We start from the raw sequence: 72,089 nt of genomic DNA, 5'->3' as shown, positions 1-72,089 counted from the left end.
AATGCAGTTCATTGGAGGTTAGTGTTACATGACAGATGTCAGACACATATCATGGAAAGAGGAGTGCCACAAGATAAGCATGGGAAAGTCAAGAAATGGAAGGTGTACACTGTTGCTTTCACCAAAGTTTCTTGCTGGGCGTGCATGCGCACATGTGCGCGCCATGAGGCGCGAGTAGGGCAGTGTGTGCAGGTGTAAGGCAGACTGAGCATGTGGGAGCCTGTTGGCAGACTTGTAAGACTGTTTGCGCTGGTGTGCGTGCATTTTAACCCGAATAAGATGATTCTAAACCATGTAAGCATGTGTGCATGTGTGTAAGCCACTGTGAGCGTGTTTCTGCTGGTATGCCCATTGCTCCCCCCTGAGGAAACAGAGAGGAAAAAGGAAGCAACAGAATTAGTAGGAAGCTAGCAGGGAATACTGCTGGAGCTAGCAGGTGAAAACAATTAGAAGCAGGCAATTACACAGGCAGAATAGTAGCCCAGCCAAGCATTTAAAACTCTGCAAACAGCAGTGCAGGATGTTTCTCTCAAGAGACACTGCAAGACAGGAGTAAGCTATTAGAAGTGAAAACTGAAAAAGCTGAACTCAGAGCAGAAATGCTAGGGGCTGCCATAGTTGTCATAAGGAGACATAGGCTACTTGCTGAGAGTGGTGACAATGCAAATGGTGCCAGACAACCCACAGTGAGGAGACGGAGAAGAGTGTACAGGCCCAGGGTCACCTACCATGGGTTACATGAGCTGGAGATAGTGGAGCACTATAGAGTGGACAGAGACCTCCTGCAGCAAATCGTTGAGCTGTGCAGGCCATGCCTCACACACAGAACCAACAGAGGGGAACCCATCCCAGTGGAAACCAAGGTATGTGTTGGCCTAAGAATACTAGCAACAGGTACTTTCCAGAGACCAACTGGTGATATGATGGGGATATCACAGGCATCAGCCTCCAGGGTACTGCACCAGTTCCTGGATGCCATGTCAGCACATGTCGGTGATCATGTATATTTCCCCAATGCCCGTGAGATATTGGCCAGCAATATGCATCTCTTCCAGCAAATAGCGGAATACCCCTAGGTAGTGGGTGCAATAGACTGCACGCACATACGCATCAAAGCACCAGCCGGTGAGCGGGGTAGGGCCTACATTAACCACAAGGGCTTCCCCTCCATCAACTGCCAGGTCGTGTGTGATGCCCAGGGCATAATAATGAATGTGTGTGCTGGCTGCCCTGGGAGCTACCATGATTCCCATATCTGGCATTTGACGCAGCTGTACCAGACATTTGCCAATGGGGACATCCCACAAGGACACCTAGTGGGGGATGCAGGTTATGCACTGGAGCCATGGCTGATGACTCCCATCAGAAATGCACACACACCTGAACAGGAACGCCATAATGAGGCACACACACAAACACGTAATGTAATAGAGCGTGTGTTTGGGCTGCTCAAGTCACGGTTCCGGTGTCTGGACACATTTGGTGGAGCCTTGCAGTACTCACCAACTACATGTACCCAAATTGTCATGGTATGTGCTATGCTACATAATATGATCTTGCAAAAACAGCTGCAGCAGGACCAGCATAGGGCCGGGCCAAACAGCCCCCCACCATTGCCAAGGCCATCACAGGCAGAGCATGACTCGGAGGAGGAACAACCTGAGCCTACCCCAGTAGGCAGAAGGAGGCGTGCCCAGTATGCCCTGGCCTTGGCAAAGAGGCAATGCATAGCACATACACTGGCTCAGTAGGAACCCTGGGAATGATACCCCTCTCTGACTCACTCATATAATAACATGGATGCCTAAAATGACATAACCTGCTCTCAAACATGTACAGGGAGTGTAGTATGTGCATCCGACAGAGGCAGCCCTGCAGCACCACCTGAGGCATGGATGTCATGTGTTAAGCAATGTATCACCATGTAGTATATGCACACTTGATGACCCTGACTAACATCCTACCCTCACCAAGCATGATGCCACAATATGACGATGAGATGATCAATTGCAATAACTGGCTGAAGTATTGCAGTTAGTCAAAGGGGACCCAATGTGTGCCAGCCTGGGATGACATGCTGAGCATGACATGATGCTCCACCTGCTAGGGGTGGTGTGCACCTATCAGTCCAGGCCTTATGGATACTGGCAAAAGCTGTTGTTACCCACAGCGTGCCCTGAATAGGTAAGGCTCAAAACACAAACCCACCTCCATAGGTATCACAAGGGATAAGAACCTAGATGTAATGCTACCCAATGCCAGAAGTCTAAACAGCAAGATGCATGCAGTCTAAACTCCCCCAGTATGGAGAATGTTGATATCTGACCTGTAACAGAAAACTGGGTCAAGGCTCACAACAGCACCCTAACACTACCAGGTTACACCTCATACTGTGCTGTACAGCCTCAAAACATGGAACAAGCTACAAAAGGAGGGTGACTAGCTATAATTGTCAAGGATAACCACACCCCCATGTTGGTACCACAACAAGAAGCAGCATGGACTAGCCATGGTCAAGTAACAGTGGCTAAAACTGCCTCCCAGTTTATAGCCTGCTACAGACTACCATGCTAACACCAGGAACTGCACTTGGCCTATGTTGGAATACATAAATATATCAAGCCCTCCAAACCACATTATATTGGGTGACTGAAAATACCCAGACATAGACTGGGAGCATTATACTAGCTCCAACACTGTAGGACAAAAGTTCCTAGAATCCATAAACCAAAATGCCCAGGAACAACATACCACTCCCACAAGAGGGGTAAGCATACTGGATGTGATAATCAGCAACATGGGTACTGGATGGCAAGATGAGAAGTGTATCCCTCACTGGTAAGACCAGACCATACAGTAATCACACCGGATATACACATCCTGACCACAGTCCCTGGCCAGAAAACCACAGTGAAAAACATGTGTAAAGCAAAAGTTGCACTCCTCCAAACTGATGTGGAATACATTAAAGGCCCTGTGCAGGTGAAAAATATGGGCCACACCTCAGAACCTGTTATACAGGCTTTCCATGAACACTGCCAGGAATGCTTGGATTATGCAATCCCAAATAAAACCAAGTCACAATGCCATACACGCAGGCATCTTGCATGGAGGACTCCAGCCATTACCAAACCATGCAAGAGAATGAGGAAGCTACTACATGATAGAGCAAACATAAAAAGGGAAGTAATCACTGATCAGTAGTATGGCAATAAAATATGTCAACACATACAATCCACTAAGGCCAGCTACAACAAGTTGAATCTGTGAATCTTGAGGCAATGTTACACCTGCCCCAAGTACACAGACAACCCTCAACTCCCCCCAAGAAATACAAATATATGTGAGAGATGCAACCATTTATCCAAACCGGAGGCTGAGCTCCCTCAACTCAGTACTGTCAAAACTAGTCAGGAGGAGAAGGTAACCAGACACACGACAAACCCAGTCCCACATAGACCTATCACAACTGCAAACCAAAGACATAAACACAGAAAAACATTCCCTAATTACAAATACACCACATCAACAGAGGCCTCCAAAGCAGACACCCAAGCAGCCACTACCTCCAAACATAGCACATGCAACACATAGTACACAAAGCTGGTGTGCCAAACAGTCACAGGCCAGAAGGAGAAACAACATGCCTAATACAGTTGTAATAGGTGACTCCATAGTCAGACACACTGCTGTCCCACTCACCAGACTGAACAGTAAGCTGCCTGTAGGCTGCTACAATACGCCACATAACAGAAGTACGCAGGTCACCCCAAAGCAAGTAGAAATATGATGCAGTCATTGTCCATGCTGGCGTGAATGACCTGAGATGTACCTCCCCAGAGTACGTGAAAAGAGACATAGATGAGCTCTCCGATTATGTAGTCCAGGCTGGTATGACATGACCATTTGCAGCATCCTACCCTCACCAAGAATGATGCCACAGTACAAACACAGAATGATCAGCTTTAACAAGTGGCATAATTACTGGTGTCATTCCAAGGGGATCCAATGTCTGTCTGCTTGGGTGTCATGCTTGACAAGCCACGCTGCTGTTCCAGGGATGGCTTGCACCTGTTACCCCTGGGTGTCTGAATATTGGATAAGGCTTTTGCCACCTCCATAGAGCCTTTCGTAGGCAAGGTTGAAAAGACTAACCCACCACCCTAGAAAACATAAGTGGAAAGAAACATAAGGGTAATGCTGACCAATGCCAGATGTGTAAACCTCAATATGCATGTTCCCGAGGCCATCCCCAGTATGGAGAACATTGATGCCCGTGCAGTGACAGAAACCTTCAGCAAGGCTCCTGACAGCACACCAGCACTACCAGGTTATACCTCATATCATGCGTTATGGCCCCAAAACCTGGACCAAAACATAACAGGAGGGGGAGTATCCATATTCAGCACAGACAACCACATGTCCAGGTAACTGACAATGCACGAAGCATCGGAGACCACCCATGTGCAACTAACCATAGGCAAAACTGCTGTACAGTCTGTAGCATGCTACAGACCACACTCTCACACACAGGAACCCCACCCAGCCATCCTGAAGACACTGGACAGTATGAATGTCTCACCAAATACCAAACAAGGTACTCACAAATTACCACATAAGTGGTAATCCATTATGTATGGAAGGAGTAATCAGGGACCTAGGGACACAAGTGGACAGTAACCTGTTATGTGACACTCACATTGCCAATGTGGCTAGGAAGACTGTCTATACTGGACACTGTATCATGAAAGGATTCACATCTACGTCAACAGAGGTCATTGTGCCCCTATACTGTTCTCTTATCAGACCCATAATCTAGTACAATGCCTCATTTGGGATGTACCTTACCCGACACCTACAGCAGTTAGAAAGACCTCAAAGGTACCTCACCAAGAGGATAAAGGGTCTCAAATATATGTCATATGCTGCCTGGCTGTAGACACCCCAGCTGAATGCAGTCACATACTGCCTACACAGAGGCGTTGTATGCCTGTTGTACAAGGCCATGTCCAACACAGGAGTAATGGACATGCTCCACCCCAGAAAACCCAAATCCATCAGAGCTGTGAGAGTGAGAGATGTCAACCTCAACACATAATGAAATAGGATGTGGTGGAGGGACAGATACATAACCCAGAGGCTCTCTACACCCTGGAAGAGAATCCCACTCCATGTTAGGCAGAGCCCCTTACTGACACTCTTCAACAGGAATCTTGCCAAGTGGATGGATGATCGTAGATGTACACTGGGGGTCTTCACTGTGTCACGTCCAGACAGAGGCACAGTAAAGTAAATCATAAATGGCCATAATATTCACATAGCAAGGGGTGGCAAAAGCCATACACACTCTGGCTAGGCTTATAATTGCCCTAGGGTGGATAGCCTAGTATGAACCTATGAACCTATGAAGATACAAATTGTACAGGACAATAAGGATAATCACAAGGCTTTCTTAACTGATGGTAGGAACCTTGTTGGGAATTCACAGATATGCTCTGAATCACTCAAATATTACAAACAACATACCAAACACACACACATATTGCCAACATCCAACCTGACAGTTGCAGTGCAACCCCCCCCCCCAAATGCAAAATATCTATCCCAGCAGAGTGCTGACCCCCTGACATTGCAGATACTGAGGTAACAGCCAGCATCTACAAAGCAAAACACACAGCATCAATGGTATGAGATGGTGTCCTGGGCTGAGTCCAACATGGACTCCAAGAAGAATGGAATGCCAAATAACACTACTGCTCAATGTCAGCCTTACCACAGGATATGTACCCAAAGAGCAGTGTACAACAACAGTGGTCCTTCTCAACAAAGGTGTTGCCTGAATGGATACTGCAAACTACCACCCCAGAATCCTGACAAGCTTGGTCTGTAAAGCTATGGAAAGGATCAGCATGTACCACAGACATAAAGATATTGGGGACCTACTGACACCGGACCCTACCCAGTGTGGCTTTCTTAAGTGCAGATCCTGCCCCTTAAACATGTTTGACTCATTTGAAACAGTCATTAAGGTCATTGCTGATGGGAATGTGGTCCACACAGCGTAGCTGGACCTTGCAAAGGCTTCCATACACTACCCCACGTGTTCATTATAGATAAGCTCACCAGCTTAAATATAAACCCCTATTTCAGTAGAGGGGTTGCAAACCAGACCAAGGACAGAACTGACATGGTCAGACATGCTGCAGCCATGTCAGACTACAAACCAGATATAACTGGCATCCCACAAGGCTTGGTCCTGGGACCTCCCTCGTTTGGTATATATGTCCCATAGGTACAGGCCAACATGGAAGGACTGTGTCTGAACAAGTTTGCAGAGGACTACAAACTGGCCACCATATCTGACCCTCCAGCTGACACAAGCATCCCACAAAAGAGCCACATAGAAACAGACAACTGGTGCCATAGCCATGTTAGCAAGCTAATTTCAGAAAAGTGTATAGTCAACCCCTGTGGATATACAGTAAGTGCCCACCAATTACCACATAGGTGTTAACCCATTAAGTACTTAACATGTAATGAGAGACCTGGGGACACAAGTTGATAGATATCCTGCATTGGACAAGCATGTGGCTGTAGTGGTTACAGAAACATACCATATACCCACCTAATCATGAAGGTTGTCAGATCTAGATAAGGGGAGGTCATTGTGGCTCTGCAGGCATCCTTCATCAGTGTTACAATTGACTACAATAGCCCCTGTGGGATGTACCTCAGCAGACACCTCCATCAACTGTAAAGTCCCCAAAGTACCTCACCAGGAGTATCAAAGAGCTTGAACAGATGCCATGTGTTGCCTGATTAAACAAACTGCAGCTCCACACACTGCCATACTGCCCACCCAGAGGCAAGCTGTACCTGATGTACAAAGCCATGTCCAAGCTGGAATCAATGAACATGCTGCACCTTGTACAATCTGAATGGCAGTGAGCTATGCACATGAGAGACCTGAACCCCAGCACTGACATACATAGGACAAGCTGTACTGAATGATCCATAACACAGAAGCCACCTCCACTCTTGAGTAAACTCCCAGTACAGGTTAGCCAGAGAGTCACTCATCGACTCTCCTCAAGAGGAATCTTGATGAGTGGATGGGAGATGGTAGGTTTACCCTGGGTATCACTGTTATGTCACGGGTAGACGGAGGCACAGTATACTAACCATGACATATGTCATGGCAAACTCCACTTACAATGTGTGTCAAGGACAAACACACTCTCCGACTAGCATTAGAAATGGCCTAGGGCACATCGCTAGTGTTTGCCAATGTACACCTATGTTGTGGAATACACTACCAATGTTGGACAAGCCTGGTTTAAGTAGTTCATATCTGAACATAATGCAACATGGTCAGATGTGCACAACTGGCCTCTAACCAGTCTGTTGTGCTCACTATGAAAATGTAAAGCAGTGATAGGACTAAAGCCCAGGATACTGTCCACCACAGTGAAAGTACTGAACCAGTACACTATATGGTACTACAGTGTTAGGTCAGTATGAAAGGATGTTGACAACTGTATGCAAAGTATCCCATGCAAACCCTGCAGGCACAGTATAATCCCTGTTGTGTTCAGACACAAAGCAATTGGACAGTAAGTACACAACATGACACACAACACACAACCATAAACGTGAGATATTGTTGAAGTTCACACTCATCCACAAATGTGGTGGGCTGCAGAGTTCAACATATGGAAAGCTCACACTGGGCATGCTCGCACACTTTGATAAATGAGACATATGTCAGACAACATGCCATGGAAAGCCTGAACTGGGCATGCTCACACACTTAGGCCAAATCTCAGTTTAGCAGTTGGCCACACATATCTGGTATTTGTACGTGTTATTCCAGGAACCAACCACATTACAGCAATCTGCCCAGTGCACACAGTTAAATGACTACAGAGACATAAGTGATATAGTGGATCCCTCTCATATTCAAACATCTTCCACAGATACACTGTATGCAAAGTATCCCATGCAAACCCTGCAGGCACAGTATAATCCCTGTTGTGTTCAGACACAAAGCAATTGGACAGTAAGTACACAACATGACACACAACACATGGTGGTTGGTTCCTGGAATAACACGTACAAATACCAAATATGTGTGGCCAACTGCTAAAGTGAGATTTGGCCTAAGTGTGTGAGCATGCCCAGTTCAGGCTTACCCTGCTAAACTTTATTGTTTGCCCCAGCTTGCCTGCCAGCAGCAGCTCTCCCCTTCCACTCCTTATTACCTTTCTCCCTCTCCCTTTACACTGCTACCTAGCCTGCACTCTCTCAGCCATTGTTCTGGTTCTACCTTGAAAGCCCCTGTGTATGCTCACTGCACTTTTGACTCCTACCCACTATACTCATTTTACCTGGATTCCTTTCTAACTACTTCCCCTATCGCACCTTACTTATTTCTATCCCTGTCCTCCTTTTGAGGTACTCTCCTATCCCCTCCTCCCAGGTTACCTTCTCTTACCCTGACTTACCTAGCTTTCTCTGATACTTTTTCCTTCTTCCTTGGACTACTCTGTGTATCCCGCTCCGCTCCCCCCTACCCCCAATTCCCACCCACCCCCAGGGGTCCTAACCTTATACTTCTCTAGTCCCTCCCCTAGACCTACCATCCAATCTTTTGTCTTTACCACCACACTAATCTCCTCCCCTCCACACTCTCCATATCCTCCTCCCTCATTTCTCTTTTACATACTAGCCCTCCTTACACTACTCACACCTACTCTCTTCTACCGCTATTACCTCTCTTTCTATATCTCCCCATTCATTTCACCCCCTCTCTCTACCTCACATTTCATACCACTGCCATACCTCCTGTTACACTTGTATATATTCCTTCTTTGCATCATACACCCACACTTCCTCTAGACTACCCCTAATCTGTGACTTTTTCCCTACAACCTCCTCTAACTTACTTGCTCTCTAACATGAGTCTCAATCTATCCACACTGTTTTTACTCTTGATTCTACTCTTAACTACTCTTTACTCAACCTACCTCCTTACCTTTTTCGAGTATCCACTTCTCCTTCAGCCAACAAACTCACAGACACATACATCTTCCTTCTACACTTCTCTCAATTCTTTCTCCAATACCAATACCACCCCAAGCTACCTCCTAACCAAATACCATAGGTACTCCCATCTCTCCTACACCCTACACTCAAACAAAAAAATAAGACCTCTAACCCTTCTTAGTATCAAAATCACATCTAAACCTATCAATCCTACCTTACAAGACGGTGACATTCATCCCAACCCTGGCCCCATGCATCCTTCTACACAAGCACCCAAACATGGCACCAATAATACACTCCTCATAGGACACCTTAACATACGAAGTGTAAACAACAAAGTACCCTACCTTCACACCCTCCTAGATATACACTGCTTTGACATTCTCTGTCTCTCTGAAACCTGGCTAAAGCCAGCCACTAAGGATACTGAGATTATACCACAAGGCTATAATATACTCAGGCTTGACCGTAACAAACGAAAGGGTGGTGGTGTAGCAATACTGTTTAAGAACCATCTTAATATCTCTACCCTACCAGCCTGTCCAACCCAAGATAGTAAGGTGGAAGCCATCATCTCGAAACTTCAACTTAATGCTAAAAAAGCCCTTTACATCATCTGCATATACATACCTCCAGGAAACAATATACCAATTGTAGAAGACTTTCTCAATTGGGTTTCCAACTACTACCCCCAAGAAACTATCATTCTTGGTGACTTAAATATTGACTGGAATGCTATTAATACCGATAATCCCACCTCTCACATTAACCTAAATGGTTTCACCCAAGCCATTACATCTACAACAAGAGTTAATAAGTTAAACAGGAAACAGACTATATTAGACTGGATTCTTATAAACAAAATTAATATCACTTATAATGTTGGGACCCTGCCTGATGACCTCAGTGATCACTGTTTAACTTACATTGCAAGAGAGAAGACTGATTATCTTCACCCCCTTAATATAAGAAAAATACATTCTACTAAACACTTTAAAACTGACCTATTTCAGAACGAACTCAGAACTTGCAACTGGAACCCATTAAAGACTCTTCCACTTAATGAAGCAGTATTATTCTTTAATTCTACTTTCCTTTCTATTCTAGACAAACATGCTCCCGAGCACACTATTAGAATGAAATCTAATACAGCCCCTTGGCTCTCAAATGAAACTAAAAAACTAATTCTCTCCAAAAATAAGATCTGGAACAAATGGAGGTCCCATAGAATCAGCTCTGATTTTCATCACTTTCGCCAACTTAGAAATCTTACCAAAAAAGCCATCCTCACTGATAAAAGAAAGTTCTACTGCAACCTACAAGAAACTAACCTAAATAAACCCAAACAATTTTGGTCTTCTATCAATAGACTCCTTTCTCCAGGTACTGCTAAAACTCCCTCCCCACTAAATGCCAACCCTGACACCCCTCTTCAAACTGCAAATACTTTTAACTCATTCTTCTCTGATACTATTCAATCTCTCGCTAGACAATTAAATACTAATAACTTTTATCCTCCTAACAATCACTTAAACTCTACCTGTAGCTTCTCTTTACAACCCATCTCTACCTCTTCAATCTTCAAACTACTTCTCAAGCTCAAACCTTGTACTCCCTCTGCTGACAAGCTCCCTTCCCTATTTTTACAAAAAGCAGCCAAAGAAATTGCTTACCCAATTACTTTACTCATAAATAGAACCATCCAAGAAGGAACCATCTCTCATATCTGGAAAATCTCTCATATTATCCCACTACATAAAGGCGGTAACTCTCTTGACTATTCCAACTTCAGACCTATTTTTCTTCTCTCTCCATTAGCAAAAATTATGGAAAAATGTATACATCAGCAACTGGTACAGTACCTATCTCTTCACAATATTTTAGCTAACTGTCAGCATGGCTTTAGACCTCACCATAGTACCACCACTGCCCTCCTTTCCTTTGCAGATACCATTAACAGCAATCGCAACAAGAACCTACTCTCTTCTGCCCTATTCATTGACCTCTCTAAAGCTTTTGACATGGTCAACCACTCTTCTCTAATTAGCATTCTCAAATCCATCTCATTTGATAGCCATGCCATCAAATGGTTTACATCATACCTCAGTAACAGACAACAAGCCGTTCTTTGGGAAAACCATATCTCCTCCTTACTACCCATTGCAATTGGTGTCCCTCAGGGCTCTATCCTTGGTCCTCTCCTCTTCTCCCTCTATATTAATGATCTCCACTCTGTAATTCCTCAAGCTACCTGCATTCAATATGCAGACGACTCTACTATCATTTGTTCAGCATCCACCTCTTCTGATCTAACCACTCTAACTCAAACTACATTCAACACTGTAGAAACATGGTTTACTAGATGGTATCTACTTCTCAATGCCAAAAAAAACAAACTTCTCCTCTTCACCCCCACCACTCGTGCCTCTCCACTTAACTTCTCTATCTACTCAAACAACAACACTATCATCTCTCCTGACTCCACAACAAAACTACTAGGAATTACCATTGATAACAATCTCTCTTTTGACCAACACATCAACAACACCATCAAAACTGTTAACAGAAAAATTGGATCATTATACCGTATAAAACCATTTCTTACCCCATCTACTAGAGCTACTATTGCTCACTCCCATCTTATATCTACTCTCTTCTATGCCTCTCCTATCTTCACCAACCTTAAAAAAACTAACCTAAACAAACTAGCAACTTGCTATAATAACATTGCCCACTTCGCCACTGGTAACCCTTTTAGAATACATCACTGCCTCAATTTGAAACAGTTAGGCTGGCTGGAACTACAAAACTATCTTAATATTTCACAACTTACGATTGCCCACAAATTACTGTACCAACCTAGTAACACCCCTATACTTTCACAACTTCTACTCCATTATAACAATCTCACCTCTCTTCGTTCCTCCTGCAAACTTATGACCAAACCCATAAAGGCCCACAACTTAGCTGGTGACTCTCTTTTCATCAATACTGTAGGCAGAGTATGGAATTTGCTGCCTAAAGAGTTAACACTAATCTCATCCCTACCTCTCTTCAAACAAAAAATCAAACTACATTTCCAAAACCACTGGCTCTGTTCTTGTAGTACTCCAGGCTAACTTCCCTCTCCCTACTCTCTCCTTACCTTTAACCCTTCATTTTGCCTGAAAACTAACTTCTACCCTGCTTCTTTTCCCTGCTGTCCTTTTATGCTCTGACCTACTTCTACTATCTCTCCCACCTCGTCTTGACTGTCTTTTTTCTTCTCCTCTCTTACTTACTGACTCTTGCCTTGTGCCATCATTTTCTTTCCTTCATACTCCTTCTACTTCTCTTCCCTTCCGAGCTTTAACTGTTATCTACATGGCTGATACCTTACTGCATAACCGTATGTATTAGGTAAACTTGCTTTGAAATCGACAGAACATTGTGTATGAGTTTAAACTTTTGAGTTCCTTTAATGTATGCTGATTTTATTAACAAGTTGATTTAAATTTCTATTTTTATGTGTAAGTCTTTATTAACAATTTGTCTATCTGTCTTGATTATGTTATGTGTGGAGCTTTTCTCCCCGGGCCTCTACTGAAAATGGACATATATCCAGCTAGACTAGCCCGGTCAACAAATGTAAAATAAAATAAAATAAAAATACACAAGTTGTTCATAGAAACAGGGAATGCTATGGCAATAAAGACCTGCAAACAGTCTATCAGCAACAAATATTGTGCATCTGACAATTAAACATATGGGTGTAGAGGTCAACACTAGGCTGTTTGCCCTAGGGAATGACAGCTTAGCCAGAGTGTACTTGGCATCTGCCTCCCCAGTACAGTAGGCTACTGTGCCACTGTAAAGTAGGTCACATAAGACACCATGTGAGGCTAGTGTGCTGTGCCACCGTCAAGCAGGGACACAGTGGAGATCCCAGGGGTTGAATTTGCTAAGCCACATCCATGTTGTTGGTGTGTGCTGGAAGAGGGTTGGTGAGGACCTCTAACAGTAAGTGGGCGTCAATAACAGACTGAGGGGAGCCTTATCTGCATTGTCTGGACAATTTCACTGTCAACACTTTGTTGTGATGATTATGAGGGATTGAAGTGTCATGCCAGTACTGTTCAGAGATGTCCTCCCTCTGTGTGCTACTGCTCTGCAATGTATTAGCTCACTCTGTCTGTTGGACAGCTCATATATGGCTGGTGTACACCTGATAGGTGTCCTGTTGTGGAGGAGTCATGGGTATATTTGGGATAGCATGATCAATGCAAACCTTCCACATGCTCATAGAATGCAATTGTCAAGGATTATGCAGAGTGGCCTGTATACTCCCCCAGCATGGGTCCTTTGAAGTCCTCCACCCCAGTCTTTACAAGTGTAAAGTCTGCTTTTGATAAATACACTTTGTTTGCAGTGACAGCCTTGCCTGGGGGTGGGGATGGGATATGGATGTCCAGGGAAAGGTGGGTATGGTCAGATATCAACAATGGTGGTCTACCTCTGGTGTGGAACAGTGAGTACCCATGTTGCAGATGGTCAGGTGCAATATGTATTCCCCCTTGTGGCTGTGGTGAGTGGTTCTGCCATAGCACATGGACTCACAAATTGTAGTGGCTGTAGGGTAATGTTGTAGAGGCCTGAGTAGTTCCCACACACAATATACCTGTACCTGACATTAACAACTGGAATGGTGTATGTGAACTCCTGCATATCTTGGCACTGTTCCCAGGGAAGCAAAGTGTGTGTCCTGGATGTGGGAGGGGTGGTCCGAACTGGTTGTGTTGTGTGTTACAGGTCCTGTGGTCACGAAGCATGGTATAGAACATAACCTGCCAGTGCTGATGTGCATATCTGACCCTGAAGTAGGTGGCTGCAAATGCATATATATGCTATCCCCCACATGACAGGTAGTACTAGATGTACATACCTCTGTAGAAATAATGATGTCAGCACCCTATAAATACTGCAGGTGCAGAACAGATGCCCAGTAATTCGGATAGTGCGCTCTGCTAATGTGTCTCCCTCAAGTGTCATAATATAGTTAGGTAGGGGTTTGAATCCTGCAAATGCTCAGTGTGTGTGTGTGTGTGTGTGTGTGTGTGTGTGTGTGTGTGTGTGTGTGTGTGGGTGAGTGGGGTTGGTGTGTGTGCAATTCTGTGTGAGAGAAATGTCCCTTTTGGCAACTAGGAGAACACACTACAGGATGCACATTCCCCTTTCTAAACACTGATGATGTCAGCACCCTATAAGTACAGCAGGAGAAGGGAAACCTCCCAGTAATGTGAATAGTGCACTCTGCTAATGCGTCCGTCTTGAGTGTCATAACATAGTTAGGTAGGGGTTTGAATCCTGCAAATGGCAAGTGTGTGTGTTTGTGTGAGGGGGGTTAGTGTGTGTGCAATTCTGTGTGAGGGAAATGTCCCTTTTGGCAACTGGGAAAACACACTACAGGATGCACATTCCCCTTTCTAAACACTGATGATGTCAGCACCCTATAAGTACAGCAGGAGAAGGGAAACCTCCCAGTAATGTGAATAGCGCACTCTGCTAATGCGTCCGTCTTGAGTGTCATAACATAATTAGGTAGGGGTTTGAATCCTGCAAATGGCAAGTGTGTGTGGGGGTGGAAGTAGGGTGTGTGCAATTACATGTGTGAGAGAACTGACCCTTTTGGCAACCAGTACAACACACCAGCTGGTGCATATTCCAATCTCTACACAGAGATGATGTCAGCACCCTACAAGTACAGCAGAAGAGGGCAAATCTCCCAGTAATGCAAATAGCACGCTCTGCTACTGCGTCTCTCACTACTGTCATAGCACAGTTAGTTATGGCTTTGAATTCCACACATGCCATGTGTGTTTTTGTCACACAGAATGCCCATGTGTGTGGGTTGTTCACAATAATGCATGACATTGATTAAACCAGTAATGGCAATGGACACAGATGATGTATGTGTGTGCCAAATATACATATGTACCTGTGACCTTCAATAGTTCCCATGTCTGATGCCTGCCACATGTGAATACATGGTATTTGCACTGGATAACATTATAACTGTGGTCTTCTGTGCAGGTGCTGAATGTGGTATGTGTATATACAGTGTGAGTTGTATATGGTATCATCCTAGCAGCGAGGGATACACATCTGGTCTGGGGCATATAGTCTACATGTTGTTGATGAACAGGTGCTGCATGTTTTCACCTATTGTGGGAGTGGTAACAAGTTGTTCCATAGCAATGCAGTGACTACATGCTAGGAACCTTTCTGCTAGGGTGTTGTAGCTACAGTAATTCATCAGCATTCAGTAATATGTCAGCATTCCTGGTGAAGGTATGATGCCAACCAAGGTCAGGGTCATACCAGCCTGTGCCACATGCTCAGAGAGCCCTTCTATGTTCCCTATCATGTAGTCCAGGGAGGTACATCACAGGTCAGCCATAGTGGCATGGACAATGACTAAGTCATATGTGTCCATGCCTCTGACTGACCTGTATGCTTGTATTATGTGGTGGACCATAGTGCCCCACGGGCATATCACTGTGACCTTCACCTTGTCCAGCCTGGTGAGCGGGACCTCACTGTACCAGACAATAAAGGTACCTAACACAACTGTAGCAGGTGTGTTGTCTAGCCGTACAGGCTGTGACTGTTTGGCACACAGGATTTGTGCGCTATGTGTTGCACGTGCTGTGTTCCGGCTTAACGTATGCCTGTGTGCCAGCTGCAGAGGTGTCTGCTGCTCAGGCAGGATGCTATTCTGAGGCTCCACGAATGGTCCAGTGTGTTCACGTGTTTGGATTGCTGTCAGTGTAGGTCTACATCAGACTGGTATTGTAGTCACTGTAGTATTTCATGCCACCTGACAGGTTATGCCAGTACTGGGTTCAGAGTGCTTAGTCCCCAGTTTGGCTATGTGGTTACATCTCATACATGTGTTGTACATCCATGTGTAGGGGAGAGGGTTGACTGTGTACAGGTGGCAGCTGTGACATTGCCACATGACCCACATATTCCACAACTGTACCATAGAGGTGACTGACAAGTGACCTTTGCACATGCTACCATAGTATTGTGATTGCCATGGTGATTAACAGCACATAGGGCCAATGGGGAACAAGGTACAGAAGGTGAGTATGTGAGGGTGTAGTGCCTGTGATTAGTTAGCACTGGCATATATGACTGCTCACGTGGACAAATGCCAGGTAAGTCATATGCAATGTGTCACAGGCAACGTACATGTGAACAGGACAAACAGTGATGTTCTGTCAAGTGAGACATGGACATACATATAGTAAGCTATGCAGATGTTACTAGGAGTCCACAGAAGCTCTGTAACTCTGCATTGCAGGTGGGATCAGTGTTCCAGGGTAACTGCAAGCAAACATGCATGCAAACAAAGCTACAGTAAGCAGGGCTGCATGTAGTCCATTGTACAACAAACAAGCTGTACCACTTCCAGTAGGTAACACTGCAAATATGCAGGCACTATACATATGTACATGGAAATACACAGGTCAGATGGCTAGGGTCCAGTCTCAGCGCACACAAGTGTACAGATCATGTACCGTCAGGATGTCCAATAACTGGATGGAAACCCAGGTGCTCATACCTGCAGTAATACAAATGTCAAATAACAGACACTGAGCCTTCACTCAGTGGTTCCATACTTAGTAGGATGTATGCTACCTGTCCTGCCACCACAGTATCCCTGACATGTATGGGGACTCTCCCTCCTGTGAAAGTTAGTTTTGTGTGTTGGGGCTTTCTAGTATGGTATGAGATGTGAGCTTGCAGTGCTAGGGTGCTCCTGTGTGTCCTGTACCAGTCATGTAGTACTGCACACATATCAACATCCTCAAACATCCGCATTGCAGAGTCCAGTGTGGGCAACATGCCACTTGCGGTTTACATGTCCATCATTGCGTATCAATACATTCATTACCTTATCCCCTGTGCTACCTATGTATGTAGCCTTCTGTTGACATCCTTACCACCAGTATGCCAACATGTGCAGATGATACACTATGGTACTTACCATGGGTGTAGACAACAGTACAAGACAATCATACCCTTACTGCATCAGGCATGCTGAGATATACCCACAATTATATCAGCACACAGTACTATTAACAACATGATACTATTACTACACGTCTATGTAGTCACCCTGTGCATCAGCAACATGTTAACCTGTACCTGCACTGATGTTACAGATTGCAGGAGGTGGCACAGTTTCATCATATGCACAGGGTGTGAACTTGGTATGTCTGAGTCTGCCACTGATACCACCAATTGACATGTATGTGTATGTGTGTTGGTGAGGGAGAGCAGTACAAGGTGGGGCAATGTTGATGCAGTGTGTGCGTGTATGCAGTAGCCCTAGGTGTTGTCAATTTGCATGTGTGTATGGATGCACACAGTTCCACCTCATGGCTGCCATATACTGGTGTTTGTGGACAGCCACAGACTGTACCTCCCAGGTCATACAGATCAGTGTCTCTGGCCATGGACACGGTACCTGTGCCTTGCAGGGGTGCTATGGACCGTATCCGGTACCAATCCAGACTGGGTACTGTCATCAGAAGCAGGTGTTCATTGACTGGACACAGATCCCTGTCGGGCCTGTCAAGAGCCACGTGCACGTGGTCTCCTGGGGCGGTCTGATGACAGCACAGACCCAGCATTGCTTGGGCTGCTGCTGGCACTATGGGGGTGGCTGCGGCCCTTTTGTCATCCGTGACGACTGCCAGCTGCTGCTGTTGCTGGCATACGCCCACGTCGATGCCTCAACCATCCACCATTGCCCTGGCTCATGGACATGTAGTTGTGGAACCCATCTAATATGTCCCCACAATGTCTGTCTATGACATCGGTGAAATTATGGATGGCAGCCGCAATGTCACACATACTGTCAGTCATGGCTGTGAGACATGCTGTCAGCTCCCTCAGACCCTGTCTGGTGTACCATTCCATACGTGACTGTGCCTGCATGACAGCCTGAAACATAGCTGAGGTTGTAAGACCTCTGTGGGCACGTCTGACAGGGGCAGGACACCCATGGATGCTCCCACGAGAACCCCTGGACATCTGTCTGTGTGGTACCATCTCAGGGCCATGCCCATGGCTGCTGTGTGGGGAAGCATGTGCCACAGATACCAGATTACCCTGGTCAATGCCCACTGTATCCTGTCCATCACCTAGGGACATTGGTGACAAAGGGTGTATTGGCAGGATGACTGTGCGCATTCATGGGGTTGACAGCTGTGTACTGTCAATTGGCTGACCAATGACAGACCCTGGCATACCTTTCTGTGCCATTACACAGATGCCATCATTATCAGTGCCCGTGGCATCTGATTCAGGTTCCCTGCTGCATGACACCAGAGCAGCACCAGAACCTGTGGGAGGGAAACAGGAAATACAGTTTACAATGTCTACACAATGTTACCAGTGATGCACACATGCACACATGCACACATGCACAGGTGCACACATGCACAGGTGCACACATGTACACGTGCACACATGCACACATGCACACGTGCACACGTGCATACATGCACACGTGTACACATGCACACATGCACACAGTTGCACACAGTTGCACACTTGCACACAGTTGCACACAGTTGCACACTTGCACACAGTTTACTCAGTATGCAAGATATCAACACACAGACACACCTGCATGCATACACAGAGCACTACTAAGTGAGCCTAGTATTACTATTACTATCAAGACTATGACTATTAAAGGTATTGTTAATACACACTCACCAGCATGGATAGGCTGCATTGCTGTTACACCGGAGGGACCTGCAGAAGTGAGGAAATTAATGTCAGTGGGCACAACTGTGCCATTGTTACTGAGTATGATACAGGTCAGTAGTACAACAGTTGCCTTTCACAGGTCAGCTGCTGATATTGAGAATATCACACTTGCACATTAAATACTATGATGACAGCTACAAACCAAAGACACACCTCACACATGCATTAACTACCAGTGTACACAACAGTCAACTATACATATGGCATATTACCTGCACGCTCGTAGTCTTGCTGCTGTGTGGCTCCAGCCTCCATCATAATGCAGGTCTGCTGCTGTTGTTGTTGTTGGCGGGCTGGAGCCACAACACTTATGAGTAGTCCCTCCAGTCTGGTGAGTGGGGGATGTGTAGCCACCCCACCACCTGTGGCAACCTGTTGCCTGTGGATATCCAACGCACGCTGACGGACATTTCTGATTAAATAACTGCAGCGATGTCGTACCTGCTCATATGTCCTATTATGCGTGCCTATGTCATTTACCCGACGGACCAGGTCTTGCCACAGTGCAGCCCTCTCCTGCTGATTCTGGCTGGTACGGGAAAAGAGTATTGCATAATCCCGCACCAGGCTCTGGTGTATTTCCTCATCCTCAGCTGCAGAGTACGCTGGATTGCGCTGGTGAGCCATGGTCCTGAAAAAGGAAATAACATGATATCAGCAAAATATGTCAACAGAATTTGGCACACATATTACACATGCTACTCGACTGTTGTGATACAACATATGTCACATATATAGCATCTGTCTGTCTATTGGTGGATACACATGTAAATGGCCAGGTATCAGTGCTCAGCCAACAACTGTGCAACAGTACCTGGCACACTCCATACGACATACTACCAAACCCCAGCAGTCAGAACAGTGATTCAGGTCCAAAGCACCTCCTCACTCTGGGGGTTTGTATCAAGGTACTGTATGGGGTACATCATCAACTACTGTGTGCTGACCACAAACTAATTGCCCTGGATATACATATCCCACCTCCACCACCAGCACAAACGACTACAGTGAATAACATTTCAAATGCAAACTTTACACTTCATAACACTGACATGGTATCCTTTAAGCCCACTGGGCCAGTGGAAGACACAACCCACAATGCTGACCCCTTCACAAATGATTTCTACGGACATCTCCGAGAATGCATGGATCATGCAATCCCATATAAGACCAAGACACTCTCCACAAAGGGAAAGCATCCTGTCTGGTGGACCCCAGCCATAGACAGATTGTATAACAAAGATGGAAGCTACTGCAAGACAGAGCATAATTCCATAAAGGGAAGGCATGTCTGATCAGCACTAGTAAGGAGCTATTTTCTCTCATACAAACATCCATGGGCAACTTTGAGAGGGAAATCAACGGGGACACTATAGATAACCACAAGGCCTTCTTCAGTTATGTTAGCAACCTGGTCAGAAACCTTCCAATATGCTCATAGTTAGTACACAACAACAAATAATTCACTGAACCCACAGATATTGGCAACATTGTGGCAGACAGGTTCAGTGCAAGTTTCCCCCCTCCCTCTCCCCCAAACTAAGACATACTTATCCCAGCTGACTGTAACCTCCCTGTCATCACAGATGTCCAGGTGAGAGCCGCCCTCAGAAAAGTAGAAAACACAGCATCAATGGGACCTGATGGTATCCCCGGTTGCATGCTACATGAACTCCAAGAGGAGCTAAACACACATATAGAAGTGCTATGTAACACTAGCCTGACTACAGGATATGTACCTGTACACTGGCGTACAGCAGCAGTGGTTCCACTCCACGAAGAAGGCACCTCTACATACCAATACAATACAACACAATACAATACATTACAATACAATACAATACAATATGCTATTGCCCCGGGACTACAGCAGCATACTGTTCTGCTACCCTGACCATTGTGACACATGTGATGTGATGGTACCTGCTCCTGTCAAACAGTTACACAGGGTGACTCATATGGCATATTACCTATCTGACTAACATTCAGCAGGGGTATGTGTGACATGTACTCATGGGGAGTCTTGCTTCTTAATGCTGTGTGGTTTATTGCAGGGTATGTCTTATCTATGGGTAGGAACCTGTACCTCTGCCATGTGCTCTCTATTGCAGTGTCACGGACGACACACAGCAGTCATTTAGGTTGTGGATGGTGTGAGGTGTTACTATGGTTGTTGGACATCTGTCATGGGTGTGACTTAAGTATGTAAATCCAGGAGTGGTAACCTCTATTTGGGTAGTATGTGTGTACTCTGTGGTGTTGTCAGTCACTGTGCATTGGTAATGTGTTTGACTGCATTGTCACAGTGTTGTACATGTCACTGTGTCCTTCTCCATATCTGTAGCTGTCATGTGAGGTACATACCGTGGCAGCCATTGTGTGGTGTGGAGGGGTACACAGACCTGCATGTCCATAGCTGACATACCATGTCTGCTGACACATACCATGGGCAGGTATTCCAGGAATAGTGTGCCACTGTGACTATCATTGGGGGGACGATTGCACACATTTATGACCCTGTTCACCCCTGACACATGCAGTGGTGGGCAGCCAATCACATATCTGGTGGTTACTGGTGTAGGTGATTTGAAATGGGGTATGGTACTCCAGTTTTGACACTGGTGTTCACTCCATGCCTTTGTCACCAGGAACCTGTTGCAATACATCTGTACACATGTGCCTCACTCAGAATATATATACATCTCTCTCTCTCTCTCTCTATATATATATATATATATATATATATATATATATATATATATATATATATATATATATATATATCTATATATATATATATATATATATATATATATATATATATGTATATATATATATATATATGTATATATATATATATATATATATATATGTCTGTATACATATACACATATATATATATATATATATATATATATATTGATGTACATATATTGCTATAGATATGGAGAGGGGGTGTGTGACAGAGAGGGGGTGAGAGTGACAGAGGGGGTGGGACAGGGGGAGTGTGAGATCATCATATACAGTCATATCTGTAGATAGTCAGATCTGTCTGTCTATGTATATGTATCTACATATATCTATATCTGTATGTGTGTATTACATATAAATGTTTCTACATATTCTATCTATCTGCATCTGTCTATGTATTCCTACATCCCTCTCTATGTATGTATACATATATGCATATTATATATATATATATATATATATATATATATATATATATATATATATATATATATATATACACACATACATACATATATTGACATACATACGTATCCCTATGATAGATAGGTATATCAACATGTTTGTTTACAAAACTGTATACACACACTAACATACTGCTAAACATACATAACTGTGAAACCTACTTTGTACATTGCACTACAACCTACATTCAACCTACATTGATATGTGCACATAGATGCCCTCACATACATATGTATGTACAGCCTTCACTGATAGTTGCTGTATGTCCCCTGCCCTATGCACATCTTCATATACATATGGATACAGACCAATGACACATATGGAAGGTTCACAGTATGTAGACTTTTAAAGTATTACTTTACATCACCTGTGTTTGTCACAGCTGCTTGCGTTGCCGTTTGGTTTGGTGTCCTGCTGCTCCAGTTGTCAGTTGTCAGCTTTCGAGTGGGTTTTGATGACTGGTTTTGTTTGTGTATGTTTTTTTTTTTTTTTTTTTCTCTCTCTGTCTCTGTCTCTCCCTACCTCCACAGGGTGCAATGAAAGTATTGCATGTGTGGACTGGGAGTACAGCATGCTTTTGTAGGTATCTGCATATGTCCATGTGATGGCCTCTGCACCAATTGTTAGCCAGCATTTGCTAATTGCATGCAGCCAGTTGTGTACTGATTGCAGTTCTCACTGTGATTCCAGGACAGTGCTATAAAAAGGTATGTGAGATAGGCGTAGCCCTTTCAGAGTTTAAGGGCAGGGACCATGCTGGTATGCTGTGGACACTGTTCTGTGAGTGTAAAGGTTAGTATCTCTCTCATATTTCTGGCTGTGTTGTAGGTTAACATTTCTCCATTCATTTCTCCAGTTTCCTGTACTAAGTGTGTATGTACACTGACACCTAAGACTACTACTACTGTTAATGTGGGTGTGTGTGCTTTCTTGTGGGACATGTGGTGTAATTGGTATATAGCAGTGGCTCTTGCACTTTGTTGCTATGGCTTCAATATTTGCCCTTTACATTCGCTACTTGTATGCCTGCTAAGGGTCTTGACTGTAGTGTGTTGCTGTGGCTTTCCTAATTTCCATGTACATTCACACCTTGGAATGCTTGCTATATCTGCTAGGGTGTTACTGCATGCAGTGTGGTCTGGCCATGGTGTGGGCCTTGACATCTATTAGGGTATTTGAGTATGCTGCTGAGCAGGCCCCAGAGACTCTCAGGTGCATCTTTTATCTGCCTCATGGAATGGTACATATCAGTGGGGTACACCCATTAAATTTTCTGGTATTCTGCAGTTGTGACTGTGGGATAGCATGAGCATATGTATTACTACACTATTTCTGCAGTGCAAGTGGTGCATACTTTCAGTACTTCATAGTTACCATTGCATGTGTTGTAACACCTTTCTGCCTACTGTTTGTACATTTCACAGGGAGTCTGTGGGGCATCCCTGTAACTCAGTCACTGTTGCTATGTCTAGGCTCTTAACTATTCAAATATGGCAGTGTCAGACCTCTCAAGTGTACAGATATTTGCAGGTTGTCCACATTTTTGCCTCATATTTTGGTCAATATCTCATAAACAGCTTTTTCTGGCAAATCACTCTGGGCTCAAGTCAGACTATAGTGACAAGCATTTCAGTTTCAGACTTCATACCCTTCCAAACATCCAACAAAATGCAGAACCTGTTACTCTCTCAACTCTCTAAGTTTGTTGTATCATTATTTGGAATGTGTCCCTGTTTTTGGCCCTTTGCTCCATGTTTTTTATTACTTAGTCCGGATGTGTTCCTGTAAGAGGTTGTGGGGGTATGGGCAGTGATTATCCTGCTCTGAGTATGTGTGTGGCTTGCAAGGTGCTACAGTGACATTATTACCTACTAGCTACCAACTAGCATGGCTGTTTCTGTTCACACATTACTATTATAGAAATCCACTACATTTAACAGTAAATATACATGACATGCTTTGTATACTACACATCCTATATTCCCTTTACATTCATTCCTACTACTACATGATATATTTATTGTAGCACAATGTTCTTATATAACAGTCATGGCTTAGTGGTAAGTCATGCAGACTACTGTTTCCAAGGTCCTGGGTTCAGGACTGACAGTGGGATTTTATTTTGCTTTTGAGCAGACTACAGGCCTTGTCATTCAGAGTGACTAAGGCACTTTTAAGCAGTTATAACTGGGTTAGCGCTGGTTTGCGCGGAGCTCACGCATGCACACTGGCGTTCAGCTCCGCGCACACCTGCTTACAACTGCTTAAAAGTGCTTACTCTTGCGCACACCCACGCTATTTTCTTTGAAAGAAATGAAAATGGGGAGACAGGAAAGTGGTGAAAAAGGGGTCACAAAGAGGGTAAGACAGTAGGGAAACAAGCTCGGGTTTTGCAGGAGGGATGTAGGTAAGGCCCATAGCTGCCCATTTCTTCATCAGCAACAGCTGTGCATATGTTTGTAATTTGGTGTGACATTTAAAACCTTCCACCCCTGAGAGAGGTGTAAGGACAACAATAATACTTGTTGTACAGCCAATTGTAATTGATAGTTTCCATGTCCAGCAGACATGTGTGCGAAATGGGCAGCTATGTATGGGGCGTAATTTTTTTGTGGGTACAGAGTGCCCTTTTTTTTTTCAGGTGAGAGTGGTATGTCAGGTACGGGAAGTCGGTATAGCTGGGGAGGTAGGTTGGGTAGGTTAACAGACAAGACAAACAAGATGCATACAGGGGCGGTGTATGACACATGTGGGGGGGGGGTTACACAATTGACAGAGATGGATGTTTGCATATCTAGAGCCCATGAGCCCACAGATGGCAACAGTGGAACTGATATCCCCACCCATGGGCAGTTGCCACTGTGCCTTTACGGCCCAGGATGGGGCTGTGCTGGGGGCTGTGTAGGCCAGGCAGCAGGCATGCCCATTAGTTGTGACACCTGTGACTCAAGCTGGCGTAGGGGCCCAAGAACAGCTTTCCGGATCACCCTACGCACCACAGTTCGGACACTACGGAGGGTGAGTGGATGTTCTCCTCCGGCCACACTTGCAGAGGGGGGACGAGCCCCATCCCCTGCAGCGCTTCTACCCGCAGGTGGCACAGGGCCATCGGAGGATGGTCCGGCCTGGGCACTACTGCCAGGTGCACTCGCCAGCTGAGGAGGGAGAGGTGGGTCCGCTGGAACCCGCCTTCCCTGTCGTCCTATGTTTTGCATTATGTCATGACAGTTTGGGTTAGTAACATACAATACCATTCACAATTAGTTGTAACAGCATGCATTAGTATTCCCATTAACCAAACACCCAGATATTCAAATCATTGAACAGCAAGCATAACACATGCATATTTTGAACAGCAATACACAGTCCAACAACATGCAGGGTTGATTGATGGCAACAGGCCATCAGGTTTGGATGTATGAACAGGGCAGATGCATCAACATACATGCAAATATGTATGAACCAACAGGACAAATGTCCAGGGGTGTTAATTGTGATTGCACATACCAATTTCATGTGGAATGGATTATATGTGGTTATAGGGTAGGGTGAAGAAAATTTAATTAACAACTTCAAATACCAATACATATGCAGTACATTTCTAATAGCTGCAGATATATACACACTACAGTTCTGCCTACAGTTTCCTATGTGATAACTACTTCAAGTTGGTGATAGGAATGTTACTGCTACATCAATATACATTTTCATTTTTATTCATACACATTCATATCTGGCTCTGTTCAGCTACATCATCCTGCTACATTTGCTTTATATAGCTATAGACAACTGTGGATGTTTGGTATTTCAGACAACCATACTATCTGCATATTGCAGACTGAGAGCAACATATCCAGATTTTGGGATACACATTCCAGCTGCGGTAACATTTTCAACACATTTTACTATTTGGTTCTGCTTGTCACATTCATTTCATTCTGTACTGGCTGCAGTATACTTTATTCAGGAGTTATTACTACTTTATTGGTGGATTCATAACTCTTTCTCACACTCTCTCACTTGTTTTATTTTTACATTTCAGGATGGTACTTAATTCTAGGCTTTATTGACATGTTTTACCTGTAGTTATAACAATCCTTTCCAACAGTCTCACTTCTGTCATGTTTCTGTATTACAACAGGGATATATTTCACACATGTGTTTTACTCAGCTTCTGCATCTGTACTTTTCAGCCTGCTGCAGGTTATGTACTATTATATTACAGGTGGGACATCTTTATTTCAGACTTTATTTCAGACTTGTTTCATTTTTCTGTTTGGATTACAGACTGCATCACACTTTTGTAATCAAGCAATACTTGCAAACCCTCTTACACTGTTACTTGCACATTTTATTACTTAGTGACTACACTGCACTCTTTTGCTAACTGTCATATTTATATATTTATTTACAGTTACAGGGAGAGGATTACTGACCTGCCTGGTGGCGCAACTGTGCCAACCTATCGCCATAGGCTCTACGGTTCGCAGAACGGACACCTGCAGCTGTAATATAAATAAAGCAATATTGGAATACACATCTCCATAATATCAGCTAGGTTAATTTCTTACATAAATAATTACATGTTACTTACTCAGTAGTGGGGCGTAGGGCATTTGCCGGGCCTCCTGGATCCAACGGTTCAGTTGGTCCTGCTTCCATCTCTTCAGGTCCACATGGTGGTGACGGACCTGCTCACCAGTCCTTGGTATCCCTGTGGCACTGGTGAGATCATGAGCCAACCGGTCCCACGCCTCAGCCCTATATGCTCCCCACAGGACCTGGCCCTGCATGAGTTGGGCCTCATGATTGTGGACAAGGAGCCAAACAATATATTTGGACTCCTCAACACCCCACCTCTGTGCTCGAAAGCAACTACCCTCACCTACACCTGACATTCTGGCTGCAAGTTGGTTCTACAATCGGTTATGCTGTGTATTCCCGCCTAAGGGGCTTATATATGCCGTTTTTCCCGCACTTATCTGTGATTGGCCATTTTGGAATTGTATCAGCTTCACAAAACCTGCTTTGTCATGCTCCTCTTTCTATTCATTCCTATATATATGCTATTACTACATTTCTAAGTGCAACTGTCATGGCTTAGTGGTTCAGTACCTTGACTATGGTGCATGGTATCCTGGGTTCGAACCTGGCCACTGCTTTTTATATTTTATGACTGTCTACACAGGCTAGGAGGTGTGTCTGTGTAAAGGCAGTTTTGTTACAGCTTGCTCAACGTTGCCCATCAGTTAGCTTGTTGGCGCGGTGCGCAGCTCTGCACAAACGGGTTACGCTGGTTTATGCGTCATTTGGCTGTCAGCATGCATATTACGCTCAGCTCAGCTACGGGCACACAGTTTCAGCGTGTTAAACCACTGCTCACCTACGCGCACTAATTTTACACCTGTTAAACCACTGCTCTCCTACGGGCACTCATTTTACACCTGTTAAACCACTGCTCACCTACGGGCAGATGCACTCAACTTGTTAAACTGTAGCTCAGCTATAGGCGCATCTGACATCTTTTATTATTTTGTTATCTCACATTTCTTCAAAATATATGGCCCATTTCATTACATTTTACATAAAATATAATTTTATATGTGTACATATATGTCAGGGACTTGTTTCGTGCTTATTTCACTAAAAATAAAAATTGATGTTGGGGGGGCTCGAACCATGACTGCCTGCTCTTTAGCTGACATCTCTAATGCTACGCTATTGCTTCTTGGATTACTTTGCATATGTAGTTCTTATATGCTTTTCCACTGACTGCTAACTGTGGCTAAGCTACGGGCACGCCCGCGCAAACGAGTGCACTCACATGCAAACATCTTTACAATTTAAAAAAAAATTATAAGATGTTCATGTGTACATTTTATGTTCGTAGTCTGTGGGGGCATGTGTTGTGTTGTATTTATTCACATTTACACGGGCTCTGTCATAGGGGTTTATTTTCGGGACTTTTACTCTTCTGGGGGCGTGTCCATTTGCAGGGCTCGGCCTATGGACACGCCCCCTACTGTCTTCCACGGACCGTGTAAGCCTTAGGTGTGATTCAGCATGCCCTTATGCATATGCATGACATGCTGACATCTCACCGTTTAACTGCAGCCTCTGTGTAAGCCTTGTAACTCTTACACGGAGGCTTCGTGAATCCTGCCCTTTGTTTATAAATGAGTACTACACTAGTTTTACTTTTTTATTTGTAACACACTACGTTGAGGGTTGTTTCTTGACTTTTATCCAGCCCCATTCAACATGTTTTGCAAAGTCTCACATGGTCATATTCTCCTCTTGTATTCACCAAGCTTTTGTTTTATCCTAATTTCATATCTTAGAAGTTTCACTGACCATTCTTCTGTATTAAGAGTGTTTGTTTTAAATGGAAATACATACTTGACTAGTAAATGCAATGCCTTTCAGTTCCAGTCCTAATGATGATTTCTTTTTTTGGGCCCTAATGACCTGAAAAAGATTACAAGTTTAAGACAAAAGAATGGTCAAAACTTTCATTAATACATTTTTTTGCTGTTTTATTGAGGTGCTTTATTGTATATAATCAAGTACACCCAAAATGTCCATGCATGTCAGAATTATATTACAGAGATGACTCACAAAGATTAATTTCTGGTGATGAATAGGAGATCTGAATATAGAATGAGTCATAGTTTTAGAAAGTCAAATTAGACTTCTTCTAAAATTTAAAGAAAATGAAGACCAATAATGGATCTTCTCGGTACACACATATGATGTTTACTGGTTCATTGCATGCAGCTTTAATTAAGGGAAAGATTATTCAACATGTCAGGCCATGCTGCCATTTATACAATTATCATCAATACATTCAGTACTACTTCTGGTAATGGTGCTATATCAAGTAGACATGTTATCCCATTGCTCCAGTACCGTGTTATGAAACACAGTGCTAAAGTCTATTTTCTTAAATTGTTTTAGTTATTGGGGCTTCCAGTATGACACCTTGAGTGAAGATAACTGTCTTGGACAGTCTCACCCAGAAATAAGCTGAAGTAGAAGACCAGGCCAGAAGAAAATATTTGGAATGTTAGCAATTCATGACTCAGTTGCTTTGCTAAATGTTTTTGTGCTCTGGAGTTGTCATCAAAAATAGTTAACTAGCAATCTTGCTAAACTCTTGCATATTATAAAAATGCTCCCTTAATTTCTCTTTAGCACTCCTCTTCTTGTTCTGTGAGAGTCCCCTTATTCTGCAATACTTTGACCTTTGTCATCCTGTATTACTTCTTAACCTTATCTCTTTTCTTTTATTTCTACCCTATTTTTAAACTCCATTTTGCTTCTGTCCCACTCACTAACTATTCATTCTGAGGAGATTTCTTTCTTCCATAATAACTCAAATTTTCACTACTCATTATTTAAATTCCTCTCTTTCTAACAGCTATGTGGGACAGTGCCAGTGTCTCATTTTTATTTCATTACCCTGCAGTTTTATCTTAGTCTTTATCACTGAATGATCTGAAATAGTTATTGGATGTTTGTCAGAGCTTTCAATTAAATGCACATGTTTATGTGAAATAGAATTTCTATCCAGGCTAGCCCAGTTATTGTACTATAGTAAATAATATATAAATTCTGCCAGAGCTCCTACTACTGAATTCACATTCCAAAATAAATATTTTCATAAATTTCTTCAGGAAACTACCCTCATCTGTTACATTTTCCCCTTTATATTCTCCTGATACATCCTCAGTATTGCAAATCAAGTTCCAGTCCCAACCTGTAAGTAATATTCACTGATGGAAGCTTATTATTTCTCCCAAAATGTTCTTAAGATCCATAACAGCAGTTTTTGGTGGAATATAAATACATGCCAGCATAGTCTTCTTCCCTTACCAATAGCCCCTTACTACTACTAATCAACCAGTATTGTCTTTTTTCCTCTTCTATCACTATTGCAGCCATTCTAGTAATTAGTATTATTTCTCCTGTTTTCCTTTATCCATGATATTTTGCTGACTATCCAGCCTGAAATCATTTCTTTATCAAATTCACATGCTTATTTATTTCCAAATGTGTCTGCTGCAGCATTGCTATTTGCACTCTGCACTTCTTAATACAGTTCATTCCTTTTTCCTTTTTGTCTACACCTGTAAGGCCATTTACATTCCAACATAGTATAATGGATAGAATAGCCATTATGATAAAAAGCTATTCCTCCTACTCATTACACATGACAGTTTTTTGAATGTTAGTTCCAACTTTTGTCTTACATACACACATTAATGTTTGGCAGGTTGACCTTTTATACAATTGTTTCTTCTCATCTCCATATAAACTTATGTCACATTTCTCAATACTTTTTGCTTTAATGAAAACCCTTAAAGAAAAAAATAAAGATGTTTTTAAAACACCCCCATTCCCTATTAACTTAAAACAAAAACACAAAACTATGTTTAATAAATGAAGTATAAGCCTACAAATAGGAACAATTCCCCCAAGTCAACAGTTACACACACAAGCATATCTTAATCTAAAATTAAGGTTCACATGCTAAAGTGCACGTTACAACCTGTGTTCTCACTTACAGAGATTGCTCTCTGTTTTTTTTGTATCTCTTTTTCCCTCATGGATGTAAAAAACAGCATGCTTTCTGAAATCATTAACTTTCAGCCCTAATCAAAAGTGCATTGGCTACCTTTGAATACAACTAAATTATGCACTGCCCTATTAAATGTATTAAAATATTAAGGCTGATGGGGAAGCTACTATCTTTTATTCATGTCCCACAATTTCAAATTTTATTTTTCACTGAAGTACTTGTCATTGTACCTTTAAATTTTGTATTTCCCTCAGCAAAGAATGCTCAAAAGTCTCAAGATTAATTGCTTGCTCTTGCAGATGGGTTCCTATTACCTAATCAAATGTTTAGGTGGGAAAAACCTAAACATTGATCTGGTAATAGCAAAATAAAAAAAAATGTGAACAGCTGATTTAACGCAAGGAAAGAATTCCCTTGGCCGTTATGCGGATTTTGCCCCTTTCCCTATTGTAGAGCAATCTTGGAGTTGGTATATTTAGTTAGAGGGGGTGTGGGTGGCACAGCCCCCCACTTCATTTTGGTTTAATTTTTTTTTTTTTTTTTTGTGGCCGAGGGAATCCATTCCCTACGTTAAATCATCCATTTGCTATTACCAGGTCGACATTTAGGTATTCACTAGCCTAAACATTAGATTGGGTAATATAGATGCCTTGTAGACAGCTCAACGCTGTATAAAAGTAGTCAGCAATAAGAAAAAACACAGCTAACAACTTGCAGATGCATGAAGGGATCTTTGTAAATTACATTCAGAACAGAATGTATAGAATTCCTCCAAGCTAACTGCCTTTAGTTGCAGACGTCTTGTCTCACACTGAAAACATTTTCTAATGGAAAAAGATAGCCTAATATATTTGCAGATGGGAGAAGCTTAGTATTTTTAATAGCTTTCATCATTTTGTCTTATAATTGAAGCCTATTTGCTTGTAAAAAAAACTTGTTTACAGCTTAAGCCAAGGGCATTAATCTAGAAATCCACCCTTGTAAAAACAAGAGGAATTATCAACTTAGTTCTACAAATAATATAATAAGTACACTTTTACACTCCACCCTACACCAGTAGCCCAAAATCACAGCATTATATTAACATAAACTTCTTTCTGTTCAGCCTTTCTTTTTTTTCATTTTTTGTTATATTGTAAAATGTATTTTCATATCTTTAACACTTTCAACAGTCAATAAAAAGACACCGCTCCCCCACCACATTCAAAATAACCCTGACTGTATACTATACAAAATTGCTTTACAACATAACATGCGGTTTACATAATTAAATGTTTTATACAATTATGAATAGGGACAAAAACTGTTTTACATACAGTTACTTTTTTCCCTTTAGTGCCCTTCTAAACATTAAAGACATGTATAGCATATGCTTTACAGTACATCAAGATTAACAGAATCAACAAAAGTCCAGTCTTTTCTCAGCCACTTTTATTTGAAAAGCCATATATTGGTCTTCTTCCTGATCATTTCCATCTCCCAGCACTAGACTCTGGTTCAAGTGCAAGGTACACCTATTTCTTCTAGTCAATTCCTGTGCTTTTTCTTTCTCTTAAGCATTTTTCTTTGGAACATTGGAAAAAGTTTCACTAGCAAAGTCCCTATATGAGCTTTATTGTCAGAAGAATGAGAAGCAGATGCCTCTTCTCCTTGCTGGCTCATTTTTTGTTGCATAAACTTTTTTATTTCCTCCTTAACATGTTCTGTATCCAAATATGTCTTTGATCCTACAGGAAAATACTCTGAAGAGAGCTAGATACAGCAGCTTGAATTGCACACCTGCCTCTTGACATTTTCTGATTGCTGGCCTAAATCTGTTTCTCTTCTGCCCTGTGTACAGTGAATAATAATTTTCCACAAACACTCTGCTGTCTCCATTTTTTTTAATATTTTTCCTTTTTGGCACAGTTTTGTCAGGACCAACTCTTTCTGCTGGTAATATTGTATCTTTACTAATATAGGTCTTGGCTGCTTTCTCATGGCCAGAGTTTAAACATGCACTCTTGTTGTATTCTTTCAATAAACAAATCCTGCTATGGAACACTGGTCCAAGGGCTTATTTGTGTTTTCATAAAATAAATACAGTCTGTTCCTTCCAGTTTCTCTGGTACAGCAGAAAACATCAGGTTTTTTCTGTGTGTTCTATCTTCTAACTCTTCTGTTTATTGAAACAGCTCTTCTTGAGAAGCCTCTTACTAAGTCAGCCTTTTTTTTTCATTTCAGCCTCTGATTTTTACAATTTTGACATTTCATCTGAATAGCTAGTTAAAGCTTATTCTATTTTTCCAGCCTTTTGTTATTTCAGTTGATGTATTCCTTCAGTGTTTCATTTCTTTTAATCACCTCTGAGTACATCTTATTTATGTTTTGCTCTAAATTACAGGAAATCATCTCTTGAATCAAAGCTGAAAATTGAACTACTTTTTGCTCAGCAGCTGTAGGATCATTTCCAAACAGTAGTTTCTGTTAACCTTTAGTGATACTTTTATTTCAGGTTCTCCAAATTTTTTCTTTGCTGGCATCCAGGCAGTATATGTATGAGTCAATAACTGACTTTTACACAAATAACAGTTTCAATGGCCCTCCTTTTTCTCAGTTTCTGTTTTCATACAGGGGGAGCTGAAATTAAGTTGTTGATCAGTGTGCAACCATACTGGAAGTCCTGTAAGACAGTGAGATTTAAATGCATTATTGTATAACTGTGTTGGTGTTTAAAGGTAGCACTAAAATGTCATGGTTTAATCTCTTTGGCAGAGACTGGTGAAACTTGGGTGTGGTGCTCTTTAAGGTGGCAGGTCTTTCTGCTGATGCCAGCTGCTTGTGCAAGTGAGAGGTGGATATGTGCTGAGAACCACCCCTGCCTTCCACAAGGGAGGGATAGTTCAGCACTGATACCAATTGCACAGCCCACCCTAAGGATGGCACTGGATATGTGTAGGGGCAGCAGAAATAGAAGAAAATGCTCCACTACAGCAGTGTGAAACTGCCCCAGGGTCCTCAATATCCTTAAAACATGTATCAAGAATAGTGAGGGGGCGCTAAGCCAAGTTCAGTAGATCCAGTGGATAATGACAGGAATGGAAGCACCAAACAGTTAGCTACACAGAGCCAAAATAGTGGCAAAAATTTGTTTTATAGCTTGGTAATAGATATTGCAAACATTGCTTTATTATCACTATACTGGAATACAGTTCTTAACATTAATATATTATTCTTCCATGGTATGGCTGCACCTTTCCTTAACATCATATGAAGATTGCATTAAATAAGTATATTGATAAGACAAAATTCATTGATATATTTTTGTAATAAATGTGTTTTTTGATGAAAGACAATGTCAGTACCACTTTTCTGGCCACTGCTGAATCCTTTATATATTTATGCAAATACAATTAAGTAAGTAATGCCATGACTAAATGAAAAGCTAAAAAAAATATATTGAAATATATTCTTTTGATATACAGTTTCAAATAAATAGAAAATGTTATAGTTCATATGAAATTATCCTATCCACTGAAACTATTAATTCTAATTAAGTCATATGTAAAGATTTTAAAAAGCTTAAAACTATGTACAAAATTAAGTCTAACTTAAAACATGAAATCTATACTTCTATAATCTATAATTCATACCAAAACTAGTAATCCACAAATTAAAGTATCTCTCTAATCATTCTTTAAAAATCCTATATACTAAACTGGTTGCAGGTCAAAGCAATAAACATATGAGCGAACGCTTTTCAAACCTGTAAGTAAGAGTAAAAGCTCATATGAGCAAGCACTCTTTTCTGTGGAGTTTTTGCTGATAGCTTTTTGTATGACATCACGGTGGAGCAGAGTCATGGAATTTTCCCTTACCCCACTCTTGTGCAGTCTCAGAGTTGGTATAAATACATATATAATTAGCAAAGGTGTTTGCAAAAAAACTTACTTTTTAGTTTTTGTTGATTTTAGCCATTTTAAATTTGATCTAAAAAGATCATTCTTGCTGTGCTCGCTCTTATGAGCATTTGATGCTTGATGAGAAATTTGCCAAATTATAACTCATGGAGTATCAAAAGCTTCATAAAAGTGACAAAGCGTAGATCAAGTAATTTAAATTTTAAATTGCTAGAAAGTAAAAACCAAAAGAAAACAAAAATATGTCAGTGTTACTATTCATACTTCATGTCATAAGAAGTAAGCCTCTACCTGCAAAAGAATCAACTACACTCAGATGTACATATGGATGAATAATTTCCATTAATGTCAGTCACACCCATTCATCCTCCACCATTTCACTTCTTTTTTCTTACTTATTTAAAATTACAACTGATAAATTTCTTGTTATATGTTATAAAATATGTTCTTTCATTGCCTATCATTGGATATTTCCTTTATCACAAAACAACTAATATAAAATAGTCTTTGAAATGAAGATATTCAAGACTTTAATGTCATTATTATGATTTTGGTCACAGATAAACAGATGATGAGCAAGGGCTTTTGTACTAGATATGAATCCATTCTAAAATCCTACTGTCCAGCCTCATTCTCTCAATATCTTATGCTTTAATAGCTTTAGCAGTAGCAATTAACTTTTTCCTTTTTCTTTCATTAATATAAATGAATCTGTATTTATTATATGTTAAGAAGTATAATTGTATATTACTATACTATTCATATCACCTCTTTTATATTCACTATTAACATGCTTAACCACATATACATCCAACTTATCTATTAATTTTAGTAAAGTGATAGATACAATTATATATTGTTATATTTCTTAATGATAAGTCCATAAAAAGAAAAAGAAAAAGACCCTCTTCTGTTCCTCAATTCTTATAAAATTTAGAATGATTTCTATCAATTTAACAAGGTTTCTAAAGATTATTAATTTCCTCATTTCCATTAATATTCATATTCATACTTTCTGTATAATAATAGGCAAGCTAGCTTTTCGGAGTGTGAGCCTTTTAATAGTGAAATAAGACAATATAATCACATTTAATTAACTACTAATATTTCAATTTTAAAGTAGTTATTGATATTATCTTAACTGGACTATATTTCTAAAACATATAATACTTAAAAAAATTCAGAACACAATATTTTTGCAATCTTCATATTTGTACTTTTATTTTGTACTTACCTCTTCATTTTTTGTTTCTATTTTCCTTTACTATTTTCCTTCTACTGTTAATTTATTCTAGTTTTCCTCTCTTACCTCCTTTCTTTTGCTATTTTCTCTTTTATTCCACCTGTACGTGACAACATATTCTAGGTTTGAGTATTTCATTTATGTTACTAGTAACAAAAGTATGGTAATTATACACTACAACAAAGAAAATCATATGTCCAGTTATCGAGAATGCCAATAATAGCAAACTATATGCCAGACGTAATCACAAATAAGAATAACATTGAAAATATAATCAGTTTTAACACTATTTAGTATACACAACTGTACATACATAATTAACAGAGTTCAGGGGTATCTGGGTAATATTCAAGGGTAACATCCACATTCAGTATGTAAAGAAGTTATTGTAAAGCTTGTCCACAGATGTCAGACAATACTTTTCTGAACTTATTTTATGAGAAGGCTACAGTCCCTGGTTTCCGCTGTAGACAATATTCCTAACTAAACATCCCCCACCAAAGTAAGTGAACCACCAAAATGCCACTCAGCCACACCATCCTAGCTGACTCCTAAGGGACCAGGTCTGCTAATCAAACCTGAGTTGCTTGGATCACAGACAGGGCTCCATCCCTCTGCATCAAAGAACAATAAAGAGTATATTCCTAATGGTAAAGCTGACACCATGGATTTGTCTGTTGTCAGAAAATTATCTTCCCAGATTTAAAACCTCCACTGTTTTCTCTTAACTGACTTTCATCTAATCATATTGTCTGTCTTAGAGGACTAATACTGATGTTATATCATGTTATGTCTTGCAAACTTGCTGCCCACTACAATAATGTTTTCAATGTTCCCAGTACTCATTACCCATGAGAATGCAAATGATCCTTATTGAAAAAAAAAATCATCATGTGTTTCTTGCAGTGGTGACAGATAGTTAAACTGTTGGGTATAACTATCCAGCCAGGAAAAGGTCAGCAGAATAGGTTTATAGCACATTCCATAGTCCCTTTCCCAGTCTGAGGGAAGAAAAAAGGATCCTAAAAATGACTTACCTATCACAGTATCAATCATGGTATGCCTGTCTCAGTCCAAGTACCAGACTACTATCATGGTAATGCTTCTTACAGCTAGAGACTGCCAGTCACTGGGCATGTCACTGTTACCTTAAGTATATCACCACAGGGCTAGAAAGGTTGCAAGGATAGTGTTACCCATGTAAGGAACCTTAAAAATTAATTATTTTAATTTGAAGAAGAAGCATCAATAGCAATAACACAAACTTTATAAACTGGAACGTGACATCCCTGTAACTAGGAGAGTAAAAGATGACTAAGATGCCCAAGTTACTGTAACCTTCATTCACTTTTACAACTATTTGGATAACAAGATCTTCTTCTACCTGATCTTCTTATGAAGATGATGGAGATTGTCTCACTCTTTTTCTGAAAAATAGACCTCCACCTAAGTCATATTCACCATGCTACAAGTGCATGTTACTCCAAAGAGCATAAACCTGAGGACCATTGGAATGCACAAAAAATTCTCTACTGCAAAAAAAGGTCCTACCCCCCCAGGAGAAGACCATAAAACAGAAGCTATACTTAGCCGGATGTATTTGTCTGAGTGCTGTGTCTCCAAGTAAAACAGTTAAAACCCAATACTTTATGCAAAAAGTCTAAAATAATTTGATCAAACCAATACAAAGTTAAAGAATTTTTTGGGAGGGGAAGATGGCAAGAGTTAAGAGGGATACGCTGATCCTCCCAACACTCCCAACAGAACAAAGTGGTTTAGGATTACCTGATTGGAAGGATAACACAAGCAGAAATTTATAATTCAAAGTGGAAGTGGATGATGATGAAGTGGGGCGAGTCCAAGAAATAAAGAGAGAGTGGAATTTTGGATGCATTGAAGACCCTTAAGGAGAATAAACCGACCATAGAGGATATTATATTCATAACGTTGTAGAAGTTGTTCTAAGAACTAAGCACAGGAATGGAGAAAGTAGAGGGAGTTGTGATTACTGCAAGAAGGGGTAGAGAAAATAGATAAGAGGGGGGCAGGAATTTACTAGAGTAACTGGCAATGAAACCAAGGTAATGGGAGCAAATAACTAGAGAAGAAAAAGGTAACTGAGTTGGATGAGGCCAATAAGTTTGGACTGCTGATTAGAGACCACCTTCCCTACCAGGGAATAACATCAGAGTATAGGCAAAGAGAAAGGGATAGGGGAGTCTTAATTAAAAGACCAGCTCTGGTAGCGTAAAATATAGGTATAGTCAAATATAGAATAAGAGCTGCTTTTAAAAAGGGAATAATTAGAAGGGTATATAAAATATTGCATGATAACTATAAGAATCAATCAGAGGAGGCTAGAAGATGTTGGGAAGCACACTTTATAAGGAAACAACGGGAGGGCATATGTACGGCTTCTAAGTATGCATATTAATTTTTATACCCCAAGCAGACTTGAAAGAATTTTCCTGTGGAAGATAACAAATGTTGGAAGTGTGATGGGGAAGATAGAGCTAACTGGGAACATGTTTTTTTTTTTTTTTGGGGGGGGGGCGGGTGTAATGAATTGACAGATTTTAAAAATTCCCTAAAGAGTACTCTGTCAGAAATATATTAGGAGCAATTGGCTGTAACTAAGGAAATTATTCTTTTGAGCTGGGAAACTGGATCTGAATTGTCTAAATATAGTATGGCCTTACTAAGTTTAATTCTGTTTGCTGCCAAAAAGCAATTCCCAGAAAATTGAAATCAAACTCTAAACCAACTGTATCTGAAATGCTGAATATTGTAAAAGCGATAATAGAACTGGAAGAGGGATCTTTAGAAAAGGGAAGGAGCATATTATATAGAAATAAATGGAATTTGTATAAATAACACATGAAAAATAATGTTCAGCTGGAGGAGTGAGGTTTAAGGAAGTCAGGAATTGAGTAAGTTATGTAATTTTGCACTGAATGACAGTTGTTATAAAGAAAGAAAATGTAATGTATAATGTATGTAAATGGAAAAATGTTCATATGTTTTCTTTTCTTTTATATTAATGTATGCGTGCCTATGTCTTAAGTGACAGTTTAATAAAGGTGTTTAAAAAGTCTGACAAACCACATCTTAGTGAGGAAATAGATTTGACATTTTATAATGTAGTTTATTTAAGACTACTTCACACTCACACTGTTAGGAGTACAAGTAAAAAGTGACCAAATGTGTGGCCATTGACATTGTGTACATTGTGACCTATATGTAGCCTAGAAGTAGCATGCACTGGTTTTAATGGGAAAGGGTTGTTGCCCAACACAGTAAGAAATTCAGTTTGTCTTTTTGGTACTGAGGTTCTTTTTTTCATAGTCCTTAGTTGTGCAGGAAATATGGCAGAGACATTTGATGGTGATGTGGTGGCATCAGGAAATGGAGAGACTATTTATAGGGATGTCAGGTGACTAAGAAGTCCTGCCTGACTTTCAAAGTTCCAGTACCATAAGAAAGACTGAATGTGAGCTTGTTGCAGATGAGGTACTAATGGCTTAGCTGTAGAATAGACTGTTGAGAGCTGTGCAGCTGAAGAAATAATTGATGTGAATGATGTTGTTTATTGGAGATGTCAGTGTTGCAGTGGTTAAGCAGTGCTGTAGCAGGGTGGAAAATGAGAATTGGCTGTCCTAGGCCCAAGCAGTTAGGTGGCATGATTGGAAATTTAGTGTAAATACTGACTGGCTCCAAATCTATATCTAAAGCAATTCTGCATGTAGGGTTAAAGTATTTTGAGCTCTGATCATGAACATATGTGTTTTTTACAATCGTCAAGTAAGTTTCAGGACTTATTTTTCTTTGGTGATCCTTAACTGGTTGGGGGGGGGGGGGGTTGCCAAACTGTGGATGTTCCAGGGCAGCTGACAGCTGAACTATGGCTCAAAGGCTAACGGCAGAGAAAAATATAGTGCACAAACAAAGACTGTGATTTCAGTATGCCTGAGAAACAAAATATATATGTGACTGGGTCATTATTGTGCAGCAGGAAAAAGGAAAGGAGAAGGGCTTACAGCGGACAGGAAGGTCTACTACTGTGGTAACAAAATGACGATATTTGCCAAACATGGATAATGACCATAGAATATGTTATTCTGTGTTGGGAATCAGACAGAGGAAAACAAATGAGAGTAGTGTAAGTAGGCTTAATGTCTGGAGGAATTTATTTATGAAAGGTTCTGGTATGAAGTTAGAGACATAATTAATTTTATCTATATTGTGTGATAATTTATTTGCACTTAAATAAGATGTGGGTTCAAGTACTTTGGACCCAATGTGATAAACGGAGAAATAAAGACTTCAAGGGAATATTTGCAGTTCCTCTGATACAGCAATCTAACAAACAAATTAGAGTACAGTTTTAGTTAACAATTAAGTTTATAAGTGAAACAATGGCTAATGATATGTTGCACATTGAAGAGTGAATTAAATAATGTATTGCCTGCAACCCTGTACCCCAGAGATAGACAGTGGAGTCGGTTTAAATGTTTTAGAAAATAATGTGGCACATTTACTAAATGTAATGCATTTATTTTTCTTTTTGAGAATAATTATATTTTAACCTGGAGTGACCTTGTATTGCTGTATGTGAGGAAAGAGAGGTTACATCATCACAGTGTGAAATGATAAATGTAAGCATTCTGTAAGGCTAATACATTCAAAGGATCATTGGATCATAGGAGGTTACTAGGCTAATGGCCCCAGGGCTCTTACAAGCCTAGCCAAGTTCAACCCGTGTTCCCAAGCGTTATCTGGTTCAAGCAGACACAAAAATCAGCACCTATTGCCCCTGTCCAAGAGGGACACAGGTGGAGCCCCCAGGGTGAATTTCCAGTCACCGATCCAATTGTCCAAATTATGCTTAAATAGGGCCAACAAGGTCTTTGTTTAACATAAATAGGAAACTTGTTCCAAAAGTGGGGCAACCTCTTTGAGACAAATCTGTCTCTCCAGCAAGTTCTATTGATATCACATACCAGGTTAAGGTCCTTTGAGCAAGTGACCTGTGTGCCATTTGACTGGTGAATCTGCAACATTTCCATTAAAGCTGGGTCAGAGATTGCTCTGTATGCAAGGCACAGGTCACCTCTGAGCAGTCTGTATGACACAGAGTAAGTGACAATGATTTCAAAACTGTCTACAGAAGACAGATCTTGAAGACCCTGAATTGTCTTTGTAAGGAAACTTTGTGGTCTCTCTAACTGCTGCAGGTATTTGGAAAGGAACATACCAAAGGGAGCACTGTACTCTATTATTGGGCTGATGAGGGAAGAGTACACGGGGGTTATAACCTCTATTTTTTCTGGAGGTAATGCCCTTACTTATGAGATGAGCAATATAAAATGTCCTTCTTACCACTGTGGAGACATGGTGATTGAAGTTAAGGTTGCCGTCAACCTGTGTGCCCAGATCTCTCATCACTGACTGTGTATTGCTGTTGATGTGGTAGTTTGCAGGAACATCACTCTTGCCGAAGGGAATGATAATGCATTTTTTTCCATTAAGTTTGAGACCATGACTTTGGCACCAGTCATTAGTGTGCGTAAGACCTTCTTGCAGGATGTTGACATTGCTAGGGTTTCAATGATCAATGATCGCTTCCAGTTTGCAGTCATCAGCAAACTTTTGTCAGCCACAGTCGTTTAGTTTTTGTCTGTACTTTGGAGAAGTAGATTCTAAACAGTAGGGGTCCCAGAACCGATCCCTGTGGAACATCACTGATTATGAGTCTGCTAAAGGAGGTGAAGTCCCCTGTTTTGACCATATAAGGTCTAGCAGTCTAGACTGGCTAGTCTGTAACCCAGCTGACAATATATAGGTTGATACCCAGCTGGGTGAGTTTGTCAATGATGCCTGAGTGGAGGATTGTGTCAAAGGCCTTGGCTAAGTCTAGGTAGGCCATATGCACAGATTTGCCCTCATCTAGGACTTTGGTGACTATCTCGAAGAAGTCAACTAAGTTTAACAGGCATGATCTCCCCTTGACAAATCCAAACTGCATGGGGTCAAGCATTTGGAGATTTCCTGTATCTTTGTTTATAAGTTCCATGATAATTCATTCCATGGCCTTGCAGATAAGGCTGGTCATGCTAATGAATCTATAGTTCCTGGGGTATGTGGATGCATCCTCTTTGTGCAAAGGGCTGATGGTAACTGTTTTCCACTCTGCTGGGATAAAGCCAGTGCTCAGGCTGTGACTGAAAAGCATGCCTGATGGTGATGCTAATTCCCATTTAAACCCATGTAGAACACAGCCCAGATGTTGTCTTTGGCCTTGGAGAGGGCATTTAAAACCTGCTGCTTGGAGATACTAGGTGGGGAACAGGTATTAGGGATGCTTTGGTGTATATGTGGTGAGGACAGGGGAATCACTGAACCTGTCAGCCAGCAGGTTTGCTATATCCACAGGTTCTATATATGTAGTACCATAAACTATGAGTTCAGTGCAAATCTGTGATTTACCTTTGAGGTTACAGGTGTAACTAAATAATGCCTTGTAGTTATTCTTAGTTAGGGAAGCTAATCTGGATTCGTAGTTAGCTTTGGAGGACTTCACTAGGAGTCTTATTTTCTTGTTTAAGTTGAGGAGGTAGTGTTTCCAGTTTTGAGACTCTTCTTTCTACTCTTAGACAACAATTTCTTTCTCCTGTTGTATAGCCTATTAATGGCAGTTGTCCATCAGATAGGTTTGTTTTTCCATGAAGATCTTGCTTTGGTTCTATCAGGTACAGCAGAGTCAATACAATTGTACAGGTGCTTATATAAAGCAGTGGTGTATAATTCAGCACTGGTGTCTGTTCCATCAGTATGGGGGAGGGGCTATGAAGCTATTTATGTCTATCACATAAGAGGTTGTAATTGGCCTTGGAGGAGTTTTTTAGTCTACCTGTTGCTAAGGGGGGGGGGGGGTTCTTGTGTTATAATTACTTCTAGCAAGACTGATTTGTAGTCAGATCGCACCAGGGATGGCCACACACTGGGGGTAGTGCAGCTGTCACCTATCCTGGTGAGCACCAGGTCCAGGATGTTTGAGCCCCTTGTGGGTCTGCAACCAGCTGGTCCAGGATATTACAGTTAACAAAGTCCAGGAACCTTTGGGCAAGGGAGTTAAAACATGTATAGTTTACCCAATCTATGGACAGGTAATTAAAGTCACCAAAAACCAGGGTGTTTGGTTGTATCTTGATTGACTCAAGTAGATTCAAGTAGGCTGAGTGGATGTCCTGATTCATGGAGGGGGTCCTATAGCTGGCAATGACCCGAAGAGGGGACTTACTTATAGTCAATTGCACCTGAAATAATTCAAGGGAATTGTGCTGTTTAACTAATCCAGAGCTGTAATTATCTTCAATGAATATTGATACACCACCTCCTTTAGTTATAATGTCTTCAGTTTGTGGTCTGAACGTCTGGAAGGAAATGTAACCTGGAATAGCTGGGGTGCTCTCCACAGCCTTAAACTAGGTCTCAGTGACTGCATAAATGTCAGCATCTTCCAGGGTGAGGACTGCTTCCAGTGAGTGCAGTTTCTAGTTTAGACTCCCAGCATTTAGCAGCATAACCCTGAGGTTGTTCTAGAGGGTATTTTTATGTTAGGAATTCTAAAAGGTTTGCTATATGAGAAATGGCTATCCTTTTTGTGATGTCACTGGATATGTATTTGGATAGTGTATGATCACAAAAACTACTTTTTAATTAAATAGTGTGAATGAAGTGATTGCAGATGGTGTTGCAGGAATGGAAGAAATACTGATGAGTCAAATTTTATGTTGTGAAAAGTATAGCTATTACTGTTGTAAATATATATATATATATATATATATATATATATACTTATATATATGTGGAATTCTGGCAGCTCAGAATATTGACAGGGCTGAATTAAAAAAAATCTGAACTGATTCAAATGGTGGACAGAAGATACTGGGGACATTACTAGAAAGGACTGAAGAGCTTCAACGAAAAAGAAAAGTAGGAAGGAAAGGGGCAAGTAAGGCCCCATGAAAGAAGACGGGCAATCATCAATGAGTAATGTTAACATCAAGGGAACACAAAGAAAAAAGATGCAGTGGTGTGGGAATTTCTGACACAGAAAGGATAACAGGCTTGAAGCAGTTTAGTTGAGGAATAAATTGGAAATTAAATGAAGTGGAAATACATGGTGGGTCACAGAAATGGCTTTGTGTTCTGCGATTACCTTTTTGAAAAGCAAGGTGGAGAACCTGATGTTAAGAATTATGGGTAATAGAAGGCAGGGCTGTTGTTTTAAAATGTGGAGGAAGGGGAACTATTTTATTCACATGCTTACACTTAAATATATATATATATATATATACACACACACACACACACACACACACACACACACACACACACACACACACACACACACAAACACACAAACACGCGCGCGTGCGCGTGTGTGTGTGTGTGTGTGTTTGCTTCTGTCTTGTCATTTACTTTTCTATTAAAACTTCTAAAATATGTAAGATGAATTTTTGCATCAAGCAATAACACTTTGGGGATTAATAAAATTGATGAAAGTGTTATATATTCGGAATATAAAGCTAGTGAATGATGACTCCTTGACTATAACTGAGATGATTCAGATTTAAGTAGTGACTCAGAGTCTGGAGAAGCTAATCATGGAGGGTGATAGTGACCTCCTGATATCACTTGCCTTTGCCTATCCTGGGAGGAGGGAGGGCACACTCCATGGTGCTGGTCATATTGATGGTTGCTGGGCAGTCATACATTAAGTGCATTGGACTGGAATCATGTGCTATTACTGCTAAGCAGCACATTGCAGCTTGTAGAAGCATATGCGTGTCACTGATCACTATGGTAGCCATACATTTTTTTTGCGGCTCATACATCAGGGTACTGAGGGTAAAAAAGAATAATACACTTAGAGTTAAATAAAATAGCAGCTGCAGAAAAAAATGAGCTCCACTAAAAAGAATACAAAACTTTTATTAAAAATAAATTAAAACCACGTATTTTGTGAGTGCTTTCATTTAACAAGATTGTCAAACCATCAAACATTTTATTAAACTTAACAAGACACTGAAGTACCAACAGCCTAACTATGATTGGTTCACCCTCCTGTTCCAATTAAGTACTTAAAGCTTTGTCTACGTTTCTTGAAAATTCAGACCATGAAGCACTACAATTTCTTTCTTTTTAATGCCTTAAGTTTTAATAAGGGGGTTATTGAGCTACACTCATTTAGTCCTGGCCAGCTGTTAGCCTTCAACTTAATCTGCCATGCCAACTCTTTTTTCTGTAGTAATAACATCCAAGGAGACCTGTCATCAGTTGCCACAGTGTCAGTGATCCTATACTTAAAACTATGTCCCGGATTTTCATGGACGTGTTTGGCAAGAGAATTGCATAGATTTAATATTTTCATGGCACATTCATGTTCATAAATTCTCTGCAGTCATTTTATTTCCATTTTACCAATGTAAAACCCAGAACAGAAATCACACTGCGCAAGATACAGAACAGCTTTTGTATTACAATTATATTTTCCCTTTACTTTATATGATGTATTTCTTATTGTAAAGGAGTTACCTTACAGTTAACTTGCCTTCTTCCTGGTCAACTTTAGTAATTTAAGTCTCCTAGTCTTTGTTTCTATGCACTTAGTTAAGTGTAAATTGGATGAATTTAACCTCATCAATTTCTATTGCCCTTTTGGAACTCTTCAGTTGTATTTTATATAGGAAATTGTTTCTGGTGTGGTTTCTGTTGGTGAACCAGTAGTGATTCATAGCATTTGGGTTTTTCTTTTTTCTCTGGTTGTGTAACTATAGAGTTAGTAAATATAAGTAATGAAGATGTCTCATGAAACATAAGTGAGGCTTTGGTCTCACCCTCCCCCCAGCACACACACACACACACACACACACACACACACACACACACACACACACACACACACACACACACACACAAACACACCACTCACCAGGAGCAGCCCTAGAAGTGAGCAACGTAGATACTTTTAACTGGGAAGAAATGTGTTTGTCAAAGAAAGCAGTAGATTTTTGAATGTCACTGTGGTAAAAAGAGCATAGATTTAAAAAAAGAAGATAATGCTTAGTGAAAATGGCTGGCTAGCTGACAAGATATTCATGAAAAAATGGGTATCAAGAAAAGATACCTATAAGCCTGCAATTATTGTCTGTCTGTCTATCTCTTCCATCTGTCTATCACAATGGGGAAGATAAAGAATTTAGAACTCAGGTTTCAGATAGTTTGCAAGGTGAAGAAAGTTATGAAGAATTCAGAAAATTATGTTAAGATAGTTTGGAAGAAGACAAAAATGGTAAATGTACATCTACAACAAGATGCTTATGTTCGAGAACTGAAAACAGAAATTACAATTAAAAGTCTATAATATGTAGTGAGAAACTGGCTTTGAGAGCGATGAAGATGAATGTAAGAAAATTACAGGGGTGGATTAATATTGATGGTAGCTAGGTATGTGTTAAGGAAAATGTTCAAAAAGACCCTTTCTAAAATTCAGGCTACATGGTAGGGGTCTGGTTAAGATCGAAAAATGAACTGGGGAACATCTGAGGAAAGTAACAAGTTGAATGATATTAAGAAAAAGGTTGGAATGACAGAAAAAATAGCCATTAAAATCTCAAACGTCTAGAGAAAACCTTAGCTTATGTGTCTCTGTTGCTGATGTTTGGATCTTAAGAACATTGTTATCAGATATTTAAGAAAGATTTTAAATCTGATAATGCAATGGATGTGATTGTGAAAATGATGAGATGAGATGAGATGAGATTGGCAGCTCCTATGTTGCATTATACAGTATTATTATTAAACTTTAAACTCCAATTTATAAAGAAGAATAAGAAAATGTAGATAGAACTGAAACAGGAAGGAAGTGTTTTGTGTTTGTAAACTGATAAGAAAAATGGCATACAGAGACTTAGGCTCATAGGCTCATAGGTAGGTAGTAGGCTATCTGCCCGAGGGCATTTATAAGCCTAGCCAGAGTGTGTCGGCTTTCGCCACCCCATTGATTAATTAACTGATCCTCTGTCAAGCAGAGCCAGTGAAGTGATCCCAGGGGTGTATTTTCTGTTACCCATCCACTCGTCAAGGTTTCTCTTGAAGAGTGTTAGTGAGGGGCTCTGCCTGATGTAATTTGGAATTTTGTTCCAAAGCATGGGGAGTCTCTGTGACAGGAATCTATCCCTCCAGCATGTTCTATTTATTGTTGTGGTGAGGTTTAGCTCACTAGAGCACGTGGCTCGCAGTGACTTGGATTTCTTTAGGTGGAGCATGTCCATCAATTCTGAATTGGACATGGCTTTGTAAGTCAGGCAGAGATCACCTCTGAGTAAGCGATATGCCACTGAGTACAGCCAGAGTTTTTTCAGTCGGGATGCATAGGACATATGTTTGAGACCAGTAATCCTCTTGGTGAGGTACTTTTGTGGTCTTTCCAGCTGTTGGAAGTGTCTTGTGAGGTACATCCCAAATGGGGCATTGTACTCTATGATGGGTCTAATGAGTGATGAGTAGAGGGGCACTATAACCTCTTTATTTCTAGGTGCAATCCCTTTAGTAATTAGATGGGCCACATAGAAGGATTTCCTAACTACTTTGGCAATATGATTGTCAAAGGAGAGATTACTATCTACCTGGGTCCCCAGATCTCTTATTACCTCTTCTGTATTAAGGGGGATGCCACCTATGTGGTAATTTGTGGGTGTTTTGTTTTTCCCAAACGGGATGACTATGGATTGTTTGGCATTTAGCTTGAGGTCATGACTTTGACACCATGTGTCCATCTCAGTAAGGCCCTTTTGGAGGATGTCCGTGTCAGCCGGAGAGTCAGTTATGGCTCCCAGTTTGCAGTCATTTGTGAACTTGGTTAGCCATAGTCCTCCTGTGTTTGCCTGTACTTCTGAGAAGTATATGCCAAACAGTAGGGATCCCAGGACCGAGCCTTGTGGGACACCACTTATGACTGGTTTAGAGTCAGACCTGGAGCCCGCTATTCTTACCGTGTGAGTTCAGTCTGTAAGCCAGTTGGCAACCCATCTTGTGACGTAGGGGTTTATGTTCAGGCAGGTGAGTTTTTCTGTAATACCTGAGTGGGGAATGGTGTCGAAAGCCTTGGCGAGGTCAAGGTAGGCTGTGTGAATCACCTTTCCCTCGTCTATGGCCTTGGTGACTGTCTTGAAGAAGTCAGCCAGGTTTAGTAGGCATGATCTTCCCATAACAAAGCCGAACTGGGTCAGGTCAAGTGTTTGGAGGTTCCCAATGTCTTTGTTAATGAGTTCCATGATGATGATGTGCTCCATAGCCTTGCAGACCAGGCTAGTCAGGTTTATGGAGCGATAGTTACCAGGGTCAGTTGTGGCCACTCTTTTGTGGAGAGGAATAACCGTTGCTGTGCACCATTCTATGGGCACGTAGCCTGTGGAGAGGTTGAGGTTGAACAGCGTGTTTAGGTGGGGGGTTAGTTCATTCTGTAGTTCGTGCAAGACACAGCCTGGGACACCATCTGGTCCCATTGATGCTGTGTTTTTGGCTTTTGAAAGGGCTGTTTTCACCTGTGCAACTGTGATTTTTGGGAGACTACACTTTTCCGGTATTGGTGTGGGCCCTTTTGGAGGTGAGAAGGTGGTGAAGTTTGCACTGAATCTATCTGCCAGGATGTTGGCAATATCAGTAGGTTCAGTATATTTTGTGCTATTTTGCACTAGTTCCGTGCATATCTGCGAGTTGCCACTTAGATTCTTAACATAGCTAAAGAAGGCTTTGTGGTTATCTTTTGAATTCTTGGCTATTTTTCTTTCGAAGTTAGCCTTGGATGATTTCATGAGGGACCTCAGTTTCTTACTGATACTGATCAGAGATGTCTTTCCTTCTTGGGATTTGCTTTTTTTCTGAACTAGTTTCCTCCTTCTATTGTATAGCCTGTTTATTGCAGGGGTCCACTAAACTGGTTTCCTTCTCATAGAGGAGTGAGTCTTGGTTTTGCTAGGGATGGCATGATCCATGCATCCTTGTAAGTGCTCATAGAGTGCATTTGTAAAGGTTTCTGCATCTTGGGCAGTGTTATCCTTTAGCATGGGGGCTGTGAAACTTACCACTTCTGTCTTAAGTAAGGTGAAGTTTGCTTTAGAAAAGTTTTTGTGGTTATTGTGGTTTCCTTAGTTGGGGGGGAGGGGGTGGGGTGTGGACATCCAGAGTGATTAGTTTATGGTCTGATCTATCCAGTGACGGGTTGACCTCCAGTGTGGAACACCTGTCGCCCATGTTGGTGATGACCAGGTCCAGTATGTTTTCACCTCTGGTAGGGGAGCTTACCACCTGATCTAGGGCATTTGAGTTGATGAATTCCAGGAAGCGCTGGGCCTGGGAATTTGTACTCGAGTAGTTTTCCCAGTGAATGGTAGGGTAATTGAAATCGCCCAATATCAGAGTGTTTGGTAGGACCTTCATGTTTTCCAGTGTCTCCAGAAAGGCGGAGTGGTGGTCCTAGGTCATGGAGGGTGATCTGTAGCAGGCCAGAATTTGCATTGCAGATTTGCCCGATGTTAGTTGCACATGGATGATCTCAGAGGTATCATGCAACGCCACTAACCTGGAGGTGTAGGTATCCTTGATGAATATGGATACACCCCCTCCTTTTGTGTTTCGTTCCGTGTTCTGTGGCCGAAATGTGTGGTATGAGTTGTAGCCCGGTAGTGCTGGGGTGCTCTCTGGATCCTTGAACCAGGTTTCAGTTACTGCACAGATGTCGACGTTCTCCATACTGAGGAGTGCTTCGAGGGTGTGCATTTTGAGATTTAAACTCCTGGCGTTGAGTAGCATGACCGTCAGTTTTTTGTTAATTGTGCTGTTTACGGAGGTGGGTTTGACTTTTGAGCCTTGTCTAAAAAAGGCACTATGGGGGCAGCAAGAGCCTTGGCCACTATTCGAAAGCCTAGGGGTGACAGGTGCAAGCCGTCTCTTGCGAAGTAAAGCGGCTTGTCGAGCATATCGTCCCAGGCTGACAGGCACTGGATCCCCCATGAATGACACCAGAAGCTTAGCCAATTGTTGAAATTGATCATTTTTTCTTGATACTGAGGTATCATTCTTGGTGAGGGCAGGATGCTACTCAGGGTCAGGGTCATACCAGCCTGGGCTACATGATCAGAGAGCTCTGCCATGTCTCTTTTCATGTAGTCCAGGGAGGTACATCTCAGGTCATTCACACCAACATGAACAATGACAGAGTCATATTTGTACTTGTTCTGGAGTGACCTGAGTGCTTGTGTTATGTGGTGGATGCTGGCTCCTGACAGGCAGCTAACAGTAACCTTCTGCTTGTCCAGCCTAGTGAGTGGGACATCAGTGGGCCTGACTATAGAGTCACCTATTACTAGTGTGTTAGGTATGTTATTTCGCCTTAAGGGTGTGATTGTGCGGCACAGTGATTTTGTGTTTTATGTTTTGTCTGGTTTGTGACGGGAAGTGCAGGTTGCTTGGGTGTCTGCTTTGGAGGTCTCTGATGCTTTTGCAGGTTTTTATTTATAGCCTCCGAGTATGATTTTGTGTATTTATGTGTATTTTTTGCCAGTGCCGTTTTAGTGGGTCTGTGTGTGGCTGGAGTTGTGTTGCAAGTGTTAACCTTCTCCTCTTGACTGTCTGTTCCAGTCTTGGGTGGAGACAGCTTAGCTTCCAGTTTGGCTGTATAACTGCATTTCTCACATATGTTAGTGTTTTGTGGTAGGAGGAGAGGGCTGTCTATGTACATGAGGCAGTTGTAACATTGCCTCAGGATACCCAGATTCACCAGCTGGACTGGAGAGTGCACCTGAAGTTGCCCTTTGGTCATGCCTGAATAGTAGGGTGAGCTGCTTAGTTGCTTGATTGGTGAGGGGTGAATAAAGAGCCTTGCACTGCTGGGCAATCAGTGTCAGGGTATATTAGTGCTTGCTATTAGGTCTGAGCAAGTGCTGGGCTGTAAGATGCTTTTTGAGTGCTTAGGTTGAGAGTTAGACTAGTTTCAAGGGAAAAACTGAAGAGGAGACATAGTGGAACCGCAAATAATTTAACCGTAGTTAACCAGCACTGCCCGGTGCGCAAAACTGTGCAAACGCGTTTTTATAGTAGGGAAATGAAAGAGATAGAAATTCACCCTGGACAGGAAATGGTATCAGGACTAAAAGCTGATTATGGGGAGGCTGAGGGCTTGTACAGTATATCTAAGTGAATAAGAGAGGCATACAAATAATTACAAGATCGCCTACCAAAGCTGACATTGTATCTGTTATGTTATTGTATCTGATATTATTTTGCTGCTTGTGTATCTCTGTTACCTTTGAACTACAACAAAAAGAAAAAAAAATCTTGCTTTTTTCCTACTTTCTGAAAGTTAAGAAAGTTCAGTTACAGATTTGCTGTTCTGAACTGTTTGGATGTTTCTAGAAGGCCAGTGCTTGCTTGGGCTAAAGGGAAGTCTCTGTGTTCACCAGTGGGAGTGGTTAACACTGAACAGCCTGCCTGTCCCTGGAGGAGTGGTTACTACCTAGAAGCTGTAGTTTTATTGGCCATTTTGGGTCAATTCTAAACTCCTTGAGCTCTCTCTCTTAAAACCCGGCTGCCTCGTGGTTTTGGCATCTTTTCAGGCTTGCTAGTTGTTGCTGAAGCACCTACCAAGGGGAGAAAATGCTGAGAGAAGAAAAGGAGCCAATTTTGTGATTTTAAGTATTTTCTTCTGATTTTTTGTTATGTTTTACTGCTTTGCCGCCTACTTTTTGGCATTTTCCGGCTTGCTAAAGTTTATATCTGTAACAGTAACAGTACTTGGAACACATCTAGAGCCTGTTTACTGCATTTCCTGTGTTGCACTTAATTTAAAATAGTTTTTTTTCCTCTAAAAACTGCATTTTACCTGATTTTGGCCTAGCACTCAAGTGTGGGGTCATTTATTGCACTGTTGTGATTATTTTGCTGCTTGTGTATCTATGTTACCTTTAAACTACAACAAAAAGAAAAAAAAAAAAATCTTGCTTTTTTCCCCACTTTCTGAAAGTTAAGAAAGTTCAGTTACAGATTTGCTATTCTGAACTGTTTGGAAGTTTCTAGAAGGCCAGTGCTTGCTTGGGCTAAAGGGAAGTCTCTGTGTTCACCAGTGGGAGTGGTTAACACTGAACAGCCTGCCTGTCCCTGGAAGAGTGGTTACTACCTAGAAGCTGTAGTTTTATTGGCCATTTTTGGGTCAATTCTAAACTCCTTGATCTCTCTCTCTTAAAACCCTATAACCCTCTTTTTGCACGGTTTTGCGCACTGAGCAGCGTTGGGCAGCACCGCCTAAACAGGTTTAAGCTATTCCAGGCTCCACAAAGTCTGCTCTTCACTTTTTCCCTTAGAACTGTTCAAACTCTCAAAGTAATCACTCTACTCTCTTTCTAAAGCCCTGCACTTGCTCAGCTCTTATAAGGAAACACTAACTAAAGCACTACACCCTCCTTGACTTCTCATAAGTATTAGGCTCCCAATTGGTCCTTCCTGATCAAGTGAAAAAGCAGTTCCCTTCCCTAATCTGATCAGTAAAAAAACAGTTTCCTATACTAATCTGGTATGTACAAGGGTCAGTTTCAAGGTTACTGTCCAGTCCAGCTGGTGAATCTGGGAATTTTGAGGCAATGTTACAATTGCCTTATGTACACAGACAACCCTCTCCTCCTTCCAACAAACTCTAATACATGTGAGAGATGCAATTACACAGCCAAACTGGAGGCAGAGCTCTCTCAACAAAAGACTGGCACAGTCAGTCAGGAGGAAAAGGTAACCACCCACACCACAAATCCAGTCTCACACAGACCTATTGCATCTGCATACCCAACACATAAACACACAAAAACATACTCGGAGGCTCTAAATAAAAATCTGGCTAAACAGCAAAGACCTCCTAAGCAGATATCCAAGCAACAGCCACCCCTCAACAATACCCACAAATCACATATCTCACAAAATCAGTGTGCCTCACACAGCCCTTAAGGACAAACAACACACCAAATACACTTGTTATAGGGGACTCTATTGTCCGGCACACTGACGTCCCGCTCACCAGACTGAAAAAGGCGAAGGTCACTGTAAGCTGCCTGTCGGGTGCCAGGATCCACCACATAATGCAAGCACTCAGGTCACTCCAAAGCAAGTACAAGTATGACTCCGTCATTGTCCATGCTGGTGTGAATGACTTGAGATGTACCTCCCTGGACTACATGAAAAGAGACATAGAGGAGCTCTCTGACCATGTAGCCCAGGCTGGTATGACCCTGACCTTGAGTAGCATCTTGCCCTCACCAAGAATGATGTCACAGTATAAAGACAAAATGATCAGTTTCAACAATTGGCTAAAGTATTGGTGTCATTCAAAAGGGATCCAGTGTCTGTCAGCCTGGGATGACATGCTCGACAAGCCACGTTGCTTCGCTAGGGACGGCTTGCACGTGTCACCCTTAGGCTTTCGTATACTTGCCAAGGCTTTTGCCACCCCCATAGTGCCTTTTTTAGGCAAGGCTCAAAGGACAAACCCACCTCCATAGACAACCCAAGGATAAAAAAACTAAAGGTAATGCTACTCAATGCCAGAAGTCGAAACCTCAAGATGCACACACTCAAGGCTCTCCTCAGTATGGAGAAAATCGATGTCTGTGCAGTAACAGAAACCTGGTTCAAGGCTCCTGAGAGCACCCCAGCACTACCAGGTTATAACTCATACCATGCGTTTCGGCCCCAAAACTCGGACCGAAGCACAAAAGGAGGGGGAGTATCTATATTCATCAAAGATACCTACACCTCCAGGTTAGTGGCACTGCACAAAGCATCGGAAACCATCCATGTGCAACTAACACCGGGCAAAACTGCCTTTCAGTTTGTAGCCTGCCACAGAACATCCTCCCTATTACAGGAACCCCACTTGGCATTCCTGAGAACACTGGAGAATATGAAGGTCTCTCCAAACACTATGTTATTGGGTGACTTTAACTACCCAAACATTGACTGGGAAAACTACTCAAGCCCAACACCCTCGCCCAATGGTTCCTTGAATTTATAAACTCTAACGCAATGGAACAACTGGTCACCACTCCCACAAGAGGGAACAACATATTGGACCTGGTCATCACCAACATGGGGACTCTATGTTCCACACCAGAGGTAAACCCCTCATTGGTAAGATCAGACCATAAACAAATTTCCCTGGACATCCATATCCCGTCCCCACCCCCAGCCAAGGAAATCACTGTAAAGAATTTCTCAAAAGCCAACTTTGCACTTCTCAAGACTGAGGGGGAATCCTTCAAAGCCCCTGGGCCAGAGAATTATACAGCCCAATCTGCAGAATCCTTTACAAATGCATTCTATGAGCACCTGCAGGAATGCATGGATCTTGCTATCCCAAATAAAACCAAGACTCACTCCTCCAAAAACAGGAGACCAGTCTGGTGGACCCCGTCCATAAATAAGCTATAGAACAGAAGGAGGAAGCTACTACATGACAGAGTAAAATCCCAAAAAGGGAAGGCATCTCTGATCAGTATAAGCAAGAAACTTCGATCCCTCATAAAATTATCAAAGGCCAGTTTCGAAAGAAAAATTGCCCTAGACACTAAAGATAATCACAAAGTCTTCTTTAGTTATGTCAGGAACATGGGCGGAAACTCCCAGATATGCTCTGAATTGTTGCATAATGGTACAAAATATACCAAACCTACAGACATAGCCAACATCATGGCAGACCGATTCAGCGCAAACTTCTCCCCCCTTCCCCCCCAAAGGAGCAAATGCCTATCCCAACTGAATGTAACCTCCCTGACATCACAGATGCATAGGTGAAAGCTGCCCTCTCCAAAGCAAAAAACACAGCATCTATGGGACCGGACGGTGTCCCAGGCTGTGTCTTACATGAGCTCCAAGAAGAACTGAACCCTCACATTAAGTCACTGTTCAAACTTAGCCTTACTACAGGATATGTACCCAAAGAATGGCATACAGCTACAGTGGTCCCACTCCACAAAGGTGGTGCCACAACGGACCCTGGAAACTATCACCCCATAAGCCTGACTAGTCTGATCTGTAAAGCTATGGAGCGTATTATCATGGAACTCATAAACAAAGACATTGGGAGCCTCCAGACACTGGACCCTACCCAATTCAGCTTTGTTAAGGGCAGATCTTGCCTCTTAAACCTAGTTGATTTCTTTGAAACAGTTACCAAAGCCATAGATGAGGGCAAGGTAGTCCACACAGCCTACCTGCACCTCGCAAAAGCCTTCGACACAATACCCACTCGGGCATCATAAATAAGCTTACCAGCTTAAATATCAACCCCTATATCACAAGATGGGTTGCAAACTGGCTCAGAGATAGAACCCACATGGTCAGAATCGCAGGTGCCATGTCTGAATCCAAACCAGTTACAAGTGGCATCCCACAGGGCTCAGTTCTGGGACCTCTCTTATTCGGTATATACTTCTCTGGTGTTCAGGCTAACACAGGGGGATTATGGCTGACAAAGTTCGCAGATGACTGCAAACTGGGGGCCATAATTGAATCTCCAGCTGACACAAGCATCCTCCAAAAGGGTCTCACAGAGACGGATGCTTGGTGCCAGAGCCACGGCCTCAAGCTAAATGCTAAAAAGTGCATAGTCATCCCCTTTGGGAAAAACAAGGTGCCCACAAATTACCACATAGGTAGTAATCCAATAAGTACGAAAGAAGTAATTAGAGATTTGGGGACCAATGTAGACAGTAATCTCTCCTTTGATAATCACGTTGCCAAAGTGGTTAGAAAGACCTTCTATATAGCCCACCTTATCACGAAAGGGTTCGCATCTAGATCAAGAGAGGTCATTGTGCCCCTCTACTCGTCACTCATCAGGCCCATAATTGAATACAATGCCCCTTTTGGGATGTACCTTACCCAACACCTGCAGCAACTGGAGAGACCCCAAAAGTACCTCACCAAGAGGATCATGGGCTACAAACAGATGTCCTATGCAGCTCGACTAAAGAAACTCCAGCTCTACTGAGTTGCTTACCGCCTACTCAGAGGCGATCTATGCCTGACGTACAAAGCCATGTCAAACCCAGAATTAATGGACATGCTCCACCTCAAAAAATCCAAGTCCCTTAGAGCTACACGCTCCAGGGACCTAAACCTCAGCACAAAAATAAATAGGACATGTTGGAGGAACAGATTAATTTCCCAGAGGCTCCCCTCACTCTGGAATAGAATCCCAATTCATGTTAGACATAGCCCCTCGCTGACCCTCTTCAAGCGAAATCTGGATGCGTGGATGGGAAATCGCAAATTCACCCCTGGGATCTCTTCTGTGTCCCTGCTAGACAGAGGCACAGTTAACTAATCTTAAAAGGCTACCTTCTGTGACCTACTTTACAGAGGCACAGTAGGCTAATCTAATAGGGAGACGGAAGCCAAATACACTCTGGCTAGGCTTATAAATGCCCTAGGGCAGATAGCCACGTATCTACCTATGAACCTATATTGGTAAAAATGAAAGTTTTGTCTATCCCAACGGTAGTTTTTAAACTGCAATATATTCTATGACAAAAGTGATTGCAGTCAGACAAGAATATTTATGCTGTCTCACACAAAGAATATTAAATGGTTATTATTCAGAACTAAAAAACAATATGGTTATTGTAGAACAGTGCATGTGTTGTAACTTTAAGAAGCATTTCAAAGTGAGAGCACATGCATATAAATAGAGAGCACATGCAGGCAGCAGTGCCATTTTGAGAGAACAGCTATAGTATTAACATGTATGAGTGCAGTAGTCAGTCTGTTTGTAAGTTAATTTAAGTTTAAGTTACTAAGCCTCAATCCTGGTGTGTTTGTATATAATAAAGCTGCTTAAACCAAACCCACAACTGTTCGTCTGTTTTATCCTGACCGGTCGAGCGACCTGGCTTCAGAACCGGGATGAAGAATGCAACTTCTTCAAGCCATGAGGTTCAGATTTAACGGTAAAGGTAGATTGAGCAGGGTGGGTGATACAGTGCTAAAATGATTTTAAAAAGGCCAGAAATGAATTTCAGTTAATCAAAACTCACATAAATTATTTATTTTGTAAAGAAAATGATATGAAGCATTCACAAAGCACAAAAGACATTATTAATCAAACAAGTAGCACAAAACAAATTATTAATCAAATGAAAGGCACAAAATGTATTATTAATTAAGCAAAATATTCAAAACCATGATATCTGATAGAATTATCAGAAATACTTATGAATATGTTCAGAATTACTTCTGATTTGCATAACAAGCATGTTAAAGTTAAAACAAGCACAAGAAAAGTATGACGAGCATGATAAGAAGTCAAATGAGCATAACAAGTACAATAAAAGGGCAAAATAAGCATAAAAAAGGGAGACAACTGCATGTTTTTAGTAAACGGACATGTTTTGATATGAGCTATTATTTTGCATTGACTAAACCTATTCAAAGTATAACTAGAGTTGTTCAAAGTAACAACCATGTTTTGGCATGAGCTACTATTTCACATTGACTAAAGCTATTCAAAATATAACTAAAGTTGTTCGAAGTATCTCAGAGTGTGCAAAGTGTTTGCAGTGTGTGCTTCATTACAGTACAATTATTTCAAAGAGTTTACTATGCGCAAAGTACAGTTATTTCGCAAAGTGCAGTCAGAATACAGTTATTTTGAAAAGTTTCTTGAGCTGAGTACATTTTATTCACAGAGTGCAGTTATTTCAAAGTGTTTCTTACACTGTACAGAATTATTTCACAATGTACAGCCATTTTGAGAAGGTTCTTGTGCTGTGTATAGTTTATTTGCAAAATGCAGTCATTTTGAAGTGTTTCTTACACCGATAAAGGGTGGTTTCACAAAGTACAGTGATTTCAAGTGTTCTTGTGCTCCGGAAACTTATTTTACAAAGTGCGGTTATTTCAAAGAGTCTGTTGTGCTATTGGGCATAATTACAATTTCTGGCATAAATTTCTAGCATATATGTGTGTATGTTTGTTCATAATTCCAAGGGTCTTTATTACTGTATGTTGATATGGCAGATGCATTTCACAGACCCAGTCCACTTGTGTTTGATCATAATATTGCAGAGAATTGGTGAGTATTTGAGCAGGAATATGATATTTTCATACAAGCATTTTTTTCTGATAAGGATGCACATACAAGGGCATTTATTCTGCTTAACTTAGTGGCATCAGAAGCCATTGAAAGAGAGCATTCATTTGTGTATACATGAGCAGTATATGCAGGAGAAGGGGAAAGATGCCATATTGTTGTACGTGCTGAATCAAGGGAGGATCCTGAGTGCCTGAAACATAAATTTATAGAAATGTGTAACCCACAGACAAATATTACATTGGAGAGGCACCTATTTTGTGCAAGAGATAAAAAGCCAGGAGAAACTTTTGCAGCTTATATTACTGACTTCAGAAACAAGGCTAAAATGTACAGGTTTGGTGATTTGAAAGATGAGTTGATACAATATAGGCTTGTATGTGGTGTTAATAATGCTGCTGTGAGAAAAATTTTGCTTCAAGACAGTGATTTAATGTTAAGCAAAGTTATAGAGATTTGTCAAATACATGAGCTTACAGAAAGGCACACAAATATGCTCACGAGTGACAACAGCATGGTTTCAACAGCCTCAAAGCAAACATAGACAGCATGCAACACGTGGCTAGCAGAAACAGGCCTAAGCACTTGGTAACTGCAGCCCCTCCAGGATTTCCAGGGAGAACCTGTACGCTTCCAGCAAGTTCTAAGACTAGCTCAGTAAAACTGACATGCTCAGTGCAGCATAAGGGTGAGTCAGCAAAACCCAAATCAAGCCTTATTGTTAACTGTCATAACTGTGGTGCCAAATATGAGTCTAAAAGAGAAAAGTGCTTAGCATTTGGTCTGCAATGCCACAAGTGTAAAAATGGAACCACTTTCAAAAATTTTGTAAATCAAGCAAGCCTCGTTCATTTATTAAGAAAGGTCACTCAAAAAAGAAAGCTGATCATACAGAAAGCTGAAAATCTACTTTCTATGTATATGGTGTATCAGTGGTTGGTGTAAAGGTTAATGCAGTAGATTTGTTGTCCAAGAACGAAGGTTTTTGCACTGTCCTAATCAATGGTAAACCCACAACCCCCAAGTGCAATGTTATGTCAGCAGAAACATTTGCTAGAGTAAGAGCTGGTGAACAACTTAATTTGGCCAGTTGTGCAAAGCTTGTTGCTTATGGAGGTGAAGAGATTCAAACCAAAGGCTCAGTAGTGTTTTAATGCTATTCAGCTGGGAACAGTTACAGCTTGCAATTTTATGTAGTCAAAAGACCTGTGCAGTCATTATTACTTATTATAAAAGCTGCTTGAACTGAACCCACAACTGTTCATCTGTTTTATCCTGACAGGACAATAAATATAATAATAATAATAATAATAATAATAATAATAATAATAATAATAATAAATCAGAACTTGTCTTCATCCACACTCACATACTTAACTCCACCTCCATTAGTACAACCTAACTACTTTCCTCCTCTACCATTTGTTCTTTCACTTGGAACTGCCCACATACTGCTATTAACTTTCCCCCTCCTTGAAATCTCATTACTTTCTTATAAGACAATACCTGACTCTCTTACTTTTCATCTACTTAACACCTCACTAACATGACTCACAAAAACTACACATTCTTCTACTTGCCTCTCCTACTATTCTTTTACATTATAACCTCCTTTGAAATCCAACTAACTCCTACCTCACTCAAAGCTACATACCTGTTAATATCACTCCTCACCCACTTCACTGCTTCATAAACTCCTCAACCATTTCTCTTTCAAATTCTTTACTTCCCAAAATTAAACTTCATTCTACCCCCACTTACTACCCAAGAAGTAAAATCAAATACCCTAGCTATTACCCCACACTCTTATATAGCCGCATGCTTTCAAAAACTCTACTGCTATCAGGAGATATCCATCCAGACCCAGGCCCAACCCCTTCCTCACCCAGCAACCACTCTACTTACCCACACTCAGGACAACCTACCCCTCCAAAAACAATTTATCTTTTTATTCAATGAATACTAGAAGTATACTAAAAAAGTTAGTGAACTCCATGCCTGGCTAGCTTATCACTCCCCTGACATTATCACTCTCACAGAAACCTGGCTAAAGCCTCATATTTCTGATAAAGACATTCACCTTCCTGGATATAACATACTACGACTTGACCACCAAAAGAAAAAAGGTGGTGGAGTTGCCATTGCCTACTCCAATCACCTTACTCTTACACTCCTCGACAAACAAATCCCACCCTTCCTTCCTGCTGAAATCCTGATTGTCAACCTTAAACTAAACAGTTATATTACAGTCACCATAGCAGCTATTTATATTCATCTAGGGGACAGCATCCCCATACTTGAAAGCTTTCTCTCTTACCTCTCTCAGCACATACATAATGAAATCATCCTCTTCGGTGACATTAATATAAATTGGTTATCTCTATGCTCACCAAACTCTAGCCTATCTATTAACCTGCATGGCTTTACTGAACTAAACTCCACACCTACCCATGCCAACAAACCTCACAATTCTGGTTCCCTTATTGATGGGATATTAGTCTCTGACTCACTGAAATATCATAACCATATAACTCTACCAGATTCCCTAAGTGATCACTCCCCTGAAAAGTTCTCCAATTTACTTCTCATTCCCCCAGCCCTCAAAGAAACATTACATGTCGCAAGCTATCCAACTTCCAACCAGAAACTTTCAGTACCCTCCTCTCCAAAATGAACTGGGCTTTTCTGACCCAGATGCCTCTAGATGATGCAGTACAATCATTTAACTCTACTTTCCTAGATATTCTTAACTCACTAGCACCCATCCGCACTGTACATATAAAATCCAAAATATCCCCTTGGTTAACTAAAGCCACTCGCAACTTGATGAAATCTAGGGACAGAATGTGGAAAATATGGGTAAAATCCAAACTGCCCATCCACCTACAAAAATCCAAAGAACTTAGAAACCAGGCAAAAAACACATCAATAAAAACAAAAATGAATTATATCATAACCCACCAACTGCTCAAAAATTAAATCTTTCTAAGTTTTGGCATGCAGTCAATCAAATTCCCCACCTTGGCAACCCCTCCTGTCCAAACCCCTGCCCTACAAAAACACCTAAAAAAAACGCAGTTATCTTCAACTCCCACTTTATTGAAATCTATCAAGAATGTGTTACCTTCTAACTCCCCAACTACCAACACTATAATCTCTCCTAACCCTTCTCTCTTCCCCAAACTCCAGTACTACTTTTTCCCTCAAGCCTGTACCCACCAGCTACATTAAATCTCTACTCAGCAAACTAAAACCCTATTCTCCATCAGCTGACAACATTCCTGCCTACTTCCTTCAAGTAGTAACAAACTCTCTGATTCTTCCTGTATCTATTCTCATAAACCGTTCCATCTCTGAATCTAAAGCTCACTCTATCTGGAAGGACTTCTACACTTTACCTATACATAAAGGAGGTAACTCCTCAGAAATCTCCAACTTCAGACCTATAGCTATCCTCTCATCTCTCTCAAAAATCCTATAAAAATGCATTCACAAGCAAGTCATGCAACACTTATTACAAGAAAATCTACTTACCCCCACACAACATGGCTTTCGCCTAAAACACAGTACTGCTATTGCCCTCCTATCCTTCAACATTATCTCTGAAGCACAAGACAACAACAAACTGGTATCCTGCTTATTCCTTGATCTTTCAAAAGCTTTTGACACAGTCTCCCACTTTCTCCTTCTAAGCAAATTGACTGACCTCAATTTCTCTATCACTACTATTGAATGGTTTTCTAGCTATCTCTCTGATCAACAACAATCTGTAAAATGGCTCTTTGCTCCCCCCCCCCCACCAGCCTGTAAAAACTGGTGTTCCCCAAGGTTCTATTCTTGGTCCATTACTTTTCAATATATTCACTAACCTACTCCATACATCTTGCCCTCAGTCATCACTTGTCCAATATGAGAATGACTCTACAGTTATCTCTATTGCTGACACCTCCACTGAACTTATCTCACTTACTCAGTCTTCCTTTAACTCAGTGGAAATCTGGCTCTCCAATAATCAGCTTATACTGAATTCTAATAAAACCAAACTCTTACTTTTCCTTCCCAAAAATCTTAACAACCTTGAATCCACTTTCTCCATACTCTCTCTCGCAACAATACAACCATCACTATCGAATCTTCCAATAAACTTCTAGGTGTCATAATCCATGACCAATTAAAATTTTGTAAGTATAAAGGGTTAAAAGTATGTGATCAAGAAGGAATTGAGTATGTTACAGCTTGCATGTAGTGGAAAAGTACTGAGTACAAAGTCCGTTGAAAAGTGGTAAACATGTACTTATATGGAAGTGTATCAGATTTTCTCTTTCTGCCTAGAAATAAGTGCCTTCTGTATGTCTGAATGCAATGGGGAACTACCTAATTGGTAGATGGTGCTCTCCTTGTTATTATTGGTCTAAACATTTAGTGTGATGTCAGCAGTATTGAATGCATATAAGCTACTGAATTCCTTTGTTCTGGGAGACTCCCTTTTTGATTCCTGAGTCTCCTGCACATGTGGCAATAAAAGCTACTATGAAAGAGAGAATTTACTGTGTCTGTTTATTGAGTAATTGCTTTATTATTACTTATTAATACTAATGTTTTTAAATATAATATAACAATTGGTGCTGTGACTTAGATCTAAATCCGGTTGGACACATACGGATGGCTAACGTTTCATACAGCGGGCCCACTGACAGATTTCTGTCATACGGAGCCTTAGCCTTTGTGAGTGTCTCTTGAAATTAGATTTTTTGCATTTTTCTCTCTTTCATGGCACTTTTACAACAGGTGAAACGCATGTTTTAAACTTTCTGAATGAGTGTGGGTTAAAACAAAGAAGTTTCTGGCGACATACGTATGAGAGTGGGTTTTGTCAAAGTACCATTTCACTATTATTTTTTACATATCTGTTAGTCTGGAACTAATACCAAAGATATGGGTGTGAGTGTGGGTAAACAAATAGAGCCAGAAAGAGGTACCCCGGTCGGATATATACATTTTAAGGATTCACATGACAGTTGTTTGAATTTAAATCATTGGGTCACCCTCACTAAGAATGATGGTAAGCTGTGCTTCCCACTACATGGAAGTATCGATAAAAACATTCTAGCTAACTTACAAAAGAGATTGAAAGAAAAAGGGAAAAAGGTCCCGGGTGGATGTTGGGCAGCTTTTAATGAGTAGCAATCTGAGGCCAAAGATAGGGAAAAAGATTCAGTAGTTACTAGCCTTAAGCCTAGTCAAGATAAATTAAAAAGGCAACTCTGAGCATTAAACCAAATGGCCAATAGAATGAACTATGTAAATGCAGAACCGCTTAAACAATCGCCATTCAAAGGGCTTTACCCAGTAGCCGAATTGAGCCAATTAAATGTGACAGAATCATCGGAAGATGATTATGTTATTACTCTCCCATCAGCTCCACCCGCTTATGACCACACTCTGAACCAAATCATCCAGCAGCCCCCATCCCAGCAACCGAGAGAAGTCCCACCAGAACAGGCTCCTCCTCAACTGGAAGAGTTGTATTCCTGTCTGGGAGGGGCAGCAAATCTACCAGAAGCACCCGGACATGATCGTCATCATGTTGTCTCGTCAACTTCTTCAGATGACCATGAAAAGATACAAAAATCAAAGCACAGGGAAGAGCAGACAGAGACCATGTCCCATTATGGACCGGCTAGTGGAACTAGGCAAAAACAGGGAGGCTGAGGAGGGCCGGCACACCAAATGTATGTACTGTTCCCCCAAAGGCCCGGAAGACATTGGTGATGAAACTTTAAAAAATTTTCGGACCATTTTCCAATTATTATAGATGGAGAAGAGGGATATTTTGACCGGATAAGTTAAATCCTGACTCAGATAGTGATTCCTCCACTTCTTCTGAGGAAGGAAAGCAAAAATTGTTTCTCTTAAGAGAAGTGCCTAACCCCACCCATGGCAGGGATAACCAAGCACCTGCTACCATCACCGTCGCCAGGGTGTGGTCTGCTCTCGACTTTCAGGCTATAGTTAAGTCTCTCCCTCCTATTCATTCAAATGCTGCAAAATTCCAACAAGTTTTGGCAGGGCACATCAGCTTCCAAAACCCTACCATAGAGGAAGTTTGAGCTGTTTTGCAATACGCAGTGCCACCTGATTTGTTAAAGAGAATATGACATCATGCCAACATGCCCGACCCGATACCAAAGCATGGAACTACCGGAAACGATGGCTTTGAGCCGGTAAGACAGCAGCTCTTAAACGCCATAACTGTAATATGTCCTCCTCTTCCCAAATGGTCAAAAATTAAAGCTATACAACAGCAGGAAGATGAACGTGTAGACTCCTACCTGAACTGGTTAACAGATGCCTTTGAGGCATATTCTGGCTACCCCAAGCCCACAGAAGGTCCTGCAGCTAGCGGCTTGTCAGCCACTTTTGTTGATGGCCTTTTACCACCCATATGAGATAAATGAAAGGAAGTATGCCTTAACTGGCTGAGTTTAGGCCTTCATGAGTTGGTCACCCAGGTCCAGTACCTATCTGATCTAATGACTAAGTAACAAAAGGACCTCCAAAACAAATTTGTCCAAGCTCAAATACAAATTTGGACAAAGAGGAAGAGGCAGACGTGGGCGAGAGGAAAGGCAGGGACCAAATAATGGCGGATGAGGAGCCCCTAATCAAAATCGTAAACCATCCAGTCAGTCCATGCAATTGGGTTATCAGTCCCAAAGGTACTCCCAGCAGATGCAGGGAGGAAGCTAAGAGTGCTTCAATTGTGGGCAATCTGGGCATTGGTGAGAAAATTGCCCTTATTTGGCTCCACAACCGCCACCCCCGCAAACACATTTTTAAAGTTCTAACCCCTTCCAAAGCCAGGACACAGCCACTCAGCAGTGGAATTCCTCCTGGACTCCACCTTCTTGGCAAAACGACCAGGCTCAATAGGGCTTCCCTGAGCAGAAAAGATCACAGCAACTGTTTCCTCTTATTCCAGTTAACCAGCAGGGTCTGTTTGTAACAATGACTGCTACGAACACTAAAATTCCCTTCCTGGTAGACACTGGGGCTACCAAATCTATGCTCATGCAAACAGCAGCACAATCTTTTGCACTATCTGGCTGCACCACAAAGGCTGTTGGAGTTTCAGGAGTACCTACTGAGTACCCAGAGACACAATCACTACCTGTTACTTTGGGGCCTTTAAAAGAAGAACATGCCTTTTTAGTTGGCTCATCAGACCCTCTTAATCTTCTTGGCTGAGATTTACTATGTAAACGTAGATGTACTATTTACTGCACTGAGCAAGGAGTGTTTCTGGAAATGCCCCCTAACAGCCAGGATGACGCAATGGCAATCTTGTCCGAATACTCCCTGCTTCAGTCACTTACTATTTCTAACTCACCTGTACCTAAATCAATTCTTGACAGCTTACCCATATCACTCTGGATAACTGACGATAGTGACGTAGGATTTTTAGTACATGCATCCTCAGTACAGATTACTTTAAAACCTGGTGCCATCCTACCTAAAGTACCACGATACTACTTATCTGCACAGGCTGAAGCCGGAATAGCCCCAGTAATTCAGGCTCTGGCACCCAGGGCATTATTGTTCCTACTGTGAGCCCCTGTAACACCCCAATACTACCAGTTAAGAAACCAGGCAAGGATGCTTATAGATTCGTACAAGACCTCAGGGCTATTAACAAGGCAGTTTTACCGGCCTTCCCTATAGTACCAAACCCTGCCACTATTCTTAGTTGTATTCCCCAGTCTGCATCTTACTTTTTCTGTAATAGATATTTCTTTCACATTTTTCTCCATTCCTATACATCTTGACAGTCAATACCTTTTTGCATTTACCTATAAGGGCCAACAATATACCTTGACAAGATTACCTCAAGGTTATGTACAATCGCTTACCTTGTTTTCTAGGGAAATGAAATGTCAGTTAAATGATCTCACCCGTCCGTCCGTCACTGCCCTGGTACAGTATGTGGACGACCTCCTAATAGCTTCTAATACCTCACAGGCATGTTTAAGAGATACCTTACATGTCCTACAATTTCTGGCACAGCAAGGTTTTAAGGTAAACAAGTCCAAACTGCAGTTTTGCCTCCCAGAAGTTAAATACCTGGGCCATCTTATATCGCAAGGAAGTCAAAAGGTCCTCCCAAGCTGAATTACTGTGATTCAAAATGCCCCGCAGCCTATAACTCAAAGGCAGCTATGGGGTTTCTTAGGCCTTGCTGGGTACTGTAGGCAGTGAGCCCCTAACTTCTCTGAAATATCACGACCACTCCTACAGCTACTAAAAAAGGACACTGCTGAACCACTTCCTTGGTTTGAGGAACATGAAGTAGCCTTTTCCTCAGTAAGACAGCCCTAGTAAATATGCCAGCTTTAGGACTACTGGATTACTCAAAACCTTTTGTCGTCTTTTGCTGCGAGCGAAACAAGGCAGCATTAGGATTGCTAGCACAACAGCACACTGGTGGATACTGACCTGTTGCTTATTATAGCACCCAGTTAGATGTAGTTGCATCAGGGCTACCACCATGTCTCAGAGCTGTAACTGCTGTGGCAGCCCTGGTGGATTTGGCTGCACCCTTAACCTTGGGCTACAACACTTATCTAGCTGTCCCACATGCAGTCCATGCCCTCCTGCTAAAGACAAAAACGCAATATCTATCCCCATCTCGAATCACTAAGTATGAACTTACGCTGCTCAACAATCCAGCCCTCCAAATTGTTAGATGTCCACCATTAAATCCTCCGTCTTTAATACCAACAATGGATGAGGGTGAACCACATGATTGTTTAGTTGTAGTTAATTCTTCCTTTCCTCCTAGATTGGATCTTTCAGATATGTCTTTGCAAAACCCAGATCTGGTACTCTTGTTGATGGTTCCTGTCTCCGAAATCACCAAGAGTGCCTCAACGCGGCCTGTGCCATCTGTACCGTTAACAATGTTTTATCTACCGCTATTTTACTATCAGGATCCTATGCTCAAGTTGCAGAATTAATGGCTCTTTCTGAAGCCTGTAAGCTAGCTAAAGACAAAACTGTTACCATTTACACTGATTCTCATTATGCACATGGTGTTATTCATGACTTTGGAACTTTATGGAAGGAAAGAGGATTCTTGACCTCCTCCGGTACTGTGATTAAAAATGCATTTTATGTGAATGAACTCTTAAACAATATTTTGTTACCTGCCCAAGTTGCTGTTGTTAAATGTGCAGCACACCAGTCTGACTCCTCTGCTGAAAGCAAGGGAAATGCTCTTGCAGACTGGGCCACTAAACAGGCTGCTCTTACACCTTCTGCTCAGGGACAACGTCAGCAGCCATTAGTGTTTCAACAGGTGCTACATTCGCCGTTATTTTCAGACCAGTGTTTATTACAACTGCAGAATGCTTCAGCTGACTCGGAGATTGTTCAGTCGATACGTGCACAATGCAAACGAAATTCTAATTCTATCTGGCAACATCCAGATGGCCGCCTAGTGGTACCTAAGGCCTTTTTATACCAAATTGTAAGAGCCTATCATATACCTGTTCACATAGGCCATAATTCACTAATTAAAATCATACAGTGAGATTGGTATGCTCCGGGCCTCTCCGAGTCTGTGCGACATTTGGTAAATACCTGCACAGTATGTTTGCAGTTTAGTATTTCAAAAGGCACACAAGCCCCAACCCAGCTGTTACCAAAACCAGAGGGCCTTTTCTGTGCCCTGCAGTGTCATTTTATTGAACTACCTCCCTTTGCCAAATTTAAATATGTTCTCACTGTTGTTGATGTTTTTTCCGGTTGGATTGAGGCTTACCCCTGTGCCAAAAATGTTGCTGTCTCAGTTGCAAAAAAGTTATGTACTGAATTTATCCCTAGGCTTGGAGTTCCATGCCATATTTATTCTGACAGAGGCACACACTTCACTTCTCAGCTTACACAAGCAATTTTCAAAATGCTAGGCATTACTCTCACATTTCACTGCCCATACAGGCCTCGGGCCTCTGGTATAATCGAACAGGCAAATCAGACCATTAAGGTCCAGCTATCCAAACTTGTAGCCGAAACAGGTTTGACTTGGGTACAAGCACTACCGTTGGTCTTATTTTCAATGAGAACTCAAGTTCACCCCATAAAAGCCTGTCTCCGCATGAAATTGTCATGGGCCGCCCTATGCGAATGCCCATGACTCCTCCTCCCCTTTCATTGATTTCCAGCTGCATAATGCCGATTTATTGCTGTATTGCAAATCTCTTGTTTCTGTTTTACAGCATCACCACAGCCAAGCAGTTCAAGCATAAAGCTCTCCTGAACCCTTGAATCATACTATTTTACAACTTGGAGATTGGGTCTACGTAAAATCGTTTTCCAGAAAAACATCCTTACAGCTCAGGTGGAAAGGACCCTATCTCGTATTGTTGACCACTTCATCTGAATTTCAACTGCAAGGATCACCCACCTGGATCCATACCTCCCACGCCAGGAAAGTGGAACCAATGGATCCGCAACAGCCACTACCTTTTTCTAGCCCTCAAGATATTATCGAACCAGTGGCTTCCAGAACCAGAAGTAAGACTGCTCAACCTTCTTCTGTCAATAATGACTGATTGACAACAACATCTTCTCTCTGGTGCATCATCCTCATCATGGACCAAGCTTCATCCATTTGGCACTCCTCAGTCAGCCCACACAAATATTGCTCACCAACTATTTCCTCAAAAATATTCTATGGCCGTCATTGCTGTCCTGACTGTTATACTCCTCCTCCTGCTGTGGCCATTTTTATTCTCTGCACAAACCTCGATGATTTTTACACATTCCAAATAAGCAACATGGCATCCTCCTTTCAACAGTTATCAGGCTATCCAGTATGCCTATGCTTCCACTTTTAATCTCTCTGACTGCTGAATCTGTGCTGCTATGCCAACAGCCCATGACGGGCTGCCATTAACAGCTAGTCCTTTATCCCCTGACAACTACTCAACCATTCTGTTTAACGTTTCTGGGGGATTGTGTAAAAGACAAACGTAAACAAAACTGTATCTATGACTCTGGCATACCGACAACAAGGCATTTTATGCCTAAAACAAACAGGACTAAAGAAAGTTGGGTCAAGTAATTGCAACATAACAATTCAGAGAGTGTGTACCATCACAAGCTGTACAGCTTTACAGTCAATAAATGTTATGGGATGAGACAGGTCTGTCTCCTATTCAGTTTGGTGGGCCATAGTATCTGCACCATTCCGGAACTATTCAGACTGGGAAACCTGCAATTTGACAGGGACAGCAAATGAGTCAAAGGACATATGGATCATTGAAAATAGCACTACAATAACAAATCATTCACAACTTAAGTTAGATTTGCATGATGTATTTTCCTAAGTAGTACTCAACAACAATGCCACTGTAAACATTTCTATTATGCTCCTGGAAGAAGGATTGTATTTTATTTGTGGGAGAAAAACGTATAAGCGGCTACCTGGAAATTGGTCCGTTAGTTGTTTTCTAGGATACCTTATCCCAGCAATCCGACATACTACTGGACTACCACAAGGAAAAACCTGTAATACCCAGGAAGTTAAAAAAAACACTAACCCTGTAGGGCAAATTGATGCATCTTGGATTTATCACCATGATCTGGCCCATGCTAGTACTAAAGGACTGGCCCACGTGGACCTGGGGGATGATGTTAAGCTGGAGCTGGTATCCTACCAGCTTATGGTGCTGCAAAATCAATCTGGAAACTGAGAAAATTGTCCAAGCTTCTTGAAGTTCTGAGCAATGCAACTTTTTCAGCTTTAGAACTAGTGACTGATGAACTGACTGCTATGAGAGCAGTTGTCCTCCAAAACTGTATGGCTCTTGACTTTGTACCTGCGGTTAAAGGAGGTATGTGTGCTTTAATCCAAGAAGAGTGTTGTATGTTTATTCCTGACAATCAGCACGAAATTGAGAGTCATCTTGAACTGATCCAAAAGGTGTCTGAACTTTTGGAAGTCGAAAAGGCTGATAACTCAACCTGGGCATGTCTAACCAACCTGTTCTCAGGTTGGGGTGGTGGACTATTGAAGTTATTTTTACTAAGTGCAGTATTAGCTATTGCTTTTATTTTGTTTCTAATCAAAACATTAATTCTCAAGTTTATGTCTTCCAAATCAAAAATAAAAGTTCCTAATTTTTACATGCCAGCTGTAAGCAGTGATAATAATGAAGGTATTAAAATGAACATGTGTAATGATGAAGAGTGTTCTGATGTCATGGTAATGATGAGTTTTGGGAAAATGTATGATAGACTAAATGGTATGCTTATCCAGCATGCATTAAATGGGGGATTGTAAAGTATAAAGGGTTAAAAGTATGTGTTCAAGAAGGAATTGAGTATGTGACAGCTTGCATGTAGTGGAAAAGTACTGAGTACAAAGTCTGTTGAAAAGTGGTAAACGTACTTATATGGAAGTGTATCAGATTTTCTCTTTCTGCCTAGCAATAAATGCCTTCTGTATGTCTGAATGCAATGAGGAACTACCTGATTGGTAGATGGTGCCCTCCCTGTTATTATTGGTCTAAACATTTAGTGTGATGTCAGCAGTATTGAATGCATATAAGCTACTAAATTCCTTTGTTTTGGGTGACTCCCTTTTGGATTCCTGAGTCTCCCGCACGTGTGGCAATAAAAGCTACTATGAAGGAGAGAATTTACTCTGTTTGTTTATTGAGTAATTGCTTTATTATTACTGATTAATACTAATGTTTTTAAATATAATATAACAATTTGATCTACATGTTAACAACTGTATCAGTAAGACACACCAAAAACTAGGGCTTTTATACAGAAATAAAATGTTCCTCACTAACAAACCAAGGATACCCCTCTCACATGCTTATCTACTACCAAGTCTAATGTATAGCTCCAAAATCTTCACAAACTGTAACTCATCACTCCTTACTAAGTTAGAATCTACCTATAACAAAGTCACTAGATTCACAGGAAATCTAAATTATAAATCTCATCACTGTCTCTCACTAAAAATATTACACTGGCTATAAATTCCCCTTCAGCTTCTTCTCTCCCAACTTCTGGTTATCCATTCCATTTTATATCAACCTTTGTTCTGTCCCAACCTATACTCCCTTATCTTGTACTATACTCCTTCTAGGACTCTTCAAAGCTCAGACCAAGACCTACTACAAATTCATCAACCAAAGAATGAAACTGGCTGCAACATGTACAGCTATAATCCAGCCAGATCATGGGACAAACTCCCATGGGAAATAAGGACTCTCAACAATGTTAAAGAATTTAAATCGGCCACAAAAGAATACCAGCACAGTCAATGGTTCGCCCACTGTACTCAGCCTCCATAACCTATTCTCTTTCCTATTTCCTAGTACAGCACACTTACCTGCCTTAATCCATTACTTAAGTTCTGCCCTACCTACACATTCTCACTTTCCTACTCAATCTAACCTTACTCCTACTCTCATATCACTTCTATTTACTATTATTTTACTGCAACTCTTTTAATCAAAACATTCCAATTATGCAGCATAACTTTTACAGTCCTATCTCTAAATCAGTGTTGATACTTGTTTGTTATTGAAAACTCAATTTTACTTGTCTGTATTTAATACAAATGTTATCTGAACATTATAAATATGTTGTAACTAACTGATTTCTTGAGCTTTTCTCCAAATGTTGTTTTTTGGTACCATAAGTACTCTATTTACTTGCATAAATAAATGTGGAGCTTTTCTCTCCAGGTCTCCACTGAAAAAGGTCTATCAGCTCAGTCAGACAAACCTGGTCAACAAATGTAAAATAAATAAATAAATATATAATGGAGACTTTCAAGATGGCTGCACATTGAGTAATAGCTTGACTCTAGCTCTCCCAGTGTGAAAACAGAAACTCAACAGAGAAGGCCAGTAGACTTTTGTGTTTATGGATAAATGTCAGTAACTGGCTAATAAGTGTACTGCCTGGGTGCCAGTAAAAAAGAAACGCAGAGCATCTGGAAAAAATCAGTTACAAAAAGTGAGGAAGAAACACTGACTGTGGAAAGTTCTGCAGCTGTTC

The sequence above is a fragment of the Protopterus annectens genome, chromosome 2.part2 (genome assembly GCF_019279795.1).
Source record: "Protopterus annectens isolate FY-2018-M chromosome 2.part2, PAN1.0, whole genome shotgun sequence".
NCBI classification, from domain to species: domain Eukaryota; kingdom Metazoa; phylum Chordata; order Ceratodontiformes; family Protopteridae; genus Protopterus; species Protopterus annectens.
Note: the sequence above shows the minus strand (reverse complement) of the source record.